At 39.4% G+C, this 71,906-nt stretch overlaps 5 protein-coding genes and 1 pseudogene across 6 annotated transcripts in view; 2 read left to right on the top strand and 4 right to left on the bottom strand.

Annotated features, from left to right (window-relative positions):
- The first annotated feature begins 1,415 nt into the window (after positions 1–1,415).
- LOC130736055 (uncharacterized) lies at positions 1,416–2,877 on the top strand. Its single transcript, XM_057587912.1, has 3 exons — positions 1,416–1,697; positions 1,899–2,033; positions 2,386–2,877. Exons 1-3 carry the CDS (start codon positions 1,416–1,418, stop codon positions 2,875–2,877), a joined length of 909 nt encoding a protein of 302 aa, XP_057443895.1.
- Positions 2,878–5,248: 2,371 nt separating this feature from the next.
- LOC130709452 (chaperone protein dnaJ 49-like) lies at positions 5,249–11,000 on the bottom strand. Of its 2 annotated transcripts, XM_057559639.1 has the most exons (3): positions 10,977–11,000; positions 6,847–6,958; positions 5,249–6,683 (listed from the first exon to the last, which is right to left on the bottom strand). In XM_057559639.1, the coding sequence occupies exon 3, from the start codon at positions 6,647–6,649 to the stop codon at positions 5,540–5,542; it is 1,110 nt and encodes a 369-aa protein (XP_057415622.1). In that variant the 5' UTR covers positions 6,650–6,683; positions 6,847–6,958; positions 10,977–11,000; the 3' UTR covers positions 5,249–5,539. The 2 variants fall into 2 exon arrangements, with proteins under 2 accessions (XP_057415622.1, XP_057414962.1); XM_057558979.1 differs by lacking the exon at positions 10,977–11,000 and having other exon boundaries at positions 5,249–6,715.
- Positions 7,460–8,778, bottom strand: LOC130710901 (uncharacterized). The gene is made up of 2 exons (XM_057560636.1): positions 8,208–8,778; positions 7,460–8,036 (listed from the first exon to the last, which is right to left on the bottom strand). Exons 1-2 carry the CDS (start codon positions 8,776–8,778, stop codon positions 7,489–7,491), a joined length of 1,119 nt encoding a protein of 372 aa, XP_057416619.1. The 3' UTR covers positions 7,460–7,488.
- Positions 11,001–11,959: 959 nt separating the features above from the next.
- Positions 11,960–27,711, bottom strand: LOC130736064 (uncharacterized; annotated as a pseudogene).
- Positions 27,712–43,311: 15,600 nt separating this feature from the next.
- LOC130711663 (probable ethanolamine kinase) lies at positions 43,312–58,139 on the top strand. Its single transcript, XM_057561710.1, has 11 exons — positions 43,312–43,664; positions 43,763–43,854; positions 44,234–44,340; positions 52,203–52,308; positions 53,407–53,529; positions 55,390–55,481; positions 55,904–55,988; positions 56,856–56,961; positions 57,040–57,106; positions 57,450–57,542; positions 57,629–58,139. Exons 1-11 carry the CDS (start codon positions 43,528–43,530, stop codon positions 57,755–57,757), a joined length of 1,137 nt encoding a protein of 378 aa, XP_057417693.1. The 5' UTR covers positions 43,312–43,527; the 3' UTR covers positions 57,758–58,139.
- A 5,304-nt stretch (positions 58,140–63,443) lies between these two features.
- Positions 63,444–71,906, bottom strand: part of LOC130712421 (nudix hydrolase 19, chloroplastic-like) — an 11,330-nt gene continuing 2,867 nt past the window's right edge. Inside the window, exons 2-6 of the mRNA XM_057562485.1 lie at positions 70,351–70,491; positions 70,158–70,262; positions 65,292–65,391; positions 64,588–64,680; positions 63,444–63,918 (exon numbers count right to left, since the gene is read on the bottom strand). Coding sequence (XP_057418468.1) covers positions 63,626–63,918; positions 64,588–64,680; positions 65,292–65,391; positions 70,158–70,262; positions 70,351–70,491 — 732 coding nt within the window. The 3' untranslated portion in view covers positions 63,444–63,625. The remainder of the gene's footprint in view (positions 63,919–64,587; positions 64,681–65,291; positions 65,392–70,157; positions 70,263–70,350; positions 70,492–71,906) is intronic.

Below are 71,906 nucleotides of genomic sequence, written 5' to 3' on the forward strand. Positions count from 1 at the left end.
TGGTACAACATTTACAATCTTTCTCTTTTAATTTTCTCTCTTGCTATTCACTTTCTCATGTATCACTTTTTATGGATATTCAAATTTTCATGAGTTCAAACTTGAATTTAATGGTTCAATTCTCTTGTTTGTTGCTTAATTGGTCTGATTATATGAGATTGAATTTGTGGTGCTTGTGTTTTGCTTTTAAAAAAAGTGATAAAAAGTATGCACACCAAGTGTTTGTAAAAAGTCTTATTTAAGATTTAGCCTTCAATAAAGGATTTTTTCTTTCGTTGCTTCTTTCTTTTTCGATGAAATTATTAGTGTTAATTGTTTATTTAAATGTTAAGAAAAGGATTAAACATAGGAAGAACTTCCAAGTTATAACCAAAGTCATGTATTGTGTTACTATAATCAATTTTGTTCCACTAGTGATAGCTTTACTATATTATTTATTTTTTATTTGCACATTCTATTGTTTTACTCAAATTGTTTAGTTTACTTTATTTTATTAGCTTGAAAAATGAAGGAGAAGAAAACTATTGACTTTTTCTTTAAGATAAAAGAGAGAGATAATGAAGAAGCACAACCTTCATGAGATAATGAAGAAGCACAACCTTCATTTGTTTCACCAACTTCAATAGATATTAATGTTTCAAATATCATTGAAGTTGGACAACCAACACAATCAACCGTAGAGCAACTTGTCCAACCACCTCCTTCAAAAGATTTGAGAATGGAACAAGAAAGAATCAATATTGATGCTTTGATTCGTGATCCTGGAAAGCGTCCACAAAGTTTTGATTATCCTGTTAATCAACAAGATGAAATTAGAAGAGCATATATAATGTTCGGGCCATATCAATTTTTGATGGATGCATATCCGTTTTCTGGTCTCTACTCTACATTCTCTATTTTTTTATTAATATCATATGAACCTCTATTATTTTTTTTTTATTTTTAGTAATTAACTATTATTATTCTCTCTTACAGTTTTTCAAGGTCAACATCGTCGATTTCAAGCTCGTTGGTTTGAAACTTTTCCCTGGTTAGAGTACTCGCCCGAAATGGATGCTTGTTATTGCTTTCCCTGTTATTTATTTTCTAAAAAATCAAGTCCTTTCACTTCAACAGGATTTAGAAATTAGAGAAAAGTGAATAGTGGAAAAGATTGTTCTTTTTTTATTTATCTCATGTAGGAAACAATCCTAATTCATCCCATAATGTTGCTCTTAAATGTTGTGAAGATTTCAAAAATCAACATTGTCATATTGATAAAGTTCTATCAAAGCAAACTTCACAACAAATTTTATGTAATCGCTTGCGTCTTTAAAGCTTATGTGGATGTCGTTAAATGGTTGACATTTCAAGCTTGTGCTTTTAGAGGGCATGATGAAAGTGTGAGATCTAAAAATCGGGGTAATTTTATAGAGATGATTAAACTTTTGGCTTCTTATAATAAGGAAGTAGATGATGTTGTCTTGGAAAATGCCCGTCAAAATGCAAAGTACACATCACCTACTATTCAAAAAGAAATCGTACATGTTTTTGCAAGGAATGTGCAAAGTGATATTCGGAAAGAGATTGGTGATGCAAAATTTTGTTTACTTGTTGATGAAGCTCGTGATGAATCTAAGAGGGAGCAAATGGCTCTTGTCATTAGATTTGTTGATAAGAATGGATATGTTAAGAAGCATTTCTTGGATATAATACATGTGAGAGATTCTACTTCACATACTCTTAAGGGAGGAATTTGTTCAATATTATCTCACCATAATCTCAACATTAAAAGTGTCCGGGGCCAAGGATATGATTGAACTAGAAATATGCGTGGAGAGTAGAATGGTTTACAAGCTTTGATCCTTCAATAATGTCCTTATGCATATTATGTACATTGTTTTGCTCATCAATTACAGATTGCTCTTGTTGCTTCGGCTAAAGAAGTAGTTGATGCTCATGCTTTTTTTCAAAACTTGAATATGATTGTCAATGTTGTAGGTTCTTCTTGTAAACGCAATGATGAGTTGCATGCTACTTATGCAAATGAAATTGTACATTTAGTTGAAAATGATGATATTGAAATAGGAGGGGGGGGGGGGAAATCAAATTGGCACATTACAAAGACCCGGTGGCACCAGATGGAGTTCTCACTTAAATTCAATATCCCACCTTTTACGATTGTATAATGCAACAACTACATTTCTTGAAGACTTCCATTGAAGGATCTACTTATTCTCAACGAGGTGATGTCACTTATGCTTTGAAATTATTGATATCATTTTACACTTGATAAAAGAACTTATGGGAATCTGTGACAAACTTTGTCAAGCTTTACAACAAAAGACTCAATACATCTTGAATGCTATTTGTTTGGTTTCTACCACAAAATCATTAATTCAAAAGTTAAGATATTGTGGTTTGGATGCTCTTCTAGAAGATGTTAGATCTTTTTGTGATAGTCGATCTATTGAAGTTCCAGACATGAGCTCTTCTTTCTCTTACATAATTCGATCTCGTCGTCAAAAGGATAAAGTGACAATAGAGCACCATTATCGTATTGATGTATTTAATGCTGTCATCGATCAGTTGAAAGAATTGAATACCAGGTTCAGTGAGCAAGCAACTGAGCTTCTTAAATTGAGCACAACTTTAGATCCTAAGAATTCATTCAAGTCATTTAATGTTGGGCATATCTACAATCTTGTGGAGAAATTCTATCCTTCGGATTTTTCTGGCCAAGAAAAGATTCAATTAGCGTATGAATTGCAACATTATGAATTTGATGTGATCAAAGATGTCAAGTTTCAGAATTTGTCCACTATTGGTGAATTGTGTCAAAAGTTAGTTGAGACTGAAAAATCAAATGTCTATCCTTTACTTGATAGATTGTTGTGACTTATTTTGACTCTTCCTGTACCAACAACAACCACTGAACGTGCTTTCTCAGCTATGAAAGTTATAAAAACAAGGTTGCGCAATAAGATGGAAGATGATTTTCTCACTGATTACGTGGTTGTTTATATTGAAAAGGAAATTGCTGAAAAATATACCAGTGATATGATAATTGATGATTTTTACTCTATGAAACAACGACGAGCACAACTTCAGCCTTCAAGTGTGAAGGTATATGTTTGATGATATTAACTATGAATATATCTTAATAAATTTCTTATACTTTGCAGGTTTTCATCTTTATCTACAAGATAGAGAGACTTTTGTGCTGATAACTTTTTGATGTTTTTTTGGCAAATTTTTTATTTGATAAGAATTTGAATATTTTTTACAAATTATATTCCTTTGGATCCTAGTCCTCCCTTTTCAAATTCCTGTCTCCGCCCCTGCCCGCAACCATCTTCATTATGGGTAAAATAAATCAATTTTTTTCACCCAGCCCCTCTCTTCCGCACAACCACCTCTCCCCCACGCAACTGGATCTGGATTTTAGATATGGATTCGTCTTCCCCTATGCAGATCTTGCAAAACACCACAATGCACAGATCCACCGTGGAAGGTGAGTTGCGGCTAAGCCACCTTGGAACAATGAGGTCCGACCTTGCGCCATTGATGATTCGTGAGAAGATCTGAAGACGAAGAGGATTGTGGCGTTTTGATAGGAAAAGTTTGCATTTTTAAGTTTTGAACTTTTGTATTTCACGATTCTAAAGCTGCAAATATGGAGATTTGGCGTTTTGATTGAAAAAGTTTGCGTTTTTAAGTTGTTTCAGTTGGTGTTGTGGTGGCGTGGAGAGAGGTGGTGGCGATGGTTGTGGGTGATGGTGGGGGGTTTTGGGTGATGGTGGTGGCATGGAGATAGGTTAGTGATGGTGGTTGGTTATGGGTCCTCTTCCTTCTTATCTTCTAGGTTTCTGATGTAAGATGTTATTTTGATGTTTCTAGTCACTCCAAAGAGTTGAAAGTTACATGGTTTTGAATGAGGTTATCTGTTTGGATTTATGCTTAGAACAACATGACCTTAAATTAATCTTGTTCCACTGTTCTATTTGGTCTCATGTCCCAGATTGCGCCTTAACATTTGAGCAGGGGAAGTCTAAGAGGTGACTTTTTCATTGAATAACATATTCTTATTCATTTACATTTCAATGACATTATTTAATATATCTAAACGCAGGCCATATGCACGGCTTTGGTGGTGGGGTTGAGATGGCTGGGTGAAACGATTTGGTGGTGGAGGTGATGATTGTGGCATAGGGAGGATTTATGGGGTGGAGATTTGGTGGTTATACAGTGAGGGGATAGGTTGGAGAAGAAGATGGAGTAGGATTTTCCTGAAAAAAGAAATGTGAATAATTTTATTTTGTTAAAAAAACCAGAAAAGATTTATTTTATTTTTTAAAAATTAAAAATACCTGCAACCGGTTCACTCCTTCCTTGTGTAACTTTACACAACAAAAAACTTGTGCACCGTAGACAAACCCGCAACATACAATAGATATCAAATGCAACACCAAACAATCAATTGATTCAACGAAAAGAAATCTAAAACAAAGTATCTAGACGTTAACTAATATCAACATGGAAGTACACACACAATGGGTGTCCATAATATCTCAAGCAAGGTCTACCCGAGGCAGTGTCAGATCAGCTCATAGTAAGATCAACATAACATTCTTAAAATTAAATCCAAGCAGTTAACAAACATTATATCAACGCTGATAGATAGGCATGATAGGGAAGCTATATCATACCACTGTAAACACAAATGATTCCACAATTTTGGCTTTCATTTTCAAATCAAAGATAATGATAAGTGTACCACATAACATTTCATACACATTGGAGCACTTTTTTTCAGTACTCTATCTCTCACCTCGAGTCACATCACATCACATATCATATCTATCACTTATCTCTCTATAGTGGTATACATTCACAGTGTACACCGATCTTTATTGAATCTTCATTGCCATCCCTCCATAACTCTATGCCAGAGTAAAGAAAGACAAGAAGACTAACCAGCTATTTAAATAAATATCAATTGCACCATGGCTCCCCTTAATCTTGCGTTAAAAATTGTTCGGCACCCTTTAAAATTTGAACAGTATTTCGGAAATCATGGAAGTATTGAGCTGATCCCTCTATCTTTCTCTACCTACGATTAATGTTTTTTTCTTTTTGACAGGATACCTAGGACTGATGTTGATCCACCATTCTCTTCATCCATTCATCATATTTATAGCTCAATACACAAAACTCACCCATTTGCAGCAAGTCAGCAATAAATCCAACAGGACTATCAGTCAAAACATGAAGAACCACTCACTGCAGTTGAATATAAATAAATACACATCAACAATTTGGTACAAAAGTGAGGCAATGCAAACATATCTCTGGTAACATGATTCTTCTAAGTTCGAGAGATATTTGCTTCAAATTGAGTGCTAACAGTCCGAATGAAGAGGTTTATTATGAACTGCTTCATTAGTATCAGGGTGATAAATAAATTGTACATTCTATAATAATATCACACGGCAGGTAAATCTAAATCTACCTCAAAAAAGACAAAAGACAATAAAAGTAAGACCATGAAGCAAACATATTAGTTTACCAACTCATATTTCCGGAGAATATCACAGTGTGGAGTTTCTTTGATATAGCCCCACTGGCGACGCTGCAACTCAAACTGACAGTTCTGGCGAAGGATGCCGAAGTACTCCCTCTCAACCTTGTCCTCAACCGTCTCACGCTCACGGGTACCCTCAGGATAATCCTGAGCAAACTTTGTGGACTTAACATAGTAGTTAACACCCCTAGGTGTAGTAACTCTATGCTCATAAGGGTAGCTTTGAGAAAGTGTATAGATTGGTTCCGATGAGGGCAAAAAGTTAATGAGTAAAATAAGCAAGACCGGAAACAATTGAATCAAAGCGCGTGCATTGAAGCCACCACCAGAGCCATGATTATCATTATCAGCATGCCTGTGACCCATCCCAGGTCCAAAACTAAACCCTCCAAAGCTAGCTGTTGCTGTAGGACGCATCCCTCCAAAGAAGAAATTCCTGAATATCTCATCAGCATCAAAATCAGCCTCATAGTAGCCATTATAAGCCCTCGCCGCCCCCGGACCCGGCCTCGCTGCAGCACGCCTCTCATAGACAGATTCATCTTCTCCGGAAAGATCATACTTCCTCTTGCTCTCCTCATTGCCTAGACACTGAAACGCCTTCGACACCGCCTTGAACGCTTCCTCAGCGCCGGGGGCTTTGTTCTTGTCTGGATGGACCTTCAGAGAGAGCTTTCTATAGGATTTCCGCACGTCCTCAACGGTGCAACTCTTCTCTAAACCTAGAATCTCGTAGTAGTTCTTCTTCCTCTTAATTTCCCTGATAATTGAAACCTGCTCCGTGGTGTATGAGGCTGACGATGATGATGAGGATGACGGAGGAACCGGTGCTGCCGCGGCCGAAGACCTTCGGCGGACAGAGGGATTATCAGCAGCGGGCTTCCCCGGCTCGGCAGCTGCTTCGGTGGGATTGTCGCCTGCGCCGCCGCCGCCCCCTATCGCCGTCAATAGATCGTCGACGGGCAGAGTGGGGTCGAGACGGCGAGCTTTGCTCACGAATTTCAACGCGCGTGACCGATCGCCGCTTTCTAACGCCTCTTTGGCGATTCTGAAACACTTGAGCGCATCGTCCTTGTTCCCATCCATTATTTTCCAATCAGAGCTCGTAAAAACAACGGATCTGCAAGAAAAATGAGAGAACAATTCACGAATCTTCGATTCGATTGGGAAATTTCGTTGATGAGAGAAATGATTGCGAATTGAAATGCGAAATCGAAAGGAAATGAAGAATCGGTTTGATTTGATAGATCAAGGGAAGAGGGATTGGAGGAAATTGAACTTACAGATGGAGATAGAAGACGAGAGTGGGTGAATTGCTCGCTGTTCGTAGATGGAGAACGAAGTGAATTAGGGTTCCATGCGATATTGGGAAAGAGGAAGATTGTTCCTCACTTGTTAACTTGTTAGACTACCCACAATGGTTTCAACATTCAACACCTTCAACACTCCACTTTTTCTCTTCCCAACACTCCACATCACCTTCTCTCTCTAGTTACACTTCATTCAACTTTTACCCACTCTAATGGTTTCCATTCAACACCCTACCCCCTACCCCACCACTTTTATTTCATATTTTGATTTAATTTTATATTTTTCTTTTTATGATTTCATAAAATTAAAATTTACGATAAAAATTAAATTAAATAAACTATTATCGATTTAATTTAATTTAATATTTTTTTATTTATTTAAATTAAATTAAATTAACGTAATATTTTTTTAACGTAAATTAAATTAAAACACTTAACAATTTAATTTTTTTAAAAAAAAATATACACAATAATTTATTTTATTTTATTAACTTTAAATGGAAGAAAAGAAACTAAGCACACAATAATACATTTTATTTGCTTAACTTAAAATTCAAGACAACAAACTAAACACACAACACACAAATAACGTAATTAGTACGATACAAAGCATATTTAATCATCATACATTCCAAACTTTGCCCAGATGTGCTTCACTAGATCTGCTTGTAGTTGGTGATGGACATTTGGATCACGGAACTCGGATCTAGCACGCACATGATCCACAAAAGCGGGTAACACCTCGGTCGAGTATGGTTGCGGTGTACTAGATCCACTTCCCTCAGCTTGCTCAAAATCGGTCTCGCGTTGAGCATATGAATCTCGTTCATCCTCAACAATCATATTATGTAATATGATGCATGACCTCATGATGATACCCAAATCAGTTATGTCCCAGAAGCGAGCTGGTTCACGGATGATTTTAAAACGAGCTTGAAGCACTCCAAATGCACGTTCGATGTCCTTCCGACATCCCTCCTGATGTTTTGCAAAGCACTTATCGGGTTCAGTTTGAGGAAGTCTAATAGACTTGACGAAAGTTGGATAAGAAGGGTAGATACCATCAGCTAGATAGTATGCCATATTATAGGGACGTTGGTTCACGATGAAATTCACACGTGGAGCGTTTCCCTGTTCCAATTCATCAAACACTGGTGACCGGTCTAGAACGTTTTATATCGTTCAAGGTTCCCCCGGACATCCAAAAAAGGCATGCCAGATCCAAAGATCAGGAGATGCAACTGCTTCAAGAATAACTGTGGTGGTTCCCTTATCCCCTCTAGCAAATTGACCTTCCCATGCTTTAGGACAATTTTTCCACTCCCAGTGCATGCAGTCAATACTCCCGATCATGCCTGGGAACCCCCGCATTTCACTAACCTGTAGTATTCTTTGCAGGTCCTCTTGGGTTGGTGCTCTCATGTACTCTTGCTTATACAATCGTATGATTCCTTTACAGAATCTACGTAAACACTCCAATGCTGTAGTCTCTCCTATTTTGATGTACTCATCGACTGCATCTGCTGCCACACCATATGCTAACATTCGCATTGCTGTGGTGCATTTTGCTAAGGGCGATATACCTTCTTTCTTCGCTGCATCGACTCGCTGGGTGAAGTAGCTATCACTACTTGAAAGGTCCGCAACGATTCGAAGGAACACATGTTTTTGCATCCGGTACCGGCGACGGAATATTCCATCGTCGTATGTAGGCTCATTGGCAAAGTAGTCGGCAATTAGCCTTTGGTTTGCCCCTGCATGATCTCTACTGAGATGTTTTCTACCACGAGGTGCGCTACCCTCCAATATTAGATTTCGACGCTCCCTAAAGTGGTTGAGTATATAAGTGTCTTCTCTCTGGATTTTTTCAAGGTAAGCTTCGAGATCAAACTCTGGTGGATCCATTTTTTGTGAAATTTGAAGTAGATGGGAAGAGATACATTGAATGGTGGATCTATGAGTCCATATATATAGATAAATTGAATGGTGGACATTGACGGATTCGAAATAATATGAACTATAGTTAATTATCGGATAAGGACTAGATTCGAATTGAGTGATGCATATTCAAACTCGGTAACCCATACATTAAAGCCACTGACAACACTGACAAATTATTAAAGTAAACAGTACAGACTTGACAAAACACTGACAAATTATTAAAGCAAACACTACAGACTCGACAACACTGACAAATTATTAAAGCAAACACTACAGACTTGACACCACTCGAAAAATAATAAAGCAAACACATCAGACTTGACAAAACACTGACAAATTATTAAAGCAAACACTACAGACAATTAATTTCCAAAGAGCTCTTGGGACAACCGCTTCAACAGCTCTTTCTTGTGGTCACTGAGATGCTCCTCTTCACTTAACTTTAGAAATAATTCCATTTTCTTAGCTTCAGTCTCCTCTTTCCTCACTCTATTAGTCTCTTGTTGCATCGCCGCCATCTGCTTCAATTGTCCAACCTCTATCTCCTTGACTTGTTTGTATGCAGCCCAATCTTTCTCCATCGCCTCCAAGGCAGCTGTTGTGCTCTTCTTTTTACCCTTTTTTTTAGCGGCATCCCTACCCATTGGACGGGGAATCGATCCTAAAGAGTTTGAGCCACATGCATCACTCTCGCGAGATCTCTTAGATCCACTACTTCCTGAGCCAACACTTCCTCCTGCTTGACTACAGTAACATGGTTGATCGCGGAGAGCCTCCCATTCTGCCATCAAATTAAATTGACCCTTCTTCCCATCTGCGTATAATTCTTGCGCTTGGGTCAAAATATCATTCTCCGACCAACCGCTTCGTTGCATACGCTTAGCGCCTTCATAAGCGCCAATCCATTTATTTATTTGCTTGCTCATATAATTATAACGGTTTCGGCATGCATTTCCATCCCGCGGAGGATTGAATGAGCAATGTTGATTACAATACTCAGCAATTTGACCCCAAAATGTTTCTCATTTTTGGTTTCTCCCAACAACACTGTTTGTTCCATATTTAAGCCACCCACTATTTAACACCTTATTTTGATCAGTGTTCCATGCTGGTAAGTGACTTCTCCTGCTCGTAGGAGTTGAATCCTCTTCATTTGGAGTGGCTTCATTACCAGCTGTCATGCCAGCAAGATTCATTTGTGTTGAAAACTCGGGAAATTCAGGTGCACCATCATTAGACGGCGGTGTTGGAGATGGATATCTGAACATAGATCCATGATGGGGATGAGGACGTTGGTTGAGAAATTGAGTTGGATCTTGAAAATTGTTGTGATTTTGGTAGTTGGATTGATTTGGATCTTGATAATTGTTGTGATTTTGGTAGTTGGATTGATTTGGATCTTGATAATTGTTGGAATTTTGGTAGTTGGAAATTTGATTTGGATGTTGATAAATGTTGGGATTTTGGTAGTTGGGAAACTGATTTGGATGTTGATAATTGTTGGGAATTTGGTTGTTGGGAAACTGATTTGGATGTTGATAATTGTTGGGAATTTGGTTAGAAGAATTCTTGGTGTTGAAATGGTACTTGTTGGGATCCATTTCAAAGCAAAGGGGATAGTAGAATGATAATAAGATGAATAAGATGATGGAAAACTTGGTTTTCTTTTCTGTGTCCAAATCAAACGAACCAAGTCTCTATTTATAGAGAAAAAAAAATCATGAATTTTGGTAATTTTTTTATATTTTTTTAAATTTTTTTTAATGAAATAATTGAGTTGGAAAGATTAGGATAAAAAAAATCGCCCGGACAAATTAAAACGCGACACGTGTAACCGCTGCAGGCCTCCCTCTTTCCTCTGACGCGTGGCACGCACGCGCCTGTCGGTGCCCAACCGACGCGTGCCACGCGTCCCACCACCGGATGCCATGGGTCCCACAGCCTGCCATTTCTGCAGGTAACGCGCCCTGTTGGCGCGTGTGTGGCACGCGCCTGGCATTCACCAACCAGGCCGTGCCACGTGTCACCGCGGGCAGGTTTCAACACAGTTAAAAAATTTCAACACCTCTCTCCTCCTTCCAACTTTCAACACCCACTTTCAACACCATTAAAACCTTATTTCAACATTAAACTACCCACTTTCAACACCATTGTGGGTAGTCTTAGTGCTCCGCAATTGGGAAATTGGAGCAACTGGGAAACATTTACTCGTCTTATGTTATTTATATATTTATTTTTATATTTATATATGAGTGTGTCACTCCGTTCCGCACCGCTTTATCATATCTTATTTTTATCCTCAAATAATAGTTTAAGTGGTAAGAAGTAGATGACATATGAATTGGAGAGAGGAAAGGTCCGGTGATTAATTTATGGTGGTGTGATTTATCATTCCAATGTACCAAAAAAAAGGTAATTGTTATTCTCACATTCCCATCTAGTTCCACCTCCATATAGTTATGACTCCGAAAACACCCTTAAATTTTTTATCGATCGTACCTTCTAATTGCGTAGACTACATTCTTTTAACCGCATAGGCTACGCAGTTCAAAGTGCGCAGTTCATAACCGATAACTTTAACTGTAACTGATGCACATTCTGAAACTTCCAATTTCCGAAACTCCAAATTTTCAATTGGCTTAATTGCAACTTTGGTCCCCGACGTTTACCAATAATTTGACCTTTAATTCTTATGTTAATTTGTTAATTCCTATGGTAATTCAGATTCTATAAATAGCCTCATTTTTCACACAATTCTTTATTCATTCATTCTCTCATTTCTCCCTTTCTGCATTCTTCCTTGTGCTGATGGTGGGTGATCTCTGGATTTCATCCTCAACATTTGCTACTTTGCATGTTGTGAATTTGGTTATGCAGGTTCAAAACACCAAAGTAGCTAATGTAGGGGTGACAATCATTCCTTATTCATAACACGCAAAGTAGCATCAAGATAGTGCTCAATTGGGCTCATTTGTTGATCATTAAGGTCTCTCTGCAAAGCTTTAGCATTCGCGTCCGGGCATGTGCAAACTGAGGACCTACACACAGTGACGGATCCAGGAAGTTTAAGTCATAGGGGCAATATACACATAAAATTTATAGCACTGAAATCATAATATATTACTATTAAACATCTCAATAAACATCATATTTGTTCTCTACGATTTTTCATATTTTGGAAACATTGCACAATTTTTTCATTCTCCACACTATCAAATATTTCACTCTCTATATAAGTAATTAAGCAATCATTCAACCATTTATCTCCCATACGATTTCGCATCCGATTCTTGATAATATGCATAGCAGAGAAAGCTCTTTCAACTGTTGCAGTTGCAACTGGTAGTATTAAAGCCAACTCCAATAGCAAATATACCAATGGAAAATGCTTCTTGGTCTCCACAAGTTTTGTAGCAAGATCACTAATTCCACCCAATTCTGAAAATGCACTGTCAGAGCATATATCGATGAAATAATTTTGAAGTTGGGTATCAAGTGCCAAAAGCTCAATAGGAGAAAAGTCTAAAGGATAGAATTGAGCCAAGCGAATCAACTTTTCCTTATCAAATGCAACAAATGAATCTCTTGGACTCAAGTAAGCTACACAAAGAAGCAACTCAGTATTCGCTTCTGTAAAACGGTTGTTCAACTCCTGAATTTGTCGATCAATCACTTGATAAAATAATTCAACTTGAAAATGAAGCAAATTAGACACCTTCTCCATTTTGCGCCTTGATCTTCCTTGTTTTTGAAAGATATCCATCATATTATGAATGACAACATTGTGCTTTTCACAAAATACCGAAACTTCATTGAGCAAAGAATGCCAACCATCATCTCTCATAACTATAACTCACTAGTAATCCCCAAAATATGTTGCATCAAGTGCAAGACAAAAACAAATTCAAAAGATTGCATAGAAATCAACAAACCACTTGCTTCGCCTTTTTGGTCCAAACTTGTGCCATCTTCCTCAACAATTTCAAGAACATCAATCATTGAAGAGAACAAAGTAACTATATTAGGTAATGTACCATAATGTGAGATCTTGTATCCCCGACCTTCTTGATAGTAATTTCTTGATTCAAGCCATGTTCACTTGAGATTTCTCCCTTTTGCAATGCTTCTTTCACCTTCGTCGCTTGTTTGTCACGAAGAATATCTTGACGCTTACACGAAGCTACAGCAACATTAGACAAATTAGCAACTATACTAAAAAACAATGCAATTTCAACATGCTTTTTTGCTACGGTAACAAGAGACAATTGGTATTGGTGAGCAAAGCAATGAATATAGAATGCACATCTATTCTCTTTCAATATCAAACTTTTGAGCCCATTAAATTCACCTTGCATATTACTTGCTCCATCATATCCTTGTCCACGTAATCTTGACAAGCTTAACCTATATCTTGCAAACAATGTGTTCCGTACTAGAGCTTACTTAAGTATAAAAGGTATACAGACTAAACCCTAGCAGAGCACAAAAAGTAAGATGATGTAACAATAAGGAAATATATTCATTAATGGTCAAAAGATCCCTAGTACAAGGTGAGGACCCCCCTTTTACTGTGGGTGTAGTCCTTATCTAGAAAGTTCCTATATTTGGGCCTTACAACCAAGGCTCAAATCCTATGCGAATAAGACAAACCCAAAAGAATCTAATAGCTGGCAAGAGGTGCCACATGTAGGCCTCACAATCCATTTTCTCCTATCATCATCGCCTAAGTCCAATGATCTTGTATCTCGCCCTAACCCGATGGTGTCTTGGGCGGGCATAGGGTTGCTATATGGCCCACCCAGTCCACAAGCCCCCAGGACATGAGATTCAAAATACATGAGTCGAGATGTCTTTATTCTGGCTGTCTTGGGAGTTCGTTGTGATTGTCCGTTGTTTCCTTTTTTGGTGGAGTTGTTTTGAGGTTTGAGCGCCTGCTCGAAAGACGTTGACCGCCATATTCAGGGTCGTACATCTTTATATGTTGCCACATGTCACCTTTCCATCTTGTCTTTCTTCTTCCGAGTTTCAAGGATTGTGTGGCGATCTTCCTGTCGCTTGTCAATCAAACGTCAATCAAATCTTTACTTACTGACACACGCATCCCCATTTTCCTAGAATTTTGCCATCATTAGCAATGAATGTAGTTGTCACGTGTGCGCGTTTTAAGGAGTTGCCTTGTTTGGTGTAAACCTCGGATCGTGGGATGCCTTTTCATTTTTCAAAATTTTTCCAAATCTTCTCTCTCTATCTCTCTTCACCCGACGGTTCACATTCTTTTCCACTCATTCTCTCTCTTCACCCATCGGTTCATACTCTTTTTTCCACTCATTCTCTTTCTTCTTTTACCCTCTATAAAACCTCCTTCCCCCTTCATTCTTCATTCTTTCTTCACCGTAAAAAAGTTCAAGCTCTTGCACCTTTCTTGGAAGTTCAAGTTTCCCAGTTTCCGATTCACTTGCTCCGGCCGTCGTCATTGCGCGGTGTTTTTCCTTAGCCTACGTTCTTGCCACCTATTCGTACGACCATCCTTCCAGTGAGTCCTTTGCCTCTTTCTCTTCTATTTTGTTGTTTTTGGTGTCTTTTCTTTCATTCTTCACTTTGTTCATCTTCTTTCTCCAAACTGTTCACCATCTGTTGTTGTAATCCCTGATTCTCCCACCGCCACCGTTCAAGATGATTCTGGTCCCGCCGGCTCTATTGACTCCATTCTTTCTTCTATTGATGGTCTTTCATCTCCTGAGTGGCGATCCAACGTGCACTTGATTGAAGATAAGTTTTTGTGGCGCTCCATCTGGGGTAGTATTGGGAGTATCAATTCCCATCGAATAACAGCCCAAGGATTTACAAAGGTGAATCCCGCCACCGCCTGCAATGATGATTTGCAATTAAACATCCTCCCTTGTGGCGACGATGACTTTGTGACCCTCCGAAAGGAGTCGTCAAACGAGTCGCCCGATTTCTTCTACGTGTGTGGTTACCTCTCCACTCTTCCCATTTTACTGGACCAAAAATCCTCGCCGGAAGATTTCTGTTTCCTTCGAGGCTTTAGAAAGTTCCGAGCGAGGGGTAGCCATCTACCTCCAATCATTGCCCACCTTCTCTGGTCATGATTTGATTGAGGCCTCCAAGACTGGCACCGTGGCTCAATTTTTTAGTAAGTTGATTATTTCTTTGAGTGTAGCTCTTGTATCCCGCATGTTTTTGTATCTAATTTAATCTTTTTTGTGCAGCTTAAAATAGGTAAGGGCAAAGCTGATGCCAACGCTTTGAACATGAAGACTTATCTCGCCCAAGTTTCTGCTGAGATCGAGAACAAGAAAGCGGCAGCCGAGCATGAAAAGAAAAGGAATCAAGACTCTCGCCTTGAGGGTAACTCTGACACCGACAATGAGCGGGATCCCAAGCGTCAAAGGACTTCTGGCGCGTCTGAGAAATCCACTGATAATAGGAATCCTCAACAGACAAGCTTGGGCCAAACTGGCCTAACCCCGAAATCTAAACCGGTTATTGAGAAAAAGAAGGGGGATGCTAATCTCTCGCCGCCTCACCAAGATCCAAAAATCGTCACTTCTGTCGATCGCCCGACGACACCATTTGTTCATGCTGTCTCTAGTTCAGCTATGGGGAGCGATCTTCCTCCGGTCCTAATAAGCCTGTCTGACCCACATTTTAATGGTTTGGACTTTATGAACCACACTTTTGATAACAGGCTTCACAAAGATGTCGTTGGCCATCCATCAAGCTCTTTCAACTGCTAGCAATGTGGTGGGAATGGTTCAATATGTAAAGGATATGCACTCAGCCAAACACCGCCTGGAGAAGAAGGTGAGTGAGTGGAAGACCGCCTACGACCGGTATAAAGTTGATTTTGAGACCGCTAGTAAGCGTGGCACCCTAGCTTTGAAGAGTGCCGAAGATAACTTTGCCAGGGTGTTGGAGCAGTTGGCAACCTCTGAATTGCTCCTTCAAAAGACTAAGTCTTTGAAGGAGACAATTGACAAGAAACACACTGCTGCACGATTGAAGTGCAAAAAGTTGGCTGGTAAGTACCAACGCTTAAAGGCATCCATCCTTGGGCGTGCCTCTCATCAATTTGCTCAAGGTTTTGTCAAGGCCAAAGAGCAAATAAGTGTTGTGGAGCCGGAGTTTAACCTTTCCCGAATTGGGGTTTTGAAGGAGATTTAAGATGGCCAAGTTGTCGGTCAAGACGACATTGATCTTGACCTCCTTCCAAATTTGACTCAGAGAGTGAACCGGAGGAAGAAGATGGGAACGAAGATGATGATGAAGGGCGGGATCCTAATGTCGCTTTGAACAAGGGTCACGATCAAAGCGCTGCTTAAGTTTCTTTGTTTCCCTTGTTGTTTTGTAATTGGGCCTCGCCCTTCTCTTTATGCACTGTGTTCCACTTGTTTACTCGTCCTCTCTTCTTTTTTTTGTTGTAATTGGGCCTCGCCCTATTTCGTTATTATGTACGGGCCTCGCCCCTCCTTTTTAATGAATTAAGTACTTTTCATTTTGATATTGTTGTCTTAATTTTATTTTTCGTTGTTTTCGTTTACTGAGTTTGAATGGCTCAAGTTTGGATCTTGAGGCTTAGGTTCATCTGACCTTAGTCGTTTTACCGTCGAGGCTTGGTTTCTAGTGGCCACTAGAATTGTCAAGGCTTTGTTTACTCAGTGGCGATCCTTTCTTATTCTGAAAGACTTATACGCGATAGCTTGTACCTTGAGGCGATTTACGCCGTAAAATGTGTAAATGTACTTGTATAATTATAATAAACATTAGACTTAGAAAAAATTTCATTGATTTTCAAAACATGGGAGCTATCGCCCCTTCATTTACATTTGTCGCCTCATTAAAAACCTTATGGAGGAAAAAAGAGTGCGACTTCTTTGTTTTTTCTTTTTAACTGAAATACTGCCTCAAGTGAGAGGCGTTCCATATTCGAGGAATCCTTTTGCCATCCAATTGATCTAGCTTGTAAGCTCCATTCCCCATGTCTCCTATCACCCTAAAGGGTCCATCCCAATTTGGCGAGAGTTTGTTGTGTTTAGTGGGCATTTTTCTTTTTCGAAGCACCAAATCTCCCGCCTTCATTGTTCTTGGTACTACCTTTGTTGCATATTTCCGGGCGATTCTTCCCTAGCCTGCTTCATTCCTTATATGTGCCTCCCTTTGTTCCTCTGGTAACATGATCAAATTGGCTATCAAATTTTCCCCATTTTCTGCTTCATTGAATCTAGATACTCGCCAACTTTGATTCTCGATTTCCACAGGTAACATGGCGTCTGTCCCATACGGCGTTTCTCCAGTACTTGTTTGTTCCGTTGTGTTGTACGCCCATAAAACGCCTGGTAGCTCTTCAGCCCATAGTCCTTTTTCCTTATCTAGCTTCTTTTTCAAACCATTCAGAATCACTTTGTTAGCCGATTCGACCTGCCCATTGGTTTGAGTATGCTCCACCGACGCAAACATCATCTCAATTCCAAGGTTCGCACAAAACTCTCTTGTCAAAGTACTAGTGAACTGAGTGTCGTTGTCCATTACCAATGCCATTGGTACACCATATCTGCATACTATTCTGTGCCATAAAAAGTTTCGGACCTTGGCGGCTGTAATGGTAGCCAATGCTTCGGCTTCTATCCACTTTGTGAAGTAATCCACTGCCACCACAATGTATTTCATTTGTGCTTTTGCTACTAGGAATGGACCTAGAATATTCGTTCCCCACATGGCAAATGGCCATGGTGCCATCATGGTTGTTAAGTGTTCCGGCGGGGCTTTACGCAGATCTGCGAAGACTTGACATTTGGTACACTTCTTGACATACTCAAGACAATCTCTCTTGATCATTGGCCAATAGAACCCAGCCCTTAGTACCTTTACTGCTAACGACCGGCCGCCTATGTGACTGGAGCATACACCTTCGTGGACTTCCGCCATGATACTTTGAGCGTCCCTAATGTCCACACATTTGAGCAATGGTGACATTATTTCGCGCCTGTATAAATCCTCGCCTACTAGTGTGTAAAAGCTGGCCTCCCTGCGCCTTTCTCTTATATTCAAATTGTCTTCCTTTGGAGGGGTTTGGAGAAAATTTTTAATTGGCTCCATCTGTGAGACCCAAGTTTTTAAGCTTAGAATAAACCGAATAAAATTCCTATTCACGATTAGTTTCGATGTGACGTGAAGGAAAACCGGAACAAGTGTTTATCAAATGGAATAAAAGTATGAAGGAGAAAGTTCAGGAAAAGGCTAAGGATAGTATTAAAGTCGATATAAGTTATAGCACAAGTAGTATTCGCTTATACCTAGGACGAGAGCGTTAGTAAACGATTAATTTACACTTAAAGACACGATGGAAACTAATTCCAAAAATCTTCAGAGAAATGCTAGAACTTCTCTTAATCTTCCATAAACAAGCATTTCGATACGAAACCCTGAAATGTACAAACGTCCGATTCCAATTCTCGGAGGTTTGCCGAAACTAAATCCCTGATAACTCAAGAAACTTAAAATAAACGGTCGATGAAGACTATTTCTATTCGGAGCTTCAAACGAATATTCCACAAGCGTACACCTATTTCTTTCGAGGTTTCTAATCTTTCTTCAGAAAGAAGTTTTCTTATCCGATATCAATTGCAAAAAGTAGTTTTTCGGGTAAAATCGATTTACACCGACTTTGGATCGTTTGGCTTAATTCCAAGAAACCTATTCTGAGTTTTGGAACTTTGTCGTCAGAACCTATCTTAGAAATCACAGAGGAAGGCATAGGAAAAATCAGAATCGCGAAATTATCATTTTTCCGCATTTTCCATTACCTATAAACAGCTTGAAAAAAATTAAAATTTCTCACCACCATTAACATCAAACCCGCGAGCTTGGAGGAGAAGGAGGAGGAAAACTATTTTCGCAGTTTCTTGCCTGATCGCTGCACTGTTCGTTGCTGCTCGAAGACATCGAGGTATAGATGCTATTTCTCACTTCTGATCGTAAATTCTGTCGCTTTTCTCTATGTCTTTCTGTGTTTAAAGTTTTGAGCTTTTCGTAAAACTGTCCAAATAACTCGATTTCTCTGTCTAAACTTATTCCCTGCATGCCCAAGAGCATGTTTAGCGGATTACATTTAGCCGAATGTCGCCGAATTGCCGCCGAGTTTCAATTCTGCTTGAAAAACCCATTTTTAGCCAAAGTTTCGTCCTTTAGACTGAAAACTCTCGACTGAGCTTAGCGCTAGTAGGATTAGTTGTCATAAACGTTGTTGGTGACGTCCCCGTCAAATTGTTTTTTCGAAATTCCAATTTTGAAATTCCGAGCTAAAAACACTGACCAAAATACCCCTGCGACAATTTTCGATTAGATAATTTTTCCGAGCTTTAATTCGCCTTAGTTACGACTAATGATAACCTAGGAACCAAGTTTGATCGAAGAAAAATCGGCGCACACAATTAGTGTGTGTGGCCGAGAGCACCTCCAAGGGGGGAGGAAAATTCTTTTTTTCGAAAACTTGTCTTATCGCGTTAGATTATCGTACTTCGGAGTTTATGATGCTTCGTGTAACTCTAGTAATTGTTGTCTGCTGAGTTTCTGACTGATTGTGATTGAATTTTGTGGTTTTCGCTCTAAGGTTCGTTTGAGGAATTTCAAGGAGCGGAAGGAAGAGATTGTGAAGGAACGCTTCAGGATCACACTGGAGGAGCTACAGGTGAGGGCTACTCACTGAATACTAGCTAATGCTTTAGGTGTCGACGAATTCGACTTGATTTATTGTTTATGCACTTGATTGTGTTTGGCTGGGAAAAATGTTTTCTGAGGCTACGGCTGACAATGATAATCATTTATCGCTTGAATTGTTTTTGATACTGATTTACATGCTATGTGCTAAATGGTTAATCTAGGATGTGTTGATATTGATTCACATGCTATGTGCTAAATTGTTAATCTAGGATGTGTTGATATATGTGCCATGACTGTTGGATTGTGTTACTTTGATTATGAAATTACACATATATTTGTTGTACGTCAGAGAGGATAACGGGCAGTTATGCCAACTTTATCATGAGATTTTGGGAAAGTTTGATGGGACGAACGGAGATTCGGGCCCTTATTCATATTTTAGTGGATCGAGACCTTCTCTGGGAGTTACTTGGGATTATGGGATCTTTTAAACTCATAGGATTAGAGACAAAACTAAATGGAAACTATTTTACAAGGAAAATTCATAAGACACTAAACAACCTCTGAACCTTTAAATAGTGATAACAATCTCAGATGAAAGCTTAGGGTTTGAATATTAGTTTTGGAAAAAGAGAAGTGTCGTCGAATCCAAGTTTTGGGGAAATTAATAAGTTTCTGAGTACGTTGATGCTCTTTTGCTCGAGGAGCAGTTTTTTTGTTTGGCTATCTAAAAGATAAGCCGGGAAACGGATAGTTTCCGAGTATGTCGATACTCTTTTGCTCGATGAGCAGGTTGTTGTTTGGCTATCTAAAAGATAAGTCGGGAAACGGATAGTTTCCGAGTATGTCGATACTCTTCGCTCGCTGAGCAGTTTTTGACCATCAGATGGAGATGAGTCGGATGATTCGAGAAGTCATCATGAGATAATACACTTTTTATATTTAATTGTCTTTTGTCGCAGAATCGACATTTACCTTAAGGTATTCCTTTTAAAGACAATAAGTTAGCTAGAACACGTGACGACGTGACAAGTGAGGTCGGAGACGTTGTTTGGCTAATCACTTTGCATTCATGCACACATTTCTGGGGTTAATACACGGTGGGATGCCGGACCTTGGTGGATTCCAAAATGGTCATAAGACCCGGATTTCCACATAAGAACACTGCGGTGATTCTTAGTAGCAGACGGAAATGGAAGGCCTGCGGGTATACTGCTGATCTGACTACATTTTGTTTAATATAAGAGACACTCGAGCGGAAATGGTCCCACTTTGGCCGGTGCTAGGATTGACTCGATGGTGCCCATCCTTTCGGATTGCATCTTGTTCCTCGTCATCTCATTCATGCACCATGCATACTGACTTAGTTGCCGAGTGTGATTGTTACTTGTTAATTTTATTTGATACATGTTAATTGTCATTATTTGTTATTCATATTCATTGGAAGATATACAATTTATAATGCTATCACAAACTTCTAAGCCTAAGTAGCTATCCCTTAAACTTTACCTACTGGGTGTATTACTTATGTAATTCTTTGGAGTTGACCCTCGCGCCTTCTGTGTGTGTTTGGGCGGACTACGCCTTTGTCAGATGTCCATGGCGGATTGGTTCACGATGGTCCACCCTTCGGGGGGGACTAGGTTTGAGATGCTAGATCAGGAGATCCCCGGCTCATGGGTGGTCGACCCCGCTGGCCACAGAGCGATCTACTCTGGGAGAATAATGGAAGATCGTGTCGACAGTCTGGGACACTTGACGGAGGGAGTTCTGAGGCATTACACTGTCAGCTTCAATCTGCCACCCGGCGTGCACTGCGAACCCGGAGTAGGAGTACCACCACCACCGTCGTCTTCCGACGACGAGGATCCCTCGGAGGAGGAGCCTGTGGGAGGGACTTCATTGGACTCTAGCTCACCTACTGTTGCCGTTGCTGCCGACCTTGGTTCGAGTCCTGGAACCGTGAGACCAGCCCAGGAGCATGTTGCAGTAGCGAGAGGAGAGATGATCGGAGACATTGACCTAGTCGTTCTGGATTCTGATTCGGACGATGATCACGCTAGCATGTAGTTGTGGGTGCTGGGGTGTACTCCTCTGGACAGGATTAGGGTAGTAGTAGAGTTGTAGCTCTGGTCGTCATGTTCGTATTTTAGGGCAGGGTAGGTTCCCGACCGTTAGCTTTTTTGTGTGGTTTTCTTTATCGAAATCACAGAGAGTTGGTTGGACTAGGAGGTCTTGTTCAGGCCGTTTCGGGCAGACCTTCTTTCTTTTTGGAGGACTGTATTGCGAACACTTGACCTTTCACTTGTTTTGTACATATTTCCCACAGGCACTACTTTCGGTTACTTCCCGTCACTGGAGGTTACTCGTGACGTGGTTCTCTACTTACAGCGGGGGCTGTAAATATATTGTACATTAGTTATGTTTATCTTTCGTTGTAGAGTCTTTATGTCGACGAGTCTTTAAATTTATTATCTAAACAAATCGAAAAAAAATATTCACGTTTTTCCGCTTTATTTTCTTTTTGGTTACTAAAGTGATGCCACCGAAATCGGGGTGTTACACCATCCATGAAGGTTCTCCTTTTACTTGTCTGACCACCAAATGAGAGTCGCCTTTGATAAACAATTTTTTGACTCCCAGTTTAATGGCGAGTCTTAATCCGGCTATTAATGCTTCATATTCTGCTTGGTTATTGCTTGCACTAAATTCGAACTTTAGTGATTGTTCAATTGTCATCTTGTCCGAGCCTTCAATGGTTACACCCGCCCCACTTCCTATATCATTCGAAGATCCATCAACAGATAAGATCCACTCGCCGCTTATTCCGTCGCCCTCTGAAGGCGTCATTTCCGCCACAAAATCAATCAAACTTTGGATCGTGACGGTCCCCCTTGGTTCATACTGAATGTCATATTCTGATAGCTCCACTGACCAACCGTCTTGATAGATTTGGTTTCTGCAGTACTTGCCTTAACGGGATATCAGTTTTCACTTTTACTTGGAAACTCTGAAAGTATGGCCTGAGTCACCTTGCCGTTTTCAAGATTGCTAAAGCCGCCTTTTCTATTTTTTGGTATCTTATTTCAGCGCCTTGTATTTTTTCTTCTCTTCTTGCAGTAAGACTGTGCTGACCACCTTATCAGTGACCGCCAAGTAAAGAATTAAAGGAACAGTTGGAGTTGGTTTGGATAAAACTGGCGGTGTTGCTAATAATTCTTTTAACTTGCTAAACGCTTGCTCACACGCCTCAGTCCACTGGAATGATGAATTCTTCTTCAAGCATGCAAAGAATGGGGCCGCTTTGTCGCCCGCCATAGGCAAAAAATGAGATAAAGCAGCCAAACGCCCTGTTAGCCTTTGTACTTTCCGAACATTGGTTGGACTTTTCATTTCCAAAATCGCCTTACACTTGTCCGGGTTCACTTCAATTCCTCTTGACGTTATCATGAACCCTAAGAATTTTCCTCCTTGAATTCCAAAAGAACATTTTTCAGGGTTCAATTTCATGCTGTATTTTCTTAGCTGAGCAAAAGCTTCCTTTAGGTCTTCACAATGTTTCCCCGCCATGGAGGACTTGACAATCATGTCATCAACATATACTTCCATGTTCCATCCAACTTGGTTTACAAATATTTTATCCATCAAGCGCTGGTAAGTAGCTCCCGCATTCTTCAGTCCAAAAGGCATGGTTTTGTAGTGTAATTCAGGTTCCCTGTAGTACGAATGTCCTGCACGATGCTGGGACAATAGGTTCGACAATCGCTTAACAGTAAAACAGAACTTAAACCAGAAACAACAAAACACAAGAATTGTTAACCCAGTTCAGTGAAAAACTTTCACCTACGTCTGGAGGGTTTGCACCCAAAGAAAGGAAATCAACTATCTCAAGATTCAGGAATTACAGACACTCATAACGCAACAGTTCATAGTTCACTTCCTAATCTACCCAGTGTATTTCTACTTAGAATCTCAACCTAAGTATGAGAGCCCCTCCCACTTTCTCTCAATCACTGCCACAGTGATTGGTGAACACAATAAACAATCAGAGTTTGAACGGAATCAAACACACAGAACCCTTCTTTGCTTTATAGAATCAGTGAGCAAAGATGATTCACAATTAACAAAGGACAAAGCACAATCACAAATCCTAAAACACTTGATCTCTCTCTCTATAGCTTCGGTCGTCTTCAAGCATTAGGTCTTTGTCCTTTTATAGACTTCAGCAGCGGTAGCATAGGCTCTAAGGTTAGCATGGGCTGAAGAAACAGATTGCAGCAACAGCAATTCAAAACGCAATCTTGATAGATTTTGTTTACTTATTGCACAAGTAAAGATAGAAATCAATCTTTTAACAAAGATTGTTTCAACAAATAACAACCCATAAGTAAAATCCTTTTGGAATAGCTACTCGTTCCTCAAGTAACACGAAAACATATCTTCAGTTAATCTTCAGAGAGCCCACAACAGAAATTCAAGCCGAGGTCTGATGCCCTAACTTCACAGAATCAGATGCCACGACATCTGCTTCGACAATCGATTGTTTTGATAAAATGCAAGGCAACATGTACCAACATGTAGCAGTAATTAGCCTGATTGGTCATGAACGCTGTGCTTTCCTCATCTAGGGGATGCATCATGATTTGATTATACCCGGAATAGGCGTCCATGAGGATCAATAGTTCATTTCTAGAAGCTCCATCTACCAATTTATCAACATTGGGTAATGGGTAAGAATCTTTTGGACATACTTTGTTCTAACTCGTATAATCCGTACACATTCTCCACTTCCCGTTGGCTTTTCTTACCATCACAACGTTGGCCAGCCATGTTGGATATTGTACTTCACAAATAAACTGAGCCTTTATCAGTTTAATTGTCTCTACTTGCACCGCCTTGTCCTTCTCTTCGCTCATTCGCTGCCTTGTCTGCATGACAGGTTTTGCGCCTAGGCATATGGCCAACTTATGAGTGATTATATTTGGGTCAATTCCAGGTACATCATTGATTGTCCAAGCAAACAAATCCAAATTGACGCCCAACAAAGTGATCAACCGGTCTTCTTGCTCTTTTGATAAACCACTTCCAATTTTGAGCACTTTGTCTTTAACCTTTGCCGACTTAGTTTCTTCCAAAGGCTGAGGACGAAAGTCTTCAGTGTCATCTCTTGGGTCCAAAGTGAAACCTTCTTGTGGAAAGATCTCGGTGATTTTGTGGCTTTCCTTGGCGGCCTTCCTTCCATAAAGACCCACACTTTTAAGGTAGCACTCCCTCGCTGCCTCTTGATCCACACGCAAAATTCCAATTTTTCCGTTGCACGCCGGATATTTGATAGTCAAGTATGCAGTGGAAATTACCACGCATAATTTGTTGAGTGTATCACGGCCGAGCAGAGCATTATAGTTGACCCGGCAGGCAAGGACAAGGTACTTGACCTGGAATTTCTTGACGAAGTCTCCCACGCCGAAGGCGGTCGGAATTTCCACATAGCCCCGGACATTCACACGATCACCCGTGAAACCAACGAGGGTTCCTGGGTAAGGCTTCAAATCTGACTCCTTGAGACCCAAACGGTCAAATGCGTCGCCGTAGATAATGTCCGCCGCGGATCCCTGATCTAGAAACGCTTTCTTAGTTTTGTAGTTGTTGACCCTGATTGTTACCACAATGAGATCATTGTCATGCGGAATCACATGTGCAAAATCTTGTGGAGTGAATGTGATTGGGGAATGATTTAACCAACATGCTCCCTCGTATTCCTTATGTACTGAATGGACCGCCGCAACATGCCTTTTCCTAGATTTGCTTGAAAGCTCTCCTCCTCCAAATCCCCCCGCAATGGACGCACTTTCCCCTATAGGGTCACCTAATTCCTCCACCACTTCTATGCCCTTCCCTTTGTTTTCGTGGATCGCCTTTGAAGGTTCTTGTACTAAAACATCCTTGACAAAGTTTGCGAAGTGTCCTGCTTTGATCAGGCGATCGATCTCCCTCCGTAAAGTCCAACAATTGTCGGTGGTATGGCCCAACGCTTTGTGAAACTTGCACCACCTATTGGTATCAACATTAGTTGGTGGTTGCCGAGGAGGAGGCGGGTACAACACCGCATTATTTTGACCAACCGCCCGCAATATCGTGCTTAGTGGGGCATTCAATTTTGTTAATGGTGCTGCCGGTTGAGCTGCCTGTCCCGACGGGGCTCCTATGCCAAGTGTTGCTCTGAAATCCCTGCTTGGCATGTTGATAAGGCCTAGGCCTTGGATGGCGAGGGGTTGGTGCTGATCTTGAATCTTTTCCCGCCTTGGGTTTCTCAAGTGGGGTGGTGCATTGGTGAGCGCTCTTTCTCCAATCCTCCCTTTCTTTTTTGTTTTGATCGTCCTGCTCGATCAGAATAAATTCTTGGTCTCTTGCTCTCAATTCCATCATGTCACGCGCCGGGCGTCTCGTCAAATCATGATTCAACGATCCCGCCCGAAGGCCATTTTTGAAAGATGCCACACATACATCAGGACTGTCTTCTTCCAGTTGGACTGTCATTTTGCTGAATCGCTTCATGTAAGTCTTGAGTTTCTCGCCTGGTTGTTGATGTATATTGATCAAATCATTAGTAGCCTGATTGGCTGCTTAATGAACCACGCCACCGCCATGCCCTTGAATGTTGATGGCAATAGTCGACATTTTACTGCATCTGTCACCCCGCCAATGACCATCTTTGTGTTAAAATACCGTAGGTGTTCCATGGGGTCAGTGTCGCCTGAAAAAGTGTCCAACGCCAATGTCTGCAACTGTTCTGGTATCCCTTCGGTCGTAATAGCGGGCACATAAGGCTGGATTCAACGACATTTTCTGCGTCGAGGCGTTGTCCTCGCCGAGAATCCCTCATTTGGTTCAAATATTCCACCTGAGCTTGCAAATGCTCATTCTGGCGTTGAACATTTTGCAAAGTATCCAACATGTGTTTCAAAGCTACTGGAGTGATACCCGTGATCACGTCTTGGTCTTTCACAGGTTCCCTTGCCCTCACACCGTCCAGATCTATGTGTATCGGCGCCGGTTGAAGTCGCCGAACACCTGTATCTGACTTAGCAACCAAGCCTGAAGGTTTACCCGAAGTGGGCGCTGTCGCAGGGGACGGATGCGACCGCACCACCAAATGAACGCCCTCCGAGGAAGCTTCCTGCTCTGGTTCAGGATGTACAATGTGGTCATTCTCCCGATCGCCGCTTCGGCCGCCATGCGACTCCCACCGCGACAGCGGTGGTCACGATGTCCGATGCCGCACGAGCGAGTCTCCATCAACTGCAACTCCTACCCTCCTACATCACTGGTAGATCTAGGTCAGAGCCACAGACAACGCCAATGTTTCGTACTAGAGCTTACTTAAGTATAAAAGGTATACAGACTAAACCCTAGCAAAGCATAAAAAGTAAGATGATGTAACAATAAGGAAATATATTCATTAATGGTCAAAAGATCCCTAGTACAAGGTGAGGACCCCCTTTTTACAGTGGGTGTAGTCCTTATCTAGAAAGTTCTTATATTTGGGCCTTACAACCAAGGCCCAAATCCCTATGCAAATAACACAAACCCAAAAGAATCTAATAGCTGGCAAGAGGGGCCACATGTAGGCCTCACAGTCCATTTTCTCCTATCATCATCGCCTAAAGTCCAATGATCTTGTATCTCGCCCTAACCCACTAGTGTCTTGGGCGGGCATAGGGTTTCTATATGGCCCGCCCAGTCCACAATGAATCCAAAGCCAATTTCAATGATGAAGCATTAGTGTTGGAAACATGAACAAGACCAAGAATACGCTCTATAACTTGTCCTTTCTTACTTAACTGAGATATCTCGAGATTCATCAACCAAAATAGCGAATAAATTATCTCTCAAATCATCAAGTATAGCTCTAGTAGTCTCATTAGCAGCGGCTCTAACAATATCTTTCTGTATACTAGGAGCTATTAGTTTGAGATTTTTAGGAGCATTCTTTAAAACTTGAGCAATAGTGTCATTGTGGTTGGAAGGAAAATATAGAAGCTCAAGAAAATTTCCCTTATTACTTGAAGACACCGACTCATCATTACCACGTAAAGCTAACTCTTGGCGCAATAAAAACCGAATGCAATCAATTACAACAGTCAAATGAATTCGGTAGTCTTCCTTAATTTGATGAGACTGTTTACACAAAGCAACATCAATGTCTCCTAATTTCATCTCTATCACGTGGGTGATAACATGAAATTCTTGGCCTTAAACCAGGATCATTAGGAAGTTGTTCTGAATCAAATTCAAAAAAATCTTTTCTTTGTGGATGGACCCTAAGTTTTTTCAAGAGCTTGAGATTGAGAAGACAATTGCTCCGAATCAGATGTTGATTTTCTTTTGTAAAATTTTTCCATTGATAGAGCCTAGAGCTAAACCAACATAAACATAATTAAAACCACATCTCCTAAAGTTATGAATCTGAAATAATGGCACAACCACTTTTCCTCAACCATTTGTCCAGTATAAAAACATAGTAAAGAAATGGCACAACCACTTTTCCTCAACCATTTGTTCTCACAAACAATGAAACAAATATTAATCAAATCAACCAACACATTACACATTACACATACATACACATTGTTTATGCATATAATAGATAGATACTTAGATAGTAACCAGCCCAAAAAACAAAGCCATAAACCCCACCGTTTATGCATTAATTTATACAACCCAGCAAAGCCAAACAACGATTAATTTCAACCCAGCAAAACTCTGAAACTCGTGAGCAAAGGCACTAAGGGATACAGTCATAAAGAAATAGGCTTAAATAATTTGAAATTTAAAATACTTACCAGAAAAAATTAAATGCAACTCAATTTCTCAAGATTTCAACACACTGCACACACAGCCACAAGTTTGGTGGAAGAGCTTCTTGGAGAAGAATAGCATTGCTGAAGGGATTGAAACACTAGAAAGTAAAGGTGAAATTGTTTCTATTATTTAATGGGTATGTCCTACTTGTTACATTCTATTATCCAATAGGCAACAGGTGTTGCACTAATCTAAATAGAAAAGAAACAAAAAGTAGAAATGAAATAAATCATAGTTGGATAAATTTAAGCTTTTAGTTGCATGAGAAGTAATATTGTGTAGCTTTGGGGGCATTTATTTTTTATGGTGGGTCATTGAAATATAATATTAATAAATATGGTATAGTATGTAAATTTTTTCAAAACTCACATGGGGGCATTTGCCCCACCCTTACTCCAAGCAAATTCGTCACTGCCTACACACCCAAGAAATAAACGCTGAGGACCTTCTTGCCATTTAGAGTTAGTCAATTTTTTTTGCTCAACGACTTGTTCCTAATTTAGAATTAGCCTATTTCTCTTGTTAAGCCTACGAAATAATTGTTAATGTACTATTGTTGTTATGTTTAATAAATGGATAAATGTACTACAATTATTATGTTTAATAAATGCAAAAATGTACTACTGTTGTTATGTTTAATAGACTGATTTTACCATTTTCATTTGTATTGTTAACTGATTCTGCATTGTTTAGTGCTGCACTATAATGTATTTATTATTATCGCACTTTAAAGTGCGTTACAAACGTAGTTTAAATTGTGTTTATTACGCACTTTAAAGCGTGTTACTTTCGCACTTTAAAGTGCGTATTGAACGCAATTTAAACTACATTAGTAACACACTTTAAAGAGTGAAAAGATGCTTGTTGGCTTAGTGGACAACATGACAGATAACATACTAACATTCTCAACCCTAACATACTAACATCCTAAACATAACCATCAAACATAAGCAACAATCAAACATTGCACAAGCTAAACATAACCATACAACACATATAAACATAACATAAGGTAAACATAGTTGTGCGTTACGATAATTGTCACAAACAGTGCAAACATAACATAGTTTTTTAACACAAGGTACCTAAACACAACATAGTTTTCTCACACGTTGAAATCCTAACATACAAACACATCCTAACATACTGACATCCTCAACCCCTGGAGCTAGACTCTTCCCTCATCTTTCTTCTCTTCTTACCACCTTGTCCTTCTCCTTCGCCTTCTCCGCCTCCTCCACTGCCATTGCCACTACCCCCTGCGCATGTTCTGGTTATCATCCCATACTTGCCATCCCTCAACATATCTCGAGGATGTGGGGTTTGCAGTTATCAAGCTCCATGTCCTCAACTCCTCCATAACACTCTGATAAAAATGTAGAACAATTCAAGTAAGTTCAGATAAGAAAGGGTTTAATGAACGTATTAAAAGCACAAAAAAAGAAGACTCACCCCGACACTCACTGCATCATCGTCTCTCGCTTCCAGAGGAACTAGTATGGGGTGGGAGACTGACCGGTACCACACCATGTATTGGTCAGACGTCTGTAACGCCCCGACTTTCGGGGGCCACCATAGTTACCTGATAAAATAAATATGCAATGTTTTCCAAAAGAATTTATAAACATGAGTATAATTTTTTTTCTTCAAAGTGTTTCTAAAACATGTCATGTATACTCCCAACTACAAAGAACCTATTATGCAATGGCACCATAAATCCGACGTACACCCTACGATCTCTACATCGGGGAACCGCAGGAAAGCAAAGCATCAGAACCTACCTGGAAACTCAAATATAAATTCCTAAAAATCATTAGGTAAGCTTAAACCAATAACGGTAAGCTCCCTAACCCAAGGTTCTAGCCTTAAACCCGACTCTACTCTTCAAGTCTTTCACTAATCTTCAAGTCCTCATCTCCGACTCGTACAAATGTCAAGCTTCATCGAGGGTTCTCCATCGCCTAATAGCGCTAAGCTCCCAAATAACAAGTAGCAAATAGAAAGGGTTAACTCCATACGATTACCACGTATAAAATAGAAAAGCATGCTATTAAAGTTAAGTGCATAACATGGCACATAACCTAGCAACTTAATTCCAGATAGATGACGACATATATCCAACAACATAAAATCAAATCAGATATCAACAACATAGATTTAATCAGATATCAGCAACATAATAACAGATTTAAATCAAATAACAATAACCTCAATAATATAACATAAATCAATAAAATCCAATATATAAGTGCCTTGTAGTACAACTATGTGTTACTACCAAGACAGGTTAAATCAAAAGCGTCTCGCAAGACGGGACAGTCACCTGGTACGAAAACCATTGATCTGCCACTTAAAATGCCACGAAAGCCCCACAATACGCCACACAGTATGCCACACAGGCTCCACAATATAATCCAATAACACATGTGCACAAATATCAACACATCATATAGCTATTTAGCACATACATAGTATGTGATCTAGCCCAACATCAACCATAGCAACAATCAAAACATCAACAATTCTCAATCCAATAATCAAGTCAGAGTATCAACGATAAACAATGGCCGAAGCCTCAGAAAACGGAGACGCACATCTCAATCAGTTCACACGGCCGAAGCCTTCAGAAAACATATTCCCAGTTCTGTGCAACAGTCACAATCAAATGCCAATCAAATTTAAACATCTTCATCTCAAATGCATGCAGTGCGGATAAATCATGCAAGACTCAAAGACACTTTATACTGAGTTACCCTAACCTTTTATTCTCCCTCCAAGCTTGATATCACAGTCTGATCCAAAGTCAAACTCCCGAACTCAGCAAGTTCCCCGGTGCGTCTTCCTCCGTTGTGAAACCTCACAGCTTGTTCCAAACCTCTTTCCTCAGCTCAACTCGTTCCAAACCTTTAGCAAAATATCATTTCTTAGTCACTAAGAAACAATACAATCCAATAACACTAAACAAAACCGAAAGAAGCTTTCGAAGCTTCAGAGTTCGACACTTGGGGACGATTGGACTATAGAAACTTTGTTCGCTAAAACACGCGTAACTCGAGCTACAGAACTCGGAATGATACGAAACCAAAGCCAAAACTTTGAAAACAGAGAGGGCTACGCTATGGCTCAGGCCATACAAACCAAAAAAATATTTTTGGATACGGTACAACACCAAACAAGTTTCGGCCACTACCAAAATAGGGTTTCCCAAACTTTTTCTTCGATCTAATTTAATTCCTAGGTATTCTTAGGTGATATCTAGGGTAAAAAAATGCTCGGAAATTTTTTAGAAATTGCTATGCTACTAGGTGCTTTTGGATCCAAACTTTAAGCTCAAAACTCAAAGTTAAATTTTTTGAAAACAAATTTGACAGGGTCGTAGATCGGGGCGTTTATAGCAACTAATTCTAAAGGTACTAAGCAAGATCAAGACTTTTTGAATCAAAAAGTAAATTCACAGAGAAAATGGGTTTCAGGATTTAAAACTTAGATCTACGGCGACTCGATGCAAAATCCGAACAAACCGACAGCGATTATAGCATGCTGGGTTAGTGGGGAAGATAGTTGACAAGAAATATCAAAGCTATCGGACATTTTGACATTTTGCTCCAAACTTTGAGCATAGAAAGACATGAAAAAACCCAACAAAAAGAAGAAATAGAAGTAAGATCAGACATCCTTACCTCTGCACCTACGCGTAGCTTCTGAAATCAGGACGATCGGGCCAAAATGGAAAAAGCTCTGCTCCTCTCTCTTTCTATCTCTAGCTCTCGGCCATGAATGGGAAGAATGAGAGAAAATCTCATTTTTTCCCTTTTTATATAGTTGAGGGGAAAATCTGAAAAATCGAGATTTCGAGGTTCCGGTCGTTTTGGTACTTTCATCTGCTAATAAAAATTGAGTATTCGGCGACAGAATGTCGAAAATCAAATCAAGGTTCATTTAATTGAGGAAAACGTCTCAAAGACGGTGTGGGTCGATTTACGCCGAAAAACTACTTTTTGCAGTCGACGTCGGATTAAGAAACTTCCTTCTGGAAAAAGATCACAAACGTCGAAAGGAATGACGCAGCGCGGATTTAAACTTTGTTAGACGCTCCGAATAGAAAAACTCTTCATTCGGGGTCTTAATTAAAGTCCCCGAGAAGTTAAAGTCTAGCTTCGACGAACTTCCGGGAAGCAAAACCTAACAAGCGTACAGTCCAGGGTTTCGTATCGGAATACTGGTCATGGGAAAATTTCTCGGAGGTTCTTATTCTCCCTTAAATTCTAAAATTCTCTTAAACAGTGCTCTAGGAGCGGATATAGCCTTTTTCGAACACTCTCGACCTTAGTCGGGTGCGAATATGTGCTATCACTCGAAATGACTATAGTGTCATCCTTAAACATACTCCGAACTTAGTTATAATATAAATAATATTCATGACTCACAATAGGATTCAAGTCAGGAGAATAACATAAAATAATAGAATATAACCACTCAATCATTTAATATAACGAAAATAAATAAATTAACTAGTTATTTATTTCGAGGTCTTACAACGTTTGTCTCGGGTGTGTGGAGGGTGTCCGCTAAATTCTATGGCTAGAAAAATCCTCAAACCTCTCATCAACAACCTCACAAGTGGGTATATCCGCGTGTGACAGATTAGGAACATATTGCACCCACCCAAATTGGCGCAAAACTTGCTCCGGCAGATAATGGTGAACCATGTCAAAGTGTTGGATGAACCCACTATATAGGCTGGCCTCATCAAAGGACCTAGCTGCCCTGTGCTTGGTGTATGGAATCTAATCCACGAAGCCTGCAGAAAGGTTGTCTAAATCACATCTCTTCTGGTGGAGTTTGTTATTCCCCCTTTGCATTTTCCATCGCATAGCCCTCGACATGTTCTCATTGTAGGCGGGGTTAGGCTTCCTATTGAACACGGAGCGCGGAAAGTGCTCAAAGATCCAGGCATGTATTCAAACAAAATAAAGTTGAACTACTTTAGTAAAAAATGCACAAAATAAGTAAGAAAATGCACATTTCAGAAAAATCAAATTGTGTCAAACCTGCAACAAATTCATGCACCCTCCACAACTGCTGGTGTTGTCCCTGCTAGCATCCTTTAGATGATTATAAAGAAAGGCTAAGCAGCTGCTCTCCAAGCCTAATTGCCAACTTTAGATAGATCTTGGAACAGCTACAAGTAAGAAACATCAACCTTATCGTCGCCATTTCCACAGAAGAGAGTCATCCCCGCCAACCGCAATAAGAATGCTATAGCAGCTGCACCTGAAAAGTCTTTTTCCTTTCTCTCTGCAACACCAACGAGTCATGAGTAGTGAACAGAGGCTCAGTTGTTTAGATCAATATCATCATAAGCCTCCTTCGCTGTCACCTAAAGTTGATCAACCATGACAACAATAGCACCCTCCCGGGTGAGACTAGAAAGCGTAAAGAAATCCCCTATTGACAGAGATATGCAGCAATGATGAGACGTTGTCAAGTGTAGTCATCTCGCCGAAAGGCATATGAAAGGACAACGTCTCAGGATGCCATCTCTCAACGAATGTCGTCAACATGACTGTGTCAATGCTAGACAAATTGCATATCATTAGAGGCTTAAGACCAACATTGCAAACCATTTGCCTAATATGATTGTTGTTGTACACTGATGTCCCCTATAAATGTCTGCCATGGTAGTAAAATTTGAGGATGTCCAGGTACTGCTCATGTTCTAGGTCAATGTAATGGTTCCATATCTGATAGGCAACATGAGTTTTATAACTTGTTAGTAGAGACAAGTCAAAAGGACCCCCTTGGTAGTAAACCCCATCCTCATCCTTAGACTCCTCCTCCTCTTCAATCTCATCATCATCATTATCTTTCTCCTCAGGCTCTTGCACAACATGTGGAACCTCTTCAGTTTCAGGCACACTAATCACTAGCCCACGTGCATGGTTTTCTTCTTCTCGCCTTTTGCGTTCAGACTTTGTGGAATGTATACATGAGGGGGCAACCACATCTGATTGATCATCACAGATTGGACGCCTGCGATTCATATTCTTTGTCCTTGCCATCTGTATCAAACAATATGATCAGGTTTATTTCACTGCCCGTCAACAAGAACTTTAAAGTGTGTGTACAATCCCACATGCAGTTTAAAGATCGAAGGCTACACGGTATAAAGTATGCAGGTCACACACTTCAATTGCGAAGGCCAGACACTTTAAAGTGCGAAGGTAACTATTTCTTTTTTAGCATTGTAATATATGTATTTGTTGATGATTCTGAAGACTTAATACTCTTTACTTCAAGCTTATGTTCATATGATGTTGGGTTAATATTTATGTAGAGTCTTATGCATTGAATGATTGAGAAAGCCTTTTCATTTGACAAAGAAAAAAAAATTATCTGCGTTTTTTTGAATACTGTTGCATATTTATTCTAAGAAGGGTTACTATTGTGACTCCCGAAAGTCGGGGCGTTACACTTGGTCCCCCTTCTAGGCTTGACTAGAAGGGGTCGCCCCGAGTTTGGAGCGGTTGGCTATGCTCACTATGGCAAGATTCGAGTCGACCAGTAAGTTCATTACTTCTTGAACAACACCTAAAGCGAGGGCACTCGTCGTGTCACCCGGGAGCCATTAACCGAAGGGTTCAGGAATTTCTTGATAGGCTGATTATTTGGATTGGCGGAGTTGCTTCTTTTCCTTTTCCCTTTTCCCTTTCCCGTCCTCAATAGTTGTCCCGCCTTCAGGTCATACTTGCTTCTTCTTGGACTTGCCTTTTTTCTCCATCATGTTGGATTGGGTGCGGAGGCCTTGCTCCTTTTCCCGTTTGCACTGGCGGCGGTGAACAACGACCATATCCCCCAAGGATAAATGGCCTCGCCATATGCACAGAGGGTAAACATTAGGCACTTATCAAAACATAGAAAACTTTCAAGGTAAACAAAAGTCCCCACCTAAGAACTCACCCACAGAGTTAGAGGTAGCGGCCACAATAAGACGACCACAATGAAGCAGTGGGAGCGAAAGAAGAAATGAGGCGTCACGCTGCTCATTATCAGGTTTAGGAGCCTCAATCCAACATAGTGGAAATTTATATGAGCAATCAAAAGAAGTAGTGAGTTGGGAAAGTTTAGATTATCAAAAACTTTAAACCATTCACCATTGAAAGATCCGTTAAAATTACTTTTAAAGGATGTGAACCGCCCAGTATTGACGTAGGAGGTAAAATGCAGCATGTTTTAAAAAATAGAGGTCGTGCCCTTGACACAATAAAAGAGGAAAAATAAAGTGGAAGTTGGTGATCACTATGAAGCCACACATTGTCAAAGAAACGAAGGAATGCCCAATTGTTCGGGTGAAGTTGGGTGGGGGTGATATTGAGGACACTAAGAACGATGCATATGAAGTTAAAGGAGGGGAGCTTGAAGCCCATGTAAAAAAATAGGCCAGTGTACATGTAGAAATAATGGGAAGAGAAGTCGCCGCGAGGCTTATGAGATGTAATGATCTTGCCCTCAGAGCACAAGCCCAGAAGCAACGAATCATCGTAGTCGTAACGACAAAAAGCACCACAGGAAAGCTCGATATTTTCCACGTACTAAATGTTGGTATAGATAGAAGGCACTCAAAAGTCTTTCTTCATACACCACATTATATATAATGCCTTTGGAAGTGCGACGTCTAAGATTTCGGAGTGAGTCAAAAGGGAAAGAGGTTTAGAAATGGGCGAGTCGGGTTCAGAATCTATGTCAGAGTCGTTGCCACAAAAGGCAAGGGAATATAGGGTCCCGCGTCAGAGTTGTCGGAATCTGAAAAACAAAAGGAAAGGGAAAAGCAAAATCAGAGGGCAATTCTTTGTTTCTAGTAGAGGGAGAAAAGAAGAGGAGGAGTTTCGAGGGAGATGACAAAGGGCTAATGATGACCTGAGCGACACTAGAACTAACCTCAGTCATTATTGGAGCCTTTTTTTTTCCGGTGGGAACCGATTGGTGATTGCTCTCAGCCACCGTAATAGGAGGGTTAGTTCCTGTATTCACTCTCGAAGAATCTTTCTGTACGGTGGCACTCACGACAAGGGAATCTTGTTGGTCACCGGAAGAAGCCATATCGAAGGAGGAGAACGGAACAAGGGTCACTAGTGCAAAGGGGGTTCAAGGGCTCAAGTGAAAGACTCAAAAATAGGGAAGGTGAAAAGTGATTTCAAAATCAATAACTACTATTTATAAAGGGGGAGGGGAGGAAGTGGGGTATGAAGCGACACATTTTTGCACGTGAGGTTTGATTGGGTACGGGAATCGAGGGCAATAATGGTGAGTTAACACCAATAATGCCTTCTAGGGTTCTCGAGCGGAGCTTAATCGATGTCAATCATGACATTTAGGGATTCCCGAGGCAAGACATTTGAGGTGACAATTCGGGAGTGTCACAACGTGTATCGCCAAAGGGCACGTGCTGGCAGACCCGAGGTGACGTCTGACACGATAAGATGCATCCGTAGAAACGAGAATTCTGTGTAAGACAACTGTTGAGCGTGTGGGCCACAATACTTGATGTGACTCGCCGAGCAAGGTTTTGACTACAGAAGAAAGAAGGAGTGTGACATACCCAATGCAACATTCGATGCAAAGTATTGGCGAGTTAAGCAGATTCGGCGTCTTGCAAGGAAGATTCTTTGTCGTACTCTACCTGTAGAGGCAGCTCAAAGACAAGTCTTGGTAAGGGCAACATGCCCTCTAGTTGACTTGTGTAAGACCCGGATTTGCAGAACTGGATTTAAAGTTTAATTTCCGACTCACGCGTAGAATCAGTGTAAGCGTGACAGGAGTTTGCTGTTTGAGAAAGTGTGATGAAGAAGAAAGTTCAGGAATTGCTTGAGGATAGTACCATAGTCGTTTTAGGAGTTAGTGCGAGTCGTCTGCACACCCGCCTTATGGCGAGAGTGTCCAGAATAGGCTAATTTCGCTCTTAAAGCAACGTTTAAGTGAGATTTACAATCCTTGGAAAAATAAGAAGTTCTCTTTATTTTTCCTTCGACCAGTGTTTCATTTCGGAATTCCGACAACGCTAATTTCTTTTCTTCAAAAACCCTAAATTCAATCACTGAATGAAGACTTTTTCTATTCTGAGCTTTTAACGAAGTTTCCACCCGCGTTGCCAGATTTGTTTCGATGTTTCCAATCTTTCTTCAGAACGAAGTTTTGTCGTCTGACCTTCACAGCAAAAAGTAGTTTTTCGGGGCAAATTAACTTGTACTGCTTTTGGATCGTTTTTCCCTAATTCTAGAGATTTGTTTTGAGTTCTGGAATTCTGTCGCCAGAATCTCGCTTAGAATTCACCGATGAACGTGCTGCAAAAATCGGAATCGCGAAATTTTCATTTTCCCGCGATTTCACCTTCCTATAAATAGGAAAAAAATCAAAAATATCTCCCATTTCTTCCAAGGAGGCCGCGAGTTTGAGGAGAGAAAGGAGGAAGGAGATTTTCGCCGAAAATCGACCGATCTTCGAGCTGTTTGTCCCTACTTCAAGGTATCGAGGTAACTAGCTTGATTTTTACCTCTGATCGTTTTTTTCACTGCGCTTCTTTAGCTGTTTCTGTGCTCAAAGTTTCGAGCTTTTCGTAAAACTATCCGTTTTTCTTGATTTTTCGCTTGGGATATCTTCTATACTTTCCCAACAACCTAGAACACTCGCCGTTGTTCGCCGATTTTGATCGAGTTGTCAAAGATCTGAAAAACTGCTTAGAAAACCCATTTGTGCACATATCGAAACTTTAATGTCGAAAATTCGCAATCCGACTTAGTGCCTTTAGGATTAGTTGCTACAAATGTCGTTAGGAACATCGCTATCAAATTTGTTTTCCGAAGTTTTAACTTTGAGTTTTTGAGCTTTTATTTTGGACCAAAACGCCCCTGAATAACCGTATTTTGACCCGGTTGTCCGAAAATTTTTCCGACAGTTTCTTTACCCTAGTTTTACCCTAAAACTACCTTGTAATTAAATTAGATCGAAGAAAAAGAGCCGGAGCCTTTTTCCTCTTGTGGCCGAGAGCATGTTTGTGTGGGGGGGGGAGTTTTTCGTTTGCGAAAACTTGTCCTTTCGTACTCGATTGTTGTATTCTGAAGCTTCGATGCTTTGTCTATCGTTAATGAGTTGTATTGTGATCGAGCTAATCGATTTTGTTTGAATTTCTGCTTTGTTTTCTCTGAGGTTCAGTTGAAGGAACTTTGGGTTTCTCAGAGCAATTGTGTGAAGAAAACCTAGACCACGAGGCTGGAGCAACTCGAGGTTAGGGCAACTTACCTATTAGCTAAGACTGCATGATAGGCGTCGATAAATTCGACTTATGCTTTACTTTGATATTGATTATGATGATGAATTAATGTTATGATGTTTTCCATAACTTATGATATTGAGATGTTATTGAATTGTGCGTTTTGACGCGACTTCGGAGTGGAGAATCACTGAACTGGTTATTTTTGATCTTTCGGGTTGGGGAAACAACCCCTAGGCAAGTACAAACATGGGGTTTGAGACTTAGCCGTTCGTTTGTATACTTAGACTTTCCCCGGGATTTACATTGGTGGGTTTTTTTTGGAAAACTTAGAATGAATAGAATTTCGAAAACTAGAGACTTTAGAGAATTTAGTATTCAAGAACTAAACTCATAACTTGACTAATTCAATTCGAAACATTTTTATTAACGAATAAAACATAGGAAAACTAAAGGGGAAAATAATTGCGAAAGACGGGGAAAAGTCGACTTTTGTTGTGGGTTCTGGAGAATTGCTGGACACCAGGGGGGTGAGCCACGGTGACAAGGGGAAGTTACCGAGTACTTTAGTACTCTTGTTGTTGGAGTTGTGTTGTATTGACCGACACTAAACTCTTGGGTTTTGAAATTGGGTTTTGAGCTAAACACTTGCGTTGTGAGGACAAATCGATGTTTGGCTAATCATACTGCATCATGCATCATTCGAGGTTTGTACGATCGAAAGATTGGGCCTCGGTGAAGAACGGGAATGCTTCACGAAGGTTGGGGAATTGACTTCATCGAAGAACACCTGGGTGCATCTTCGGCATAGCGGGCAGAGTGGCACGACCATTGATGGTTGGGGCTGATCCGACTATGCATGGGTTTGTAAGCGACACCCGAGCAGAGTTGGCGACACTAGGCCTGTGTCGTGCGGTCTCGTGGTGCCCATCCCAAACAATTATCCGGATCATATTGAATTGCATTTCACGCATACATTCACTCTGACTGGAATTGTATGCTATTTGAATTATTGAAGCATTGTTAGAGCCAATAACATGCTAGGATTATTAATATATATATATATATATACCCCAATCACATGTTGAGTGTATAATTACTTATTTCCATTAGTTGACCCTAGCGCCTTGGCTTTGGTTTCATGTTTGTGTTTGGGCGGTCGGCCTGCTGCCAGATGTCGATGGCGGACTGGTTTTCGATGGTCTCTCCCTCGGGGGGGATCAGGTTTGAGTTGATGGACAGACATACCCCCACCGCTTGGGTGATCGATGTTGTGGGTCATCGAGCGACGTACCGGGGAAGGGTCATGGAGGACCGGACAGACGAGCGTGGATGTTTGACGAGGGGAGTGCTACGACGCATGGAGCTGAGCTTTGACTTGCCGCCTTCAGTTCGCTGTGGACCAGGTACTGGTCGAGGACCACCTGCGCCACCTCCGACTTCATCTTCTTCCGATGACGAGGACCCATCCGAGATCGAGGTTGATGTTGCTGCAACTGTTGCGCCACCTTCTGCTACTGCTATCGATCCTACCGACGTGGCGTCGTCCTCGAGGCTCGTGGAGCCGAAGAAGGAGTCTGTTGTTCCATCTGCCTCATGTCGTGTTCCTTTTACTCCACCACGCGGTTACCGTGTGGATCCCCTGGTTCGGGTGGTGGAGGAGGAGGTTATTACTGGAGAGGTGGATGTTGAGACGGGCTTGACTAGGACGGTGCGCAGGACAGTTAGGAGGGAGGTCGTGGACTTGGACACTGAGATGATCACGGTGGATTCCGACTCTGACTCCGACAGCGATGTGGACAGCTACTCGCCGAGCGACGAAGGAGAGGAGGAGGAGCTATGAGCGGTACTGGGAGGGTAGGTTAGGCAGCGTCATATTTTGTGTAGAGCTCTGATTCGTCTTACTTTTGGGACAGGGTAGGTTCCCGATGCATGGCTTTTGTGTGGTTCTCTTGATGAGGAATCATAGAGAGTCCGTCGGACTATAGGGGTCTTTTGTTTAGGCCATTTTGGAGCCGACTTTCTCTTGGATGACTGTGCGTAAAACTTTTTACTTACACTACTGGTTCTGTACATATTTGCCTACGGGCACACTACTTGGGGTCACTGCGAGTGCGCGTGACGTTGACGTGCAGCTGAGGTTGTACCTGTATATATGTTTGTACATCGGTTAGTTTCGTTGCTGGGTTATGTCTTTATTTTCTATCGCTTTAATTAAAAGGAATCAAACGAAAAAAAAATATACCTGTTTTCCGCGTAAAGTTTATTTTGAGTTACTAAAGTGACACCTGTAAATCGGGGTGTTACAACTTGCGCCTTATGGAAGGTGTCGCGGCACGAAGGGTTTGATGAGTTGAGTCTAAGACGCACTTCGTCCTCATTCTTCGGACTTGACGTCTTCCGGGTATGTGGACCGATCTCGCCTTAAGCTGGGCGGCTCGACCCACACGAGAAGGGACCATCGTCTTAGGCGGCTCCACCTCTTAGGAGTTAGACTGAATCCTAGCGAGTTACGCTAGTTTTGACTAGAGGCACATTAAGTCATAGCAGGGCCCAAATGTAAGACTTAGGGTTAGAGTTTAACCTCACTATAAAAGGGTAAGCCCCTCATTCAATAAGACAAGTTCCATTGACGTAAGCATCACATAGCCAAAGCAACTCCAACTTCATAAATATTTTCCAAATTGCGTTTTTTTAGTGTGTTTTTTTTATTCTGCATTACCTTTATTTAAAGAAAACCCAAAAAATGAATATATTTGTGGTGCCCACTAGGGTGGGCAATTCACATATTGGTCCATGGGTGAACCACTATTAAGAACCATTAGATCTTAGAATCAAGGAATATTCTATAGATGAATGGCTAGGATTGAAAAGATGATAAAAGGGTAAAAGGGTAAAATTCTTTTTCTTACTAATTAAAAAATAAAACAAAAATAACAATTTCTAAAATTTCATTTCCAAATTGCAAGAACTTTGTCAGATCAGATTTCAGATTTCATCAAATTTTCCAGATTTCCAGATTTCACATATCTTTTTCTTTTTCTAGAACATCTTTAAGCATGATTTCCCAAGGTATTCAACAATGTTCAGTACTGTAAAACTAGAGAGAACAAATCAACTCAGTTCACAACCAAAACTTCAATACAGAAGAAATAAAAAATGGATCATAACAACATTAAAATTTAGAACCGAGACAAGCATCTACAATGGTCACATAATCACAAAGAAACAGGGGAGGAAACAAAAAGAAACAACCGACACCATCCAGCCAATACTTGCAGTTAGGGATGGCAGAGAAGCCCGAACCCATGGGCACCCGACCCGACCCGACCCGATTTCTTGGGTGAAAACCCGAGTTAAATGGGTTCGGGTTCGGGTTCGGGTTTTACCCGATCACTTTCGGGTTCGGGTTTGGGTTTGGCCAAACCCGCACCCGAACCCTACCCGAACCCGGATCTGTATAAGTGAAACCTAAGTATTCTGCTTGTGCAATACAATATATGCAGCATCTTGCATATTAATTTAACAGTAACATGGCAATTACAATGTTACATTACATAATATAGCTCTCTTCACAGTCTTTTTCAGGTCGGGTTTCCGAGTTCAACTGTTTGTTTGAGGTTGTGTGCGGGTGTGGGTACGGGTCGGGTGAACCCGAAACCCAATGGGTTCGGGTGTGGGTTTAAGTTCACCACCCATTTCGGGTTCGGGTGCGGGTGCGGGTGTGGGTTTTTGATTTCGGGTTTGGGTTTGGGTTTGGCAAAACCCGCACCCTACCCGACCCATTGCCATCCCTACTTGCAGTAGCAAAAAGCACTAGTCAAGGAGATAATTAAAGTTAAAGCTACAAATTAGCCACCAAGCAATATGTCTCGCGACCCACACTCATTAATCCCCATCCAAGCATACATATCCACATCAAACCAAGTTCCCCATACCAGTAGCAGGGATTTCCTGGTAGTGATGTTAAGAACCTAACATGTTCCTTAACTCTGAGCCTCTTTTCTTCGCACCGCGAATCAGGTCGAAACAAAGCTTCTCGAGATTTCATCATATCTTCACCTTGTTCCCGTTCTCCAACCCCTCCATTCATATCTGGGCTCAATTCACTCGCGACCCACTCCCATCGCGCTTCCGATCTAGCACCGCCACGTTGCACAAAACGGCACCGCGTTTCTTCTCCACAACCGCTGCGCCGTGAGATCTGGGTTCGTGGTAGATCTGAACGACAAAGAGGAAGAAGAGAAGTTTGAGGACAAAGAGAAAGAAGCCAAGTTTGAGGGCGGCGAACTCGTACCCGGCGCGGCGGAGATGCAGAAGAACCGAGAGTAGTTGCAGAGGAGGACGAGGTGGCAGATGGGAGGAGGTTCTGGATTTGGATCTGGTGTTGTGGTCTTGTGAAGAAGGGGGAGAAGGATCTGGTGAAGTGGTGGAGGTGTGAAAATTTTAGGATTTTAATTTTTTGGATATGCAAATTACGAAACACACCCTTAGTCCATGGATGGACCATTTTATAAAATGACCACCCTAGTGGGCACCTATATTTGTCATGATATTTTTTCCTTATGTCGGCTTGCGTGTAAAACAAACAAGGAGGAAGAAAAGCGATAACCGTGAAATCTGAATAAAAAAGGCCGGAGTTTAATATGAGGAGCACGTGACGCGTGGCGTTGGCCATATTGGCCATTTCATTTGATGTTAACAACAGACAGACAGGCCTCCCAAATCCAAGCCACAGAACACACGCTTCATTCAAACAAACAAACGCAGAGAGAATCAATAAAATCCTCCCAATTTACTTTAATAATTCTTCAATTCCCGTATCTTTCTTTGTCGAAACGAAACCAAATCACTCTCTTCTTCTTCTTTTTGTTGTTGATTTGGGGTTAGATTCGATTGCATTAATGGGCAAAGAGGTTAAGATCTGGAATCCCGTCGAAGTCGCAGAGCAAGCTCGCAACGACTATGCCTCGCAGATTTATCCTTCACATCTCACCATTGATCCCTCCCTCTCCCTTCCTCAAATGAAACCTCTCATCCTGTTCGTAACTGCATCCTTCTCTCTATTTTTCCTTATTTCGCGCGCTTCTCTTTTCATCTTCTCTCATTTTCATGCCTTTATTTTGTGATTGCGTGCAGTAAGTTGTGCAAGGACATGTTCAAGACCTGGTCAAATTTGGACGATTCTTGCTTTGATATTGACAAAATCTCTGGAGGCATAACAAATTTATGTGAGTTAAGCCTTCTTGTTATTCTCATTTTCGCTACCTCAAATAATAAGTATACAGTCCCCGTAGGATAGCTTAAGTGGTAGGAGCTGGAGGGCATCTGTGTTGAGTAGGGGAAGGTCCAGGGATCGATTTCTGGCGGGTGCAATTTATCTTTCCGATGTACAGGAAATAATAAGTATACAAAGTTTGTTTTTTCTAGTCATGTCAGATTGATAATGATTTATGTTGTAAACTTTAACCGCTTACTTGCTAAATCCAGAAAAATCGTTAGGTAGACTTTAGTTAATATGGCTGCTTAATGCTTAATTCATTTCGCTTCATGTTTGCCATTGTATTGTTGACATAAAACCTAACTGACAAATTTGTCTTTGTCTGTTAGTACTAAAGGTTTCAGTTAAACAAGGAAATGGTGTTGATGAAACTATAACTGTCAGATTGTATGGACCGAACACTGAGTACATTATTGATCGGCTTCGGGAATTGCAGGTTAGACACTCTGCTGCATGAATACATACAAAACTAGCCAAGTCACTGATTGTTTCTGCATAGTTTCATTAGTAAAATTATGTGGTTCATCTTGCATTGGTTCTGTTTCCCTCTTGTGTTTGCTATTTATGCAAACTGTTATTATGTAGATGCTTAATATTTGAAAGTTACATGACAACTTGAACTGAATAGATGCTTTTGGCAGTGGTTGTAGTATATTTTTCTAGATGGTAACTCAACCATTTTCTATTGTTGGGGGTTTTTCAATAGTTCAACATTGCGAGTTGAATTTAAAATTTTCAGTTTGATCTGTATTTGTTTGCTAACACTAAGTTTCACAATTAAATATTTTCTTGCAACAAGTGTTTTATCATGAATCATTTCTAATGATAGACCATTTAAATTCAAATAAAAAACTTCTTATTCTTGAATTATTCTGTGTAAAGAGTAACTCTAATCCTCCTATCCACAGTTAAATCTGTTTTTGTTCAATGAAAACTTGTGTCCTTAATTAAATAACTTTTCTTGCTTCTCTTGATATCTTGTTTCCTGATTGATATTTTTTCCTCCATCCTTAATGCATTTCTCTTGGTTTGAGTTTCTTTTCTTTCTTTCCCTACCTTAACAACGCTGTAGATATTCAGTTGCCTTGTGTTGGTGTCTAAAGATTGGTATAACCAGTCAAATGCTTCGGCTCTTTCTTCATTCATTGTCTTCTTAGTGTTTTGCTAATTTGCTTAGCTACCATATATTTATTCAAGCTTCTAGCATTTTTGCACAAGGACCGTGATTTATATCACTCTCTTTTAGCCTCATTCTTTTGTTGCACACTTTTTATCACACCACCTAGTGTCTTTACCTTTTTCCCAAAGCTTTATTCATCAAATGCCTCTTTTGATACCTCTCTAATATCCTTTTAGCCATCTAGATCCACATGTTGTTAGCATTTCGTTAGGCTTACCAAAACATCCCTCCAAAACTGTTCTCTCAATGAGACATTGTTTTTTACCTTTTAGTCGCCACCAATGAATCCTAGGAATATTAGGATGACTGTTTCTATTAACATTCTTCTTGAACCCACAACCATGACCATCGTATGCTAAGTAGTCAACCTCTTTCCTAATATGATTTTGCAATTTGTACAATTTTTTAATCCAATTTCCTTATCCGAAGGAAGTCAATTTGGGAGAGTGTCGACCAATCTTGTATGTGAAAAGATCAGATGCTCGTCCCATTTCCTAAAACACGTGTTAGCTATACTGCTATAGTAAAATAAAAAGCTAGAGTAATATATAAGATGGTTTTAGGCTCTTCATTTGTTTTCCCTATACCATACCCATTCACACCCTAATAACCTCTATATGTCCTGCCCATATGACCATTGCAATCACCTCTTAAGAACTCTTTTCTCCTAAAGGCATTTCTTGTACTATACTTTCTTAATCCTCCCAGAACTTTACTATGTGGTTTTCTTCTACCCTATGTGGTGCATATGCACTAATAACATTATAAGTTTCTCAACAACTCATTACTCATCCTACTATTAACTTTCAATTTATGATCCTATCTGCTAACCTGTTTACATCAGCAGCTTCAGCCGTCTAATGCTTATTTGCTATAATGCTTACCTCATTTTTAGATGCTACCATGCCTGTGTACCAAAACTTGAAACTCGACATCTCAAATTCCTTAGCCTTTTCTGTTACTCTCTTAGTTTCTTGTAGACACTAAGTTATTCCTGCTCTTAATCACGATTTCCACTGTTTCCATTTATGTACTTGTGAGTATATCCCATTTCATATTCAAAAATGAATCTTATACTTTTGTACTAACTTCTTTACCCATACCCATTCACGACTAATTGGGACCCTTCTGTATATTTCACTATACTGGGGCGTTGATGCAGCAACTCTTTCTTACTTGTTACTATAATCGAGCCATAGAATGAATTGCTCTCAAGCAACGATCTAGCAATATCATTATCAAATTGATCGTATAAGCTATAAAGATTTGATCATGTTTTAATTTGGTTGTTGCTACCTCACATCAGATTGATACTTGATAAAGTCAAATTATAAGTTATAACTTGTATGTTAGTAACAAAAATTAGGAAGGGATAGGCAACCCCTGATGGGATAGGCAATCCCTGATGCCCAATAACATTAAACTTAACAAAAATATGATTCTCTGATAAGATTAAACCTCCTTTGATTCAAGTTTATCGCCGGAAAAAGAAGAATTTCAGGTCTGGAACCACCATGGGGGGTGGCGCAGCCACTACTGTGGCCATGGAGACTGCTGAGCAGCCAAAACAGCAAGGAGAGAGGGGAAATACGAATTTGGCAGATGGATAGGGGCAGTTACCAGTCTGTAGTTATTAGGAGTTAGCAGTTATTATGTGTGTATGTCAGTTTGAATTCAAAATAGAAACTGCACTATGCAGTTGTATAAATAATAGATGTAGCCTATTAGATGATCATCCAGGAAATTATAAGTTTGGTAGTATGGAGAGAACAGGCTCTCGAACTCCTGCTGTATTGTACTATTCCCAGTAGAGATTCTTCATCTCTGCAGTATCAATAATAATTATCCATTATTCTATTCCCCTATCATTTTGGTATCAGAGCACCATCCAGGTGCTGTGGTACTTAAGTGGTTCACTTTATAAATGGGAAAAACTCGTTCTGAAGCCAGTCAAGATCCAATGGAGCGGATGCAAGAAATTATGGAAATGTTGCAGATTGATCGTCAACAAGCACAGGCTGATCGTCAACAAGCACAGATTGACCGTCAACAAACTGATCAACGAATTCAACGTTTGGAAAATATGATGGAGACGTTCATGCATCGGGACGACCTTGGCTCTCAAAGAGACAATCATGAACAGAGCATTAAGCGCCCAGGACAGGAAGAAGAGTCTAACTGTGATAACACTTCTGCACGTTGGCGGAAGTTGGAGGTTCCAGTTTTTGATGGTGTTGCTGATGCCTATGGTTGGGTTCATAAGTTGGAAAGGTTCTTCCAAATTCGTGGAGTTCCAGAGGAGGGGAGATTGCAGGCGGTTCTGGTGGCACTGGATGGAAAAGCTCTATCATGGTTTCAATGGTGGGAAGGTTGTCATCCTCACGCAGACTGGGACACTTTTAAGTTGGCAATTCTGAAGAGGTTCCAAGTTTCAAGTACTCTCAATCCCTTTGCTGCTTTACTAGCCCTTAAGCAAGAAGATTCGGTGGCGGAATTTGTGGAACAATTTGAGAAATTTGCCGGCATGTTGAAAGACATTGATGAAACACACTTAATGGATATCTTTGTGAATGGTTTGAAGGAGGACATAGGTGCAGAAATTAAACTTTATGAACCAACAACCTTATCCATCATGGTCCAAAAGGTTTTAATGATTGAGCAGAAAAATCTTGCAGTTAGTAAGGTTCATCCAAATTCCACTTCTGGTTCAAGGTTCAGTAATTCTTATAAGTCTCCATCCATTTCTCGAACTGTCACAGTTGATACTACACAGAAGAGTGGAGGCAAAAGTTACACACCATCTTCATCTTATTCTGGTAGTGTCTCAGTGGATAAACCATTTCAAAGAAATCGACCGGGTAATTACCGTAGACTTTCTGATGCTGATTACCAGGAGAAGATCCGGAAAGGAGAATGTTTTCGCTGTGATGAAAAATTTGGGCCTAACCATGTGTGCAAGAACAAACAATTTCGAGTTATGCTGATGGAAGAGACTGGCGATTCTGAACCAGAAGATGATCCAGATTGTCACCCCGAAACGGAACCTGTCCCACATTTATCCCTGAATAGTATTGTTGGATTCACTTCCAGAAGGTCTTTCAAGGTTTGGGGAACTATTGAAGATCACAAAGTTGTGGTGTTAGTTGATTGTGGAGCAACTCATAATTTCATTTCCAAGGCGTTAGTACAGGAATTGCACTTGAAGGTTGAGGATACTCCATCTTATGTAGTTGAAGTAGGGGATGGTCATAAGATACCATACAAGGGTGTTTGTAAGGACGTGTCTTTGCTGTTACACAATGTGCCGGTCAATCAGCAATTTTATTTGTTTGGCCTTGGCGGAGTGGACATTGTATTGGGCCTAGAATGGTTAGCAAGTCTTGGTGACATTAGAGCTAACTTTGAACAGTTGACTTTGCGGTTTACTATGAATGGCCAGAAGTTATCACTCCAAGGGGATCCTGAATTATGCAAGAAGGATGCTTCTTTAAATTCCTTACTCAAGGCTTTGCAACATGGTGAGGGATTTCTCATTGATTTTCAACAAATTCGAGCGGAAACAGATTGGAGGGCTAATGTTCCAGCAGATTTAGTTTCCATTCTCCACCAATTTCCTTCCATCTTTGAACCGCCGGAAGGATTACCACCTCACCGTCGGCAAGATCATGCGATTCATCTCAAGGAAGGGGCGCAAATTCCTAACTTAAGACCTTATAGATATCCTCATTACCAGAAAAACGAAATTGAGAAATTGGTTGCTGAAATGTTAGATGCCGGCATTATTCGTCCATCTACAAGTCCCTTCTCCAGCCCCATAATTCTGGTTCGAAAGAAAGATGGTAGTTGGCGGTTTTGTGTTGATTACCGGGCCTTAAACAAGATCACCGTGCCAGACTCCAATTCCAGTCATTGATGAATTGTTGGATGAAATAGGAGGGGCACGGATCTTTTCAAAGCTGGATTTGCGTTCCGGTTATCACCAAATCAGAATGAAGGAAGGTGACATTGAAAAAACTGCATTCAGAACTCATGAAGGTCATTACGAATTTCTGGTACTTCCTTTTGGTCTCACTAATGCACCCTCTTCTTTCCAATCTTTAATGAATGAAGTTTTGAGGCCCCTTCTCCGCAAGTTTGTATTAGTTTTCTTCGATGATATTTTGATATATAGCCTCTCCATGGAAGATCATATCCAACATTTGCACACTGTTTTATCTCTATTACAACAACATGATTTGAAAGTCAATGGGAAGAAATGCACTTTTGGCCAAGAGACTTTGGAGTATTTGGGTCACATCATTTCTGCAGGTGGAGTTTCTGCTGATCCAAAGAAATTAGAGGCTATGTGGTTGTGGCCTACTCCCAAGGACATCAAAAGTTTAAGGGGTTTTCTTGGGCTAACAGGTTATTACCGCCGTTTTGTACAGAATTATGGGAAGATTGCGAAACCTTTGACTAATTTATTGAAGAAAGATGCCTTTCAATGGAGTTCTGATGCTCATGCTGCTTTTGAACAATTAAAGAATGCCATGACTACTCTTCCTATGCTGGCTGTTCCTGATTTTACCAAGCCTTTTGTTTTAGAGACTGACGCTTCAGGTACAGGTTTGGGTGCTGTTTTATTGCAGGAAGGTCGCCCTTTGGCTTTTTGGAGTACAACTTTATCTGATCGGAATCAAAGGAAATCAGTCTATGATCGCGAACTGATGGCGGTTGTCAAAGCTGTCCAGAAATGGCGCCATTACTTGTTGGGTCATCATTTTATAATCCGAACTGATCAGAAAAGTTTGAAGTTTTTGGCAGATCAACGCATGTTGGGTGAAGAACAATTCAAGTGGGTTTCTAAGTTGGCTGGGTTTGACTTTGATATTCAGTACAAACCGGGTAAAGACAATTCTGCTGCTGATGCCTTATCCCGGCGGAGTTCTTATTGCGCCATTTCTATCTTACAAATTCATGATTTTGAAGAATGGGTGGAAGAAGTCAATAAAGATGACAAGTTGCAGAAAATTATACAAGACTTGATTCTGGACCCTACTTCTCATTCCGGATATGTCTTGCGTGATCAGAAACTATTCTTTAAAGGTAGATTGGTTTTATCAAAGACTTCCTCCCGTATACCAGTCATCTTGAAAGAGTTTCATTCTTCATTGATGGGAGGACATTCCGGAATCTTCAGAACATACAAAAGGGTGGCCAACTTGGTTTATTGGGACGGCATGAAATCTGACATCAAGAACTATGTGGCTGCTTGCGATGTTTGCCAAAGGAACAAAAGTGATACTTTAACTCCGGCTGGCTTATTGCAACCTTTACCCGTTCCTACTCAAGTTTGGACAGATATTTCCATGGATTTTGTCACTGGTTTACCTAAATCCATGGGGAAAGACACCATTCTGGTAGTAGTTGATCGTCTTACAAAATATGCACATTTCTTGGCCTTGGGTCATCCCTATACAGCTACTGAGGTTGCTGCAGTATTCCTTCAAGAAATTGTCAGGCTCCATGGTTTTCCTTCCTCCATTGTATCTGATCGAGATCCCCTTTTCTTGAGCAATTTTTGGAAGGCACTTTTCCGAGCAGCAGGTACTCAATTGAAATTTAGTTCTGCTTATCATCCCCAAACTGATGGCCAAACCGAAGTTGTCAACCGGTGCTTGGAGGTGTACTTGCGCTGTCTTACAGGTTCCAAACCCAAAAAATGGGTTTCTTGTCTTCCATGGGCTGAATTCTGGTTTAATACTAATTATAATGCTTCCAGCAAAATGTCACCTTTTCAAGCCTTGTATGGGCAGGATCCTCCTCATCTTTTCAAAGGTTCGACCATTCCTTCCAAGTTAGATGAGGTTAATAAACTTTCTAAGGACCAGGACGAATTGTTGGCAGATTTGCGAGACAACTTGCTTAAGTCTCAGGATATCATGCGTACATATGCCAACAAACACAGAAGACAAGTGGAATTTGAAGCTGGCGATTGGGTCTTCTTGAAGTTGCAGCCTTATAGAAGGCGATCTTTGGCTCAACGAGTTAATCAGAAACTCAGTCCACGATTCTATGGGCCATTCCAAGTGCTAGCCAAAGTTGGAGCTGTAGCTTATAAATTGGACCTTCCTTCCCATAGCAGAATTCATCCGGTGTTCCATGTCTCTCTTCTTAAGAAAGCCATTGGCGATTCGTTTCAATCTCAGCCCTTGCCTCCCATGCTATCTGAAGATCACGAGTTGCAAGTTTATCCCGAATCGGTTCTCAATGTTCGTGAAGATTCTCCTGGTAATGTTGAGGTTCTGATTTCCTGGCAGAATCTTCCTTCTTGTGAGAATAGTTGGGAATCGGTGGCCCGCATTCATGAAGCCTTTCCAGACTTTCACCTTGAGGACAAGGTGAATCTTCAAGGGGGAGGTATTGATAAGATTAAACCTCCTTTGATCCAAGTTTATCGCCGGAAAAAGAAGAATTTCAGGTCTGGAACCACCATGGGGGGTGGCGCAGCCACTACTGTGGCCATGGAGACTGCTGAGCAGCCAAAACAGCAAGGAGAGAGGGGAAATACGAATTTGGCAGATGGATAGGGGCAGTTACCAGTCTGTAGTTATTAGGAGTTAGCAGTTATTATGTGTGTATGTCAGTTTGAATTCAAAATAGAAACTGCACTATGCAGTTGTATAAATAATAGATGTAGCCTATTAGATGATCATCCAGGAAATTATAAGTTTGGTAGTATGGAGAGAACAGGCTCTCGAACTCCTGCTGTATTGTACTATTCCCAGTAGAGATTCTTCATCTTTGCAGTATCAATAATAATTATCCATTATTCTATTCCCCTATCTTATCATTCTCCTATTGATGTAGTTGTTCAATTATTATATTTTATTTCGCCAAATAAAAAACATAGAAATCGTTTTTGCATTTGCACCTGTACTTCACATTTAGATTCTTACATAGATGTCCATAGAGGATTTCAGTTGTGTTCAGAGAAAAATTATGAATTCTATGGGTGCATTTAGTATATTATTGAAACCATGTTGGCAAAATGCTGTAGGTTAGATCAAGTACTTCTCTTTATATACTCAATGGCTTACCTGAAGTTTCTATGTAATTGCATGTGAAATTGCTGTTAGGCCACCAAATACATAACAGCTGCAGGATTTGGTGCTAAGTGGCTCGGAATATTTGGAAATGGCATGGTGCAATCTTTTATTAGTGCACATACTTTAACTCCATCAGGTACAAATGGGTAAAACTCATGTTTAGAGCTCAAATGTAATGATAACTTGATATATGCTAATTAGATTTTGTTAAATTGCCTGGACCTCTAGACTGTGGATCTCTACGCAAAATTGAATTTTTTAACCATTTCCATAACATTTCTAGAAATTTCTTGTTGGACTGTGTAGGATTTGCATGAATAACATTAGGGACTATATGGCATTGTAATATATTACTTACTTGATATGTTCCCGAAAGCTACATACAGGATAAGGGCATGTTTGTTTTTGGTTTGATGCACACACATGATTTCACGTATCTCAAGATACCGACGGAGAAGTAAAAAATTGCCATCTTGAATACTGAATGAACTGCAACTTAATTGGATTGGGATCACTATGTGTCGAACTTTCCTTCCCTAGCCTATGACTCTTTGCTGCTACTAAGGATTGACTATGAGAAGGCTCTAAAATGATCTCATTATTACTAACTTGGTACACAATATGATATTTCGTTATTCAACCCAACTTTGTTAAATGATTAAATCTCCATGATATTACGATAGACACATCAGAGATTCTTATTGTAGAAGAAAGAAATGGGTTGAATACTGGGCTGAATGGAATTGGTAGTATGGGTGTGCTTGGAAGACAAAGCTAGACCGGAATTGTAGAAAATGGGAAAATCCCCACTGCAGAAAAAATGCCTACGTAGGAGTTTGTTGGAAGAGTGGGATTATGGGGCTTTAACGACAGGGATAGCTGTCACATAGTCAAGAAGGAAATGCTATGATACCAAAATAGTTTTTTTTGTTTTGGGGGGGGGGGGTGCAAAAATATTGTGGGTGGAGGAGAAAGTTTCAGGGTTGGTTGGGATCTTGTTTCCTTTTTCTATGCATTTTCAGTCTTCACAGAGGGCTATCTCTGCTTGTAAGAAGCTTTGCTTCACTATTTCCTAATCTAATTAGGAGTTCATATCAGTACTATTTATCAATAGATATTGCTTCTTCCAAATATCTTAAGTATCATTTGGATTAGAAGCTTAGAATCTGATATTGATAACCTGTATAGCTACAACCTGTTTAAGAGTATCATGAATGTATTTTCTCCATGACAGACATGCGGGAGCCAAAGCTGGTTGCAAAAATAGCCAAGCAACTTCAACGATTTCATCATGTGGAAATTCCAGGTTCTAAGGAACCTCAATTATGGAACGATATCTGGAAGTTCTTTGAGAAAGGTCATTTTATATTTTCTTCCCTATAACTTGTGTGGTCTTTGTTCACTACTATTCATATATGTGTGTGTGTGTGTGTGTGTGTGTGTGTGCCTATATATATAGGGATTTGCTATGATACTCCCACTACGATTTTTTAATGAGTACAATAGCACACAACACCTTTTCATTTAGACAAAACCGTCCCCCGCTTTTTCTGCTTAAAAATAGTTAAGTTTTGGGTTTCTTATAATTTTTCAGACCCAAATTTTATTTAATTTTAAAACTCAAGTGTTTCTCTCTTTCCCTATTTATCACCTTCCTCTATCTGTCTTCTCCTTCTCCATGTGTTGAAATCTTATTATTATACATTGCCAGAGGTGGACTCCTGAAGTGAAGCATAACAGCAACTCTGTCTATATTGCATAATGTTAGTTACCAACTTACCCATCTATGTGCCCTAACCCCCCATCCTGCGATTCCTTTTGTGCGCCTTTTTCATTCACATGGGGTTTTCACTCACAGGACCAAGTGAGTTAATTTTTTTTTAATTCTATAATCCCAAGAATCGATTCATAGCAGTTGATATTTGAACTGTACTGATTGAGATAGCGTCACTCTTGTTGGATGGATTATAGAGGAACGAGTCGTTTTCTTCCTTCCTTTGGCGAAAACAAAAAGAAAGAGAAAGAGAGAGGAATGGCAAAGAAATCAAGCAAAGCGACATCAGAAGTGTTGTTTCGTCGTTGGAACTTTGGAAGTAAGAATTTGTTTGGTTGTTGAAGTTGATTGAGAAAACCCATGGAGAAGACCTTAGCCATGGAGAAGGAGAAGACAGATAAGAGAAGGGGAATGAAGGTGATAAATGGAGTGAGATAAAAACTTGTTTTAAAATTAAATAAAAATTGGGTAAGCAAAATTATGAGAAACTCAACTTCACTATTTTTAATCAGGAAAAGTGGGGGGCAGTTTTGTCTAAATGAAAAGGTGTTGTATAATATTATACTCCTTCTAAATTGTAGTGGGATTATTTTAGCAAATCCCATATATGTGTGTGTATTTTTGCTTCAGTTACTTCTGTGCTTAAATGAAAAGGTGTTGTATCCTATTATACTCCTTCTAAAATTGTAGTTGGATTATTTTAGCAAATCCCATATGTGTGTGTGTGTGTGTGTGTGTGTTTTTGCATCAGTTACTTCGGTAGTTTTGTTTGAAGTGAATTTAATTTTTGTTGATTCTGAGTTGTAGGACTTTGAGCATGACTTTTGGTTTTGGCCAAATTTCGAGGTCCCTGTCAACTTTGTCCTAGTTATAGAATTCAGAACTCTCACTAGACATATAAATTTTGCCCTAGTCTGGACTTTTTCAAGAATTTACTATCTCAAAAGCTTAAACAGTTGATTGAACGCATATAAATGAGTTTATATTATATTTTTAACATGTTACTTCACGTAAGAGCCTTGGACATGACTCATGGATATTGCATATGCCCACTTACCTTGTTCTAAAATTCGTCATTTTCTTAGAAGAATGGAGGGTTGACACAGATTGATCTATAAACCACCTTATTATAGAGGATTTGATATCATGCCAAGACCCAATGGTCAGTTTAAGCTTTGGTGTGAAGACACATGAATGGTTTTGCATTGTATTTTTAACAGGCCTGAAATTAAAATTACATCTATTTAGTGTCCACATTTTTCTGCGTAAAGGTTCTTGTATTTTTCATTCTATCTCGTATGTCTTGTGAAAATTAGTACTTCAACATATTAAAACTATCAGCAAAAGCCTCGTGTGCAATACACTTTTGTCAAGGCTAGTATAGATGCTTGAACGGTTGGTACTAGTATTTAAGCTGCCACTTTTTTGTATTTTTTTTTGCAGCATCTGTTTTAGGATTTGATGATAGTAAAGAGCAGAAGACTTATGAAACGATTTCCTTCAGGGAAGTTCATGATGAAATTGTTGAGCTGAAGGTACTTGCTTTTATCATACCTTTTACCTTTGTACCTGTCTATTTTTAAACTTATGACGAAGCTTTATGGCAACACTTGATCTAAATGTAGCTGACCCCTCATACTAGGGAATACTTTATGGTTGTACACATTTGAAATGTATATCTATATTTTAAGTAGTGGCTCTTGTCATCTTTACCTTTACCAATATTGAGTGTTCTACCTATATTCACAAGGGCATAAACAGAAAGTGTATGGGTCTCCAGGCTTAGGCAACATATCATCCTTTTCCTTTTTCTTTTTGTCGTGTCCATGAAGGTAGCTTACAAATGACTTTTAGAATTTTCTTTTAAAAAGGATGAATTAGTGGTAGTGAATGATGCATTTTATATTTGTCTAGAACTTTCTCCCTTGACATTTTTTCTTTCTAAATATTGCAACAGGGTTTGTGTGATCGTCTCAAATCTCCTGTAATATTTGCTCACAATGACTTGCTTTCTGGAAATATAATGATCAATTATGAAGAAGGTATCTACATACCTTGACTATAAGCATATTTTTGCTTCCACCCTGTGTAGATTTATTTTTATGGACCAAATATATTTTAGTCCCTAAAAGTATAACTATTCTGTTCTTTTAATCCTATTTAAATTTTATTTGTTATTGTCCCTACAGTAAATAAATCTAGTCTTCACAAAAGTAGTGTGGCTTTAGTCTTCACCTGGAACTAAAGGCACCTGATTTTTATAATCTATTAAGGACTGAAAATGAATTAATTTAAATATCAACCAAAATAAAATTTGCCAATTTTATATAAATAAAAACAAAATTGACCCTATTTTTATTATTAATGTTTTATAGAACTGACTGTTGATGTTAAATCATAGTTTTATAGCTTCTTTCTATTTGTAACTTTTTCTTATGATGCCATTTTGTATATATGCCATTTTTTAAACCCTACTTCAGAATGACTTTATCTTCAGCATCACAAAAAATTTATGGGTAATTGTTCTTTTACATATCCTTTATTTTTCTTCTTCAAAAGTGGGCATGTTATTGGGAAGACCCACGAGTGAACTGATACTGCAGTTGCTTATTACTCTTAGGGAGATAATAGCTCCCATTTTAGTTGATCCTGAGTTAAATTCAATCTCAAGAAATGAAGGATACAAGATTAACCATGAACTAGAACTTACAGAATTTGTTTCATAACAGGAATTTAATGCTTTGAATATGTTCTATCAGAACAGTCATAAGGAGACATGCCTCTGGATTTGGCAACAGAAAGTGTGACATTAATATTTGGAAATGAGTGCTTAGATAACCAACTTATTCATTAATTCCTCTGAGCGTTTCATCCTCCAATCACTTTAATTTGTTCTGATAAATCTCCAGATAAACTTTACTTCATTGATTATGAATATGCATCATACAACTACAGAGGCTATGATATAGGGAACCACTTTGCAGAATATGCTGGCTTTGAATGTGATTATGACTTGTAAGTTCTTTGAGCCTGCTTTTCTCCCTTTATTCATTCATGATTTATTTCTTAGCTCTTGGACATTTTGCAATGCAGGTACCCAAATATGAATGAACAATATCATTTCTTCAGGCATTACATACAACCTGATCGACCACATGAGGTACTAATCACTGTGAAGGGGATTAACTATTTAACTCTTTTTTATTTCATTATCTTCAGATTCCAATCATGTCCAAAATCAGATGCGCATAGTTTATCACTTTTGATTTGTTGTATTAAACATAAATATCTTCCTGACATTCCCCTCTTTTTTCCCTCCTCTTCAAATTTAACTTGGACCCAATTGCTGTGTCTCATGTTGGCTTATAATAATATTATCTACTTAAAATACACACATGCACATGACCATATGTAAGTTAATGGTGTATTTAACTCAGTTGTTTTAGGGTTTTCCCCCCATCCTGCCTTTCTTTCAGAGCATCATTTTCTTATTCATATTACAGGTGTCTGAGAAAGTCCTAGAAACTTTGTATGTTGAAGCTAACACTTATGCACTGGCGTCACACCTTTTCTGGGCTTTGTGGGGGATAATTCAGGTCACATATTTCCTTTTTTATGCTTGTTATGCTTTCTCAGTCCAATGACATCCATGATTGTTGATATTTCTTTTCATGATAAACAGGCAAAGATGTCCCCAATCGAGTTCGATTACCTTGGTTATTTTTTCCTTCGATACAACGAGTACAAAAGGAAAAAAGATAAGTGCTTACTGCTGGCGCGATCCTACCTTTCAGAATGCAAGAATGAGTAGATGGATTATGCATAATCAATCACTCATGGATTTTGCACGTCAAGTTTGTAGCATGAGGCCCTGATTCATGTAGTTGTATGTTTGTGTAAAATATCTCTTGTAGACATTCATCACAATAAAGGCAAATTTAAGCATTTAGTTTCGGCTCTGGTGTCATTTTTTAATGTTGTAATCCTGAAACTTAGATTTTCTAAATTAGTCTATCATTCTTTCCTCCTGTAATGTGACCGTTACAAGTTTTGGTCAGCTATTAATAGAGTATATGTTTATTTACCCGCACTTTCACTTAATAAAAGTGATAACAGGGTATGTATAAGGAGGACCATGTCAAAATAGTCCATGAAAGAATATTTGCTTGATTTATTGATTTTATATTTCTCTACCTCAGTCTCTTCAATGTCTATTGAAGATTAAATATCATTATAACAAGAATAACGCATCCTAGCACACACACATTTGTGATGTGTGTGTGTCTCTCTCTACCATCATGTGAATGGAATGATTTGTGCACCCTGCAAGAGTGAAAGTATAGCAGCAGCACAGAACAGGCAGAAGCAATTGAATGTAAAGTACTGTCTCAGACACAAACTATCACATGAAGACAAGCTTTTCATAGCTTGCTTTTAGAAAGGAAGATTAATCAACTATGAGAGCATTGAATAATCTTTTATTTCGGTAGTTATATTTTCTTGATGGAGAGATTCACGGGAACTATTTGATTGTTAACTTCTGGGAGTGCAAATGAACTGACTTGTCTACAAGTCTAGCAAGCTCTGTATTCATATTAGACAGGTGATTAAACAATAACTCCAAAGACCTCTTTCTCTATCATGAGTTGTGAATTTTGGCTATGTTAATCCTACACATCCAGTACATGTTTGTATACTATACACCATAAAAAAACACATTGAGCCAAAGTCATGGTAGACAGAAACAACTTCTGTTAACTTTTGCTTCTGTTCACCATGACTTTGTCTTCACCGTTGTTTTCTTTCATGTATATAAACATGCACTCACTAAGATTAAAATGCTTCATGTGGGGGAATTGGGTACTGCATCAAAATATAAAACTGAGGGAAGCAAATTCATCACCTGCAAAAATGAATAAGAAATACATGTCTCCAAAAAGTAAAGAATATTTATTGTTAATTTGTTATATTTTCCTCTTCTGTTGGAATTTGCAATGAGAATTGAAAATCTATACCTGGTGTTGCATAACGTGTTCTTCAAACTAATTCATGGCACAAAGCACTAATGACAACATGTTTTAAGCCTGAGTTGATACAGATGAAGAGTTAATAAAAACAGTGAATTGAAGAACTAGGAGCTCCCTTCAGTCCAAAACAACAGGGAATTCTTGCCCGGCGTTTTGGGCTGCAAGGAACTCCAATTTCTGCAACTTCCACAACTCACAATAGCGCAGGTAAGAATAGGAATGGGCTCATTTATACATACTCACTTTAGTTCAATTAATGAACCAAAAAGAAAAATAAATTGAATTAATTCAATTCAATTTCAAACATCTACCACAAAAAAAAATATAAACGAAAATAAACTGTGCTCATTTATAACTGAAGTTGTCGTTACAACTAACAAATTAAACCACAAAAAACAAACTGCCTCCTTTTTGAAAATTGGTGCTTTTCATTGCCCCTCAAGGGATATTTTAGCCATGTAAGGAAACACCTACACACCATAGGCATAGCTGGAAAATGGTTCATGACTTAGTTCAAGCAACCTATATAACTAACTAGGAACATAAATGTTTGATGGCAACACTTTTACTACGAATAACAAAATGCAACGAAACAATATAATGCGTATCATCTAATACCAATTAACAACGTTCTCAGAAAAGGAATATAAATCACAGCACTTATAAGTGTCATTTCTCTTTCCCTTTATCTGTTTGCGGTTTTGAGTTCCTTTTTCTCCATTATTTCATATATTGTGTGGTCCCTTCTGAGCCTATAAGAATTTTGTTACTGCATATTTCTTCTAGCTATAGTCTGTAGGGATTCTCAAAATATGTTTTAATTCGATGGAAGTTAATGTTTGCTTTGTGTCCAATCAAGGAATAGAGATGGGATTGCATTATTCCTACCATGATTCCTTTCTAAAGCATGTCATCCGAACTGCATTTTCTCTCCAACTAACATTTATGGCTCTCTCTCTTTTCCCTGCTTTTTTTTTTCCTCCTTTGGCCACCAGTCTCTACGGGGGAAAGGAACCCCACGTGACTAATCTGGCTCGGGATACAGTAGTGATGTCCCTGGCCACAAAGGTTTTTATTTTTTACCTCAGAGGGGATCGAACCCGGGCCAGAAGCCTAGGTGAAATCCCTTAAGGAAATGCACATTCACCACTTGTGCCACCCCTTGTGATGATTCTCCGAGGCCCCTACACTCTCTAATATTTCTCCAGTGGATCCGGGTAGTAATCAGACCAGGGTAGTCAAATCGAGATACGTATCGTGTATCGCTAGACCCTAATTATGTGTCGCGTATCGTATCGTAACGTGTATCGTAAGATACAGACACAAAAAAAAATTAAGTCATAAATTAAATAATGTACTAATATATCATCTAAGTATAGTTCAAAATAATCAAAAATCCAAGTCATAAGTAGAAAAATAGTCTCACAAAGTTTAAGTTCAACCTAATTCCAAGTCATAAGCCAAACTAAAGTACTAAACATCAAAGAGATGCAATTAAATGCCCACTCCCTAATTCCAAGCCATTAAAGGGCTGCTGAAGTTGAACGTGAAAGGGTGAAAGAATCAAAGAAAACATCACTTTTTAGAGAAATTTACTAATTTGTAATTAAATTAAATGCCCACTCCCTAATTTCTAGGAGAGTAAGATGAAACGACATTTGAAAAACTATTTTTGTATCGTATCGGAATACGTATCATGCGATACTCATGCGATATGTGCGATACATGTCACGATACGAACACAAAAAGATACGTTCATGAGATACGTATCGTTTGGTTGATTTTCGTATCGTATCGAGATACGTATCGTGCGATACTGTCTATTTGAAAGCTCCCCTATTCTTTTCTTCTGTCTTTGCATGGCAGACTTATGTAAGAAGTGTTCTTTATAGGAACTTAAAGTCTAAAATTAATCATGTTTTTTATTTTTCAAATATTAATTTCATCATAACTTTCATCTTTTACAAATTAAATAAATTGATCGTTTCCTTCTTTTATAAATAAAAAAACCTATTTAAGAGATCAAAGTAACTAACCTAATGTTTAAGTGATTATCCATAATATTCATTCAGACAATAATAAAAAGCATGCTCAGCTAACCTTTCTAACATTTAATCAATAGAAGGTAAGGGAAAGCGATCCTTCCGAGTGATGTCATTTATTTCCTATAATCAATACACATACGCCACTCGACGGTTTTTCTTACCGCAACGAGCCCATTGTCCTCGTTTTCCATAACTGCAGTGCCTCGCTTCTTTGGAACATATTGAATAGGGCTTACCAAGTTAATGTCGCAGATGGGGCAAATGATATCAACATCTAGAAGTTTTAGGAAATCTCCCCTTACAACCTCCTTCATGTTGGGATTTATTGAAGGTTAGGACACGACACACAACAAGGGAAGGGGTTGGATTGTGTCTATGTAATTCGATCGCGATTGACTAGATTCAACTAGTGTTCGTAGATGAATAGTTTCGGTTAAGCTTGTAGTCTAGAGACGAGTTGTGCAGGCGATAAAGTAAAGAGTTAAGCAGCGGACAATGCACACAAGTCTTTTATCCTGGTTCACCCTATATCGGTGGATTACGTCCAGTCCTTGACAACAACCAAGATTTTCACTATCACAAGTATCAAGAACAGTTACAAAGTATTATTGTATGTGTCTCTTCAAGCACATTGAGTATTCTTTATCCTGCCTCTTCAGGCATTATTGAGTATTCTTGTACAAGCCTCTTCAGGCTCAACGGGTATTCTTTTATACCCTGCCTCTGTAGGAAAAACGAGAATTCTTTTATACAGTGTCTCTCTAGGCAAAACGAGTATTCTGTTATACCCAGCCTCTCTAGAAAAAATGAGTATTCTTTTACACGCTGCCTCTCCAGGAAAACCGAGTATACTTTCATACTCTGCCTCTCTAGGCAAACAAGTATTCTTTATCATGTCTCTCCAGGCATTGTTGAGTATTCTTTCTCTTGCCTCTTCAGGCATATTAATATATGAATTGGTCTTCAGGCATTACAAGTATTTTTTTCTATGCCTCTTCAGGCATATTAATATATGAATTGATTGCGTTCGAGAATGTTGTTTATACAGACTTATGAGATGTGTACAAGTATGCAATACAATCAATTCATCTCTATTTTTCTATGTCTGTCCCCTTTCAATTTTAGGTTAATTTGGGCCTTTATTTAAATTGGAACTCATCTTCGCGCCCAAGCATGGTTATGTCCACGTGGTGGGACAAGCGTGGTTGATTTAACTATTTACATACAGTTGTGATGCCCAAGCATGGTTGTGGCATTGCCTTCGGAGGCAATACGAGCAAGACTTGGAGGTTACAACTGTGTTCGCTGCTTGCTCGATCTTTTGTTTTGTAGTTTGGCTCATTTCTCTTGATTTTTCTTCTATTTTCATTTTTTCCATTATGTACCTAATTTTGACATATCGATGCTAAAAACATCAGTTTTAAACGAAAATTGTACAAATCAAGCATTAAACTAGGGGAAAACATAGAGAAAATCGAGCAAAATATACGTGCATCACCTAACATAGCCGCAGTCGGGGTTAATTATTTTCCACTAGCATGGGGTGGCCAGAAGTCGTAAGGTTCATTTTGCAACAAATACTCATAGTTGACAGCTTTGCAAAATTCACCAAATGCCTATTTTTGCCCTCTTTTTACCTTTTCCACTGTCTTTCACTTTTTCCCTATTTTGACATGTTATTGCAAACACATCATAAAACACACGAGTTTCATAATATAATGCAACATATAATCCTGAAGTTGATGCAGACAACATAGAATCTTTCTGCTAAGATCTGAACGCTTTGCTTCAAGCTTCAGACTCTTCATTCACTGAACACTTGTCCTTTGCTCCAGTAGTTTATGTGCTCTGCCGATTGAACTTTGCTCCCTACACTCCAGTTTAGATGTTGCATTCCCTCTTCTTGACCGAAAAGACTTTTGTCTTTATCTTGATTAATACAATAGACACTAATCTTTAGTCGATACGACCATACAATTTTATTCTCCTTCTAGCCTCTTATACTAGCCTTTTCAGGTGTTGATCAATGTGACCAAGTTCTTCTGTTGAATCTCGGCAACTGATGTGCTTACATGTGCTTAAAGTTTGTTGCCTGAAACACTCCACAAACCTTGTCAAGCATATATAATATTTTGGTAACATTACAACTTTAGGGATTCCTAATTAATTTTTCTTCAATAGTTTTCATACCTCTTCTATCGGATATGAAAATGAGGTTGTAGAGAGGGAAGACGTAACACCCCCAAGAGATGGTCATAACTATACTGTAAAAAAAATCATTACCCAAGCATTTATGGGTAAAAGCTGTCACCACCTCCAATGAGCTCTAGTTTTGCATCATTGCAGAATGAGAACTTTTGTCGCCTTCTTTGTGACCTAGTGAAGGCTGCCTTTAAATCGCCCTAATACTGATCTAAGAAACCTATTGTTGAGATAAGTTTGGACATTTATCTATACATTGTACTTCCAAATCATCTATAATTAATACATATCAATCAAATTTCAATAAGAAAATAACATTCCTTTGAACATTACAGACCTCGGAGAACCATAATAATAATAAGCTTTGCATCCAAAGCGGCCTTGTAAACAAAAATTCAGCCACTCCTACAAATTTGACACAGAACCACTAGGATGTTTTGAATGACATTCAACGCCATTTACATTTTGATCAGGGAAGGCCCAAGACGAAATAAGGTGATGGGCTATGGCAAAGGGTCCAGGAACAAACATGGGAGCAAGTTCGCCACTTTCAACGTTGAAATCTGTAGTCAAGCTGTGAGTTTTTTCTACTCCCTTACACATTTGTTCTACCTTAGCTGCTGCAGTTTTTTGGGCTTTCTTGTACTCAGCAAATGTCAGAGCTTTTCTAACATCTTCTCTACTATGCCATCTAGCATCTAAGTGATCAAGTTGCAGCATATCATTAGTCACATATTCAAAGCATAGAACTCAGAAATGAGGGACTGTTAAGTGGGGAAGAAGTGAATGCTTTAGAAATTAAAACCGTTGCATATTTGTATTGTACATAAAAATGAGCTATCAAATTATCATAGGAAGGCTTCCTATCCTATGTAGGAATACAGGAGTGAAGGGAAACAGAACTTCAGCTAAACAGTATTCATCACAACCCACTATTTTTCATGCTCACTTGTCTTTTTCTTGTCTCCACAGACAAGACAAAGCCTAACAGTAATTGCCATCTCCCAGGTCTTTCTTTTGTCTCCATACAATTTTCTCATCATATCTGAACATGATACACGTTCTTTAAAATTATTGAAGCTCAAACAATGAAAATAAGAAAAGGTATATCATGTTCGAACATGACACACCTTCATTACTCTAGTACTTGCACACATAGTGTACGCACAAAGTGTGGCCAGGATGTCAGCTGCACAAGTTGACCCCTCTGAGGCTCAATTCTAAGCCAGACAATGCACCGTACACAAGTGCCAATCTTAAATAGGATCTTCACTCACTACTTGAAATCATGCATATAAATCAAGGAAAAAAAAGAATGCGTCAGAAGGAGAGTGGGAGATACAATAAAAAACTAGAAGCCAATATACCTTCTAGCTCTTCCTTGTCCACATTAATTTCAAGGGATTTCGCATATGCAAAGAACCCAACCATCAGCTGACATGGCATGCTATTTGGTCCCACTAGAAACAAAGTGAATGTAAAAGAAACTGTTAACATCCAAAACATGGGAAAATACTGTTTGACAAGAAAAAAAATACAAGAACATGTTTCCAATAGATTATATCATCTTAACCTGCACTCAACTGCTTTTAAATGATACCTACATCTGAAAAATTAAATAAATCATGTAGACCTGACATATTCAAGACATTAAATCTGATTTAAGTTACACTGAAAATGATAAAAAAGGCATATACAGCAAGTAATTTAATTGCTAGTTGGATTATGATAAAGGATGAAAGAGTGTATCCCCATGTAACAGATTTCGGAAGTAACATGAAAATTTGGAGAAAAGATTTTGTTAACATTCTCCATTAGCCAAATGTAATTAAGCAAAATAAAAGAAACACAATGAAAGTCATTCAATCCTGCAATTTGCAGTTAAGACTATAAAATCATCAAGTCATCAATAAAGCCATGCTCCGAGTGATCTAACAAATTTTCAAATATAAGATTTTCTAACAGAGCTTTATAAACATCTTCACATGTTTATCTCATGTAAACAGTGGAGAAATAATGAAATAACAACAGCCAAGTAAAATGAAATATTTTGTGCAAAATATGTAAATACCAGGCCAGGGCTGAGAACTGTGATACACAACTTCTCCCACTTCAATACCAGTTTCCTCCCATGTTTCTCTTCTCACTGCCTCCTCCAAGCTTTCTCCTGGCTAAACGCAAAAAGAGGGAACGTTTAAATCAACTGATAAAATATTATAACGAAAACAAAAAACGAAATGTGCATGCATAAAATGAATCTCAAGTCAAAGAAACCAGGCTTTAATGACACAGCATATATCCTTTCCCTCATTCAAAGGAGACAAGGTTTATCTGTTAACTGTTCACAGCCTATTAAGACACTTATATTAGTTTTGTTCATATTCAAAATAGCTTATGATGAAAAACTTTCTGAGGAAGCTTTTGAGAAAAAAACAAATTTTCCAAGATTTAAGCAATTCCAAGCATGCTATTATATCTGCACTGTATTGGTTCTAAATTAGGGTCAGTGGGCCTGTGGTGTTTGGGCTTGAGTTCGGTTATATCTGTTTGCTTTGGTATTGATTTAGCTTTTATTATTTGAGTTAGGCCTATGCTGGGCCTGTGTCATTTATTTAGTAGGGTTAGTTTATTATAATACGGAGTACTCTCCTTAGGTTAGAGCATGAATTAATTAATAGAGTTTGTAAAGGGAATTTTCCTTGAAAAGAAGGTTCTTCTTGCGAATCCATTAGAATTGTTCATGTATCCCTCTCTCTTTATCTCTTGTCTCTTTTATTTTATTTTCCAGTTTGTATAATAAAAAAAACTTCCTATTCCTCTTCCTTGATCTTATTGTTCTCTGTTAGGATTCTACAATCAAAACAATTGGTCTGACCTCCATTCTTCGAGCAAATAGGGATGGCAATGGGTCTCAGACCTAGTGGGTACCCACAAAAAATACCCGCCATGGGGGGTAAAAACCCGCTAGATGGGTATGGAGTTGGACATGGGTAATACCCGCAAAAAGTAACGGGTATGAGTACTATAGTAGCCAACCCGCCCCATGCCCGCACACATATATACACACACACATTTGCTAGCACCTATGAAGCACGGACACGGATACGGATACGGATACGATACGGACACGGACACGGCGATACGGCTAAAATCAAAAAAGTAGGATACGGGGATACGGCATATATATATAAAAAACTCATAAAATAAAGAGAGCATGTCATATAACATATTATCAAAAGTAGGATAGGGGGATACATTTTTTTTCTAATAGAATAAGTGTCTTTTTAAAAAAAATATTGGAACATAAAGTATGATTACATATGGCCACACTTTTTAAAATATATATATTAACTAAAATATATATATTAAGTATTAACACCAGCCCACTTTAAAGTTGATGAGCCCAACTCTTTTTTTAGGAAAGCCCAAATACCAAACCCTAGCATCCTTTCTTTTACCTTCTGCCTCTGCTACTGTTCATCATCCTCCACAGCCGTCAACTACCAGGTAAGGTGTGTGCCTTTTTCTTTCTTACTCTCCCACTCTTCTTCCTCCTTCCCCTGCTCCGCCACTGACGATAAACGTTTCCGGTGCTCCGTAAGCGTGTCCGATACGGTGCGCGGGACGTTTCCGGTTTCGCCGCCGTATCCGGAGCTTCGCCGACGTATCCGGTGCGTTTCCGCGGCGTGTCGCACGCGTACCCGTATCCGGGGCGTGTCGACACGCCGATACGCTCCTCCTGAGCGGTATCCGTGCTTCCCAGGCTAGCACATTAACAAAAATTAAAGCTATAACGTTCTAACTTACATTTATAAAAAAAAAGTGAGTAAGTAATGACTTTGATATTACATATATTGTTGCTTGCTAATTTACTCCACTTATTTTAAAATAAGTCAGTAACCTACAACTTTATGACTATTAAAAAATCTAAAATTAAAGTAAAGTTATAACTTTCTCGTTTACTTCTTTAAAAAAAATTGGGGAATGGAAAAACTAAACAAACAAAGCAAAAACTACAACCCTAAGATATCCCTAGTCAAAAAAGGGTCAACCCTCTAGAGAAACATCTGGAATAAAAAGATCACACTGAAGACTTGCTCCAATACTAGCTAAATAATTTATAGAGGCATGAGCTTCTTTAGGGACATGACACAAATGCATTTCCCAATTCCGCTCCAGAAGTTGGCAAATAACAAGGAGGTCTTAGGCATATAAATGGAACCTGATCCTCACATCTGATAAGGACTCCAAAATCTCCAAGCAGTCTTTTAAAAAAGTTATACTTAATTGAATGATTTACTTGTTAAGTATTTGGATTTTCTTTTGTATTTTTAATTAATGTTTTTAATTTTCTAATAGTTATGTTTTTGTTTTTTATTGATAAATAAATGAAAATTGGGAAAGTCGTATTTTGGTTAACTAAATTGCAGGTAGTGGGTATGGGTACGGGCATATAGGTACTCGAAGGGTACAAGCATATAGGTACTCGAAGGGTACGGGGACAGGTACTCAAGTTGCTACCCACGCGGGTATGGGGATGGGTATGGGTAGTTTTTGAAAACGCGGGTATAGGGACGGGGACAATAGTACCATACCCAGACCCTACCCATTCCATCCCTAAGTCACGATCACACCTCATCTGTTAATCCAACCACCACCACACACCGTGTCGTCCATCCTGCAACCACCATGAAACATTCAGACGCGAGCCACAACCGCCGCCGCCACATGTTTCTCGAGAACCAGCAGATCAGGATCGCTTGGCCGAGACCAGCCTGTTCCCGCTGGTTTCACTCCCACCAGAGATCGAACGCACTCTCACGTGCCACTAGACCTTTGCATGTGTCCACGCCTGAAGGCTCGTCAGGAAGCCTTTCTGGTCGCTGGTTGCACCACCGCACTCGGCTCCTCCTCCTCTTCTCAGATCCGGCCTTATTTTTTCTTTATCAGTTCTGTGGTGTTCTAGATCTGAGAAAGACACTCAGTTTTGCCTTTTTCTTTTGTTTTACACCACAATTGAGTCTCGCATGGACACCTACAAGAAAGATATAGCTGAACTCAAAGCGGGTTTTAGAACTGGTACCATAAGTCAGAGAAGAATGAACACAACAGAAGAAAGCTCCTGCTCAGAATCACTGAGATTTAGAACAGAGAATGATATTATTCCAAAGAAGAAAGAAAGTACAATTTATGACACAGTTCCAACTGACTACTATGAATCAGTTAAGCCAATACCTAACTTCTCAAAAACTAACTGAAGTGTACTCACTTTCCATGTATGCTAACTCTGCAGATTTCAAAGGTTCATGACCCATATGATGCAGCGTTTGCAGAGGATGCAGGACCAACGCGGTAAGAAAAAGAAAAAGTTGGGAGCCAAATTGGAAGAACCAAGAGCAACCGAACCTTTTAGTGTTGAACCATTGGAAGAGGCTGCTAGAGCAGAGGAATTCCTTGAGATCCATCTAGTGATGGATGAAGAATCCATTACAGGCAACGTTTACAAGAGACTGAATATTTCTCAGACAGCCCATTGATGATAATTTGCGACAGTTTGAAGCTTTGACGGCCCAAATTACCAAACCTTGCTAAGAACAGCTGTTAGGTCATTTTCTAGGGGGTCACAAACCAGTGCTTCATTATAGGATATTTTCCTTTCGCCCTACTTAGGTGTTGTGTGCTATAGACATTGCACGGGATGTCGACGAGGAGTTCCCCCTTGCTCAGGGACAACCACTGGCTCAAGACATTTCTTTCCCTCCTCCTTCTCACACCGAAGGGGGAATCGTGGCTAGTATTTCGGAGGAAGAAGAAGATGAATCCAAGGAGGATATGAAGCTAGATCGTCATCCAAGGGGAAAGGGCAACAAGGCAGAAGTTAACGGTGTTGTAACAACAATGACTTCCCGTGTTCACAATATGGAATTGGGTGAGAATGTCGGAAATAGATTATTGGGTGGAGGATGTATTTTTCACAACCATTGTCACGTTCCAATGTTGATCTGTTCATCCATAAAGACTTGGGTTCGGCCATGAACTTGGATGTTTCTTCATTGTTGATGGTGCTATGGGCCTTTACCATGTGGTCCAAGCAACCTCCTCCAATGCTGCCGAACATGGACATTGGTGCACTTATTGATTTGGGCTTTCATCATGTATCCCGCTCACAAATGGGATCCGGGAGGAATTTTTTTATCAACTATGCAGCATGCTTAATAGCTTTCAACCTTAAGGGCTAGAGGGGAGTATTGTTAGAGTTCTAAACTAGAGCCAATGGGCCTGTGATATTTGGGCCTGGGTTTGGTTTTATCTGTTTGCTTTGTTATTTGCATTACTATTAAGTTAGCTTTTAATATATGAGTTAGGCCTATGTTGGGCCAGGGTCATTTACTTAGTAGGATTTTTTATAGATAGGAGTACTGTCCTTAGGTTAGAGCATGAATTGAGTAATAGAGTTGAAAGAGTTTCACCCTTGGAAAGAAGGTTCTCCTTCTTGTGAATCCATTAGGATTGTTTTCGTATCCCTCACTCTATCTGTTCTCTCTTATTATTTTATTTTCCAGTTTATTTAATTATAATAATAATAATAAATTCCTATTCCTCTTCCTTTATCTAGTTGTGGGCTGTTAGGATTCTACAATCCTAACAAGCACCCACAGTACTTACCAATCAAAAGAATGAAAGGAATTCAAGATTTTCAGACTTTACAAGCAGGACTAATCCCAATCTCAAACAGAATTTTGTCATTGAGGAAAAGAAATATTATTTCCACTTAAGAAGCCATTGGCTATTATAAAAAATACGCAAACATGAATTAGGTTCCCCTATATTTAGTCAAGCTAACTGGAACCAGCTACACTATGTCATGTTATAACAGACAGATTGAGAAACTAAAAAATGAAATGGTCTTGATTCTTAAATTAGGTCAGGCATGCACCTCTATAAAACCTGCCAAGCAGCTCCACATTCTAGGAACAAATCTGGATTGTTTGCTCAAAAGGGCACGGTCATTTTCTCGATCAATTACTAGCATAATGACAACCTGCATAAGATCAGGGGGTGAGTGAAATAATAACAAAACACTCGATAATTCATTGATTACTAAACACTTGGAATAGAAGATAGATAACCGGGTCAATTCGTGGATATATCCTCTTTTTGCATGATTCATTTGAACATTCTTTCCGCCTCCCAGCTTCCATCGGGACTGTTTTCTCTCCACAATGTCCACAAAATCGTGATAAATTATGCCATTCTAACAGTGCCCTCGCCTGGTCAAACACAGTAATTAGAAAGGCAGCATTGTATACATATTGATAACAGGTCAACAAACTAAAAAATTTACATTACAGCATGTAGCTTGCATAAATGAAATACCAAGAAACCTGATAGATCCCTAAAAATATTCAATATAGTATTTGGTGCATGACCACAAACTGGAATGGTTCTGTTTTATTTTATTATGTTTTTTTTTTTTTTCCCACCCCTTTGAATTAAACAAAAATGTACTTAAAATTTACATAACTGCAGGTAGCTTGCATAAATGCAATACCAAGAAATGTGATAGATCCATAAAAATATACAATATAGTATTTGGTGCATGGGCACAACAAAATGGAATGGTTCTGTTTTATTTTATTATGTTTTGGTTTTTTTCTGCACCCCTTTGAATTAAACAAAAATGTACTTATTCTTACCCCATGTCTAATTCTGTTCTATTTTAAAATGTACCAAACAAATATAAAGCAACCCTGATATTTTACATTCTCTCCCATTCTAACACATCTACCATGTAAGAACTACTATACTTTAAAAAGATAAGCATAGCATCAATGAAGAATTATGATAATCCAAAAAGAGTAATGGTATGGATATGGACACTCTTTTAACACTTTCATTCCAGCGTACTCTCTCTTATAGGTTGAAATGATCCACTAAATTTATATTTGGCTCCTCTAAAGCGAAGAGTAATTTTAGGGGTCAAGTAATTTTAGAGGGTCATTAATGGCTGTATTTGTGATCACTTGCACATGCATAAGAAACTATATTATTCTTTATATCTCAACTACTGATTTCTAAAGTAATGGTTGCGATAACTTATTTTAATGTCTAGCGTGACTCCCTAATTTCAGTGAAACCAAATCTCACTAATATTTTTACACCTAATTTGTAGGTCTCTAATAGGGAGCAACCCCTAATTATTAATGTCTACAGTCGGACTGATAGGAACTCAAGGTTAGGGGTTAGTTAGTTAGTTAGTTAGTTATACTTAGGGAGTTGGTTAGAATGTTATTGAGGCATGTGATAGAACCACCCTGAAATCTGGTATTATTTCTCACAAATCCCTAATTCCCAAATTGGGAACTAGAGCAGAATACAAGAGAGAGTCCACACCCTCTTCCTAATCCCAATACCCAAATGATACAAAAGATACCCCTAACTCTCTAATGTCTGTTATTTATAAGCTACATGCCTCAATAACATTCTAACCAACTCCCTAAGTATAACTAACTAACTAACTAACTAACCCCTAACCTTGAGTTCCTATCAATACTCCCCCCCTAAACATTCACCTTGTCCTCAAGGTGAGGAACAAAAAAGCAAACTAAAACAGTGAACAAGTATGCCTACTATACAAAAGTGACAAATTCAAGCGAAAACAATGAACCACCCAAAATACAGCATG

Source organism: Lotus japonicus, chromosome 1 (genome assembly GCF_012489685.1).
Source record: "Lotus japonicus ecotype B-129 chromosome 1, LjGifu_v1.2".
Taxonomy (NCBI): domain Eukaryota; kingdom Viridiplantae; phylum Streptophyta; class Magnoliopsida; order Fabales; family Fabaceae; genus Lotus; species Lotus japonicus.

What these genes read in the sequence shown, in the direction of transcription:
- LOC130736055 (XM_057587912.1), top strand. Translation starts at nt 1,416, where the DNA reads ATGATTAAACTTTTGGCTTCTTATAATAAGGAAGTAGATGATGTTGTC. An exon ending in ATTTCTTGGATATAATACAT is followed by an intron (nt 1,698 to 1,898) that starts GTGAGAGATTCT and finishes CATCAATTACAG; the next exon opens with ATTGCTCTTGTTGCTTCGGC. An exon ending in CTACTTATGCAAATGAAATT is followed by an intron (nt 2,034 to 2,385) that starts GTACATTTAGTT and finishes TTAATTCAAAAG; the next exon opens with TTAAGATATTGTGGTTTGGA.
- LOC130709452 (XM_057559639.1), bottom strand. Translation starts at nt 6,649, where the DNA reads ATGGATGGGAACAAGGACGATGCGCTCAAGTGTTTCAGAATCGCCAAA.
- LOC130711663 (XM_057561710.1), top strand. Translation starts at nt 43,528, where the DNA reads ATGGGCAAAGAGGTTAAGATCTGGAATCCCGTCGAAGTCGCAGAGCAA. An exon ending in ACATACTTTAACTCCATCAG is followed by an intron (nt 52,309 to 53,406) that starts GTACAAATGGGT and finishes TCTCCATGACAG; the next exon opens with ACATGCGGGAGCCAAAGCTG. An exon ending in CTGGAAGTTCTTTGAGAAAG is followed by an intron (nt 53,530 to 55,389) that starts GTCATTTTATAT and finishes TTTTTTTTGCAG; the next exon opens with CATCTGTTTTAGGATTTGAT.
- LOC130710901 (XM_057560636.1), bottom strand. Translation starts at nt 8,778, where the DNA reads ATGGATCCACCAGAGTTTGATCTCGAAGCTTACCTTGAAAAAATCCAG. An exon ending in CATGATCGGGAGTATTGACT is followed by an intron (nt 8,037 to 8,207) that starts GCATGCACTGGG and finishes AAAACGTTCTAG; the next exon opens with ACCGGTCACCAGTGTTTGAT.